The sequence below is a fragment of the Tauraco erythrolophus genome, chromosome 1 (genome assembly GCF_009769465.1).
Source record: "Tauraco erythrolophus isolate bTauEry1 chromosome 1, bTauEry1.pri, whole genome shotgun sequence".
NCBI lineage: Eukaryota > Metazoa > Chordata > Aves > Musophagiformes > Musophagidae > Tauraco > Tauraco erythrolophus.
Window position 1 is genome coordinate 17944346 of NC_141465.1, and position 72089 is coordinate 18016434.

Below are 72089 nucleotides of genomic sequence, written 5' to 3' on the forward strand. Positions count from 1 at the left end.
ATTTTTCCCCAAGTGGAGTCTGTTTTGTCCCTGACCAGAATTGGTGAGCGATCCCTCTCCCTGTTCTTGTCTTGATCCTCAAGCCTTTTGTTATATTTTGTCCTCTCCATCCCACTGCAGGCAGGAGAGGAGTAAGCAAGTGGCCATGGGGTAGATTAGCTGCTGACTGGGGCTAAACCATGACAACAGTGAAGGAAGTAAATCCGTTTAAGGTTTTCCTTGGTTTCCTCATCATTCTCCATGTTCTGCGGTATAGGAAAGAGCATTTTATCTGTAGAAAACAGAAAATGTAGACAGGCTTGCAGAAAGGGAAATTTGCCATATTGAAGTTAACACAGCTCCCTTGAAAAGTGCTTAAGAACAAGTGAAGTGCTAGAACAGCACTTTCATGCAAATAATAAACAAAGCAGTCAAGGTAAATAATACACACAGTAACTCTGATCCCTCTGCACATGATGTGATTAGTTTTTCAGACAGGCTGTCAAGTCAGAAAGTCAGCCGCTCCACCGTGTTGCCATGGAGGAAGGGCATGGAGACAGTACAAGTGGAAAAAAAAAGGTTCTGTTGACTTCCAGTGGTGTGAAGCTATAGCCACTTTGGAACCCAACGCTGAGTGCAGGTTGCATTCATTTCTTCCACATGCTACCTTCCTGATGTAGTGATGAGCAGAGGCCTAGAAAAGGAAAACAGCAGCAGCTGAGCTCCTAAGAGGCACGCAGAGAGGCACTTTGAAGGTGGCCTTTTCTTACAGGGCGCCTGCTGCTGGGCTTGTAGCTCACCTTCTTCATATAGACCTAAAAGATTTGCAACATTTCAAAGTCCAGTTTTATGCTGCCCCATGAAAACTATTCCTTCACGAGCACAGTGGATTTTGAAACTACTGTTTCAATCTTTCTGATGTTTTTGAATACATAAGCTGATATTTGTGTCATGCCTTAATTATATAGCTCAGGATATAGCTTACCCTCCTTTTTCAGTATACTCTCTTCTGCTACTTGTAAGTAACTGAAAAAAAAAAAAAAAAGACGGTTAAAATACCTTTAGATTTTTCTGGAACAGATTTCAGTTTCTGGAGTGTAAAGAACAGATGCTCCTGTTGACTTGTGCTTTGAATCCTATGTCTTGGGGAAGAGGAGGAGGGGTACTTAGACGTTATTCTAAAAAAGCTTTCACAGTTCATCTCATGTCAGTTTTCTCTGATCCTGCAGGTTTCAGTACCACTGAGGGTTCTCACCCATGAATTATCTTGATTTTTTTTTCTCTGTATTTGCCATATGTTACTTGCTTATTAATAGTAATTAAATATAAATGACGAAAATAAGCTAGAAATAGGCCAGTATCCTACTAGAAATCAATGAAGAAATTTGACATTTTCTTTTTTTTTTCCTGAAAAGAGTAATACTTTGCCTTCAAATGGCTCTTCGTTCAGGGGTCTTAAAGTTCATCAAGTACAAATGTCTCCTTTCAGAGATGGAGCCACTGAAAGACACATGCATGGCAAAAATCTTTTCCACAGAGTACAAGAAAAGTTCTAAATCTCTTTAGTCACTAATTCATGTGGTCCCCCCATTAAAGGCACTGGATGGTGCTTAGGAACCTGGAACTTTTGGAGGAGGATGGAACATGCAAGCATAGATAGCAAATCTGCTTTTTCCCTTGGGTGTACTCCTTCCATGTTCTGGAAGGATCTCTGACTGCCTTTGGGATGGCCTGCAAACTTTTTACTCTTCTGGATCTCTGCTGAGATTATCAGTGAGGATGCCAGCACTAATCGTGATGGGTTTTCCTTTGTGATCTGGATACCTGCCTTCTAGAAAATGAAGTAACTTGGTCTTTTGGGGATTAAGCTGAGGGAGAAAAACAATCTGTCAGTTTCAATCAATGCTTAATTCATATTTTTGCATTGTACAAGAATTAATTTCCTAAAGTCCAGATTCTGAAGTCAGAGAATAACATCTGTGGATTTCAACGGGAGTTTTGCAAGAGCAAAGGCTGTGTTTCCATGTATCACAAACACAGAAACACAAGTGCAGCAGTGCAGGGTAATGCAAAATTTGAGAGGGGGCTACTTCTGCAATGTTTCCCTTACTCTTTTCCTGGAGGGAAAACAGTTTGTCTGAGACTTGACAGACATGAAGTCCAGGGGTCTACAAGACACCCTTTAAGGGCAACACTATGTCTTGTACTTGATGCTTGGTTTTCTCTTTTGGGGTGTTTTTTTTGTTTGGTTGGTTTTTTATGGTTTTTCTTTTAAATTAAAATCTGGAGAGTAGCTTATCTTCTGGAAAACACCTGTTTTTGCAGTTTTACCACAATGTTTGCTTTTAACTAAGAAAATGTTAAGCAGTAGTTGGAATATTCTCTTATTTTTGTTTGTCCCTGGTTTTGCTTTTTTCTTTGCTTCTATGTAGGCGAGTGTGCCTTTGGAGCAGGGGTTGATTTAGTAGGCATTTCACAGATCACCTTCTGTTATTTTATGAGCCACCAGCAGTCTGTGAACTACAGGCTGAAAACAATTTAATACACTGGGCTGGAGCCCTCTCCCATTTTTTACCATGCAGAGCAGCAGGACAAAATTTTGGCCCAGTGTTCAAAACTGGAGAGAAATAGAGGGAGAGATTTGGCCGACCATATCTGTTAGTGTGCCATGAGCCCTGATTTCTTGGCTAGTGGGTAATGGCCAGCTCGTTCCCTCCACAACTAGAGAATTTGCTGCATAGGCTGAGTTGTCTGCTGGGATATATGCAGACATGCATATTTGTGGTTCTGTATGTCCTCATGGCTGTTTGTCATAGGCAGCCTTTGATCCATAAGTAGTAAGCATTGTTTTATAATTAAGTTCCTGATTCATAGACCTGGTTATTTGCTTGTTTTCTTTCTCTTTCTTTAAAACATTCTAGATATACTGGTATGGCTCCCTAGAATTTTGATTATTTTCTTCATTAGTAGATCACTTTGCTAAATCATTATGATGTAGAAAAAGTTCCTACAGCTTCAGGTACTCAGAGTCCCTGGGTTGCTACTACAATATGTACCTTTATTGCACTGTTTTTCAAACTATAAGCATATCAGTGAATTTCCAGGAGAGCTGTTTCTACTAAAGATCTATTTTCAGTGCTCAAAAAGGATGATGATTTCTCACTGTGGAGTTGGGAGATCAGGCAGGAAGGAGATCACAGTGTTAATGAAAGCAAAAGCAAAACAGATTCCTTAAGGAAAGAGTTGAGGGAAATAGCCAAGGTTCAGGAGATTTCAAGTCAAGAGAAATCTCAGCAGGGGAAACCTGAGAAATCAGTATGGTAAAAGTAGGATAGATGGTCTTTGTCAAAACCCTGGGAGCTGTGAATTTCCTGGCTTCTGTGCTCTAGTGATTGTTCTCTTCTGTGCCTAGCAGTGTGTAATGCTTCCGGGCTCCATAACTGGAAATCACCATCCACCTTAGATGTAGTAGCCCTCCAGTGGAAAGAAAACCGACTAGTCTTGCCTGGAAAAAAACAGCTCTTTCAGCTAGTCATGCCCTTGAAAAATCATGAAGATAGCCAGCTGGATGAATTGTCTAAGGAGCAGAAGCTTAGAAAGTTGTCATGTATGCTCACAAACTGTGTCATCTCTTCTGATTATATAGAGTCAAACCTTGCTGCTCCTATGTTTTATACTCTGGAATTGAATCAGGAAGTTATGGCTTATTTTAAATCCATATGTAACTTCTTTCAATGTCATCATCTAGCTGAGATGGAATCAACTAAACTATATTCAAACTACAGATCCTGGCATATTGAACCTTAGACTGATTAGGTCACTAAGAATAGCTGCTTGAAGTATAACATCTTCTCTTTTTTGATGTCTTTCTAGATGGACAAATAGCTAAATCAATAACTGAATATCAGAAAGTACCAGTGGCAGGAAGACAAATTGTATTAATATGGTTGCTGTCATGCATAAGAAAAATGTTATGGAATAATGAAGGTAAATGCAAAAACAATTGAGGTGATCACAGGTTTATTGTCTCTTACTTATGTGTTGTTTGGTGTTTTTTACAGTACATAAATTCTTTTTTCAGTTCTGCCTGGTAAGATATCATATAAGGATGAATCATTTTCCTGTGACCACCAGATCCTTTCAGCAAGTATCTGTAACTTAAACATACCTTGATGGGTTTTAGACACATTAGCAGTCAACATGACCCACAAACTGATTTGATCTGATGGCCTAAAAAGTAATTTAAATGAAAGAGTGTATTTTAAGAGTTGGCAGAAGGGAAGTTCAACATGAAGTTCAATGTAAATCTGTCCATTTTCTGGAGGAAGCTCCTTCATTATTAAGGGTAATACTTCCTGCCACCTCCACTCTGCCAGCTCTCTGTTCACATACTGTCATCCTGATTTTCTGCTTATAATTGTCTTTGGAAAGACTCCCTTCCCTCTGACACTCAAATTTTGTACATGTGGTTTACAAGTCTGGGTCCCATTAACTTCTCAAGCTCCAGTTCAGGACGTGGGTAGCTTTGCTGGCTTCTGAAGAACTTGGCTGAAAATTAAAATCTTCATTATATTATTAGGATTAAGTGTAGGTCTTTTCTCCATCTATGTCTAGACCAAAGAGGATCTTTAAAGTTCTGATTATTCTTACACAGAGACGGGATTCAGTTGCTGAACGCCCTCTCCTCAGCCCTCTAAACTGAAAATCTGCAGAGGAGGAGGGCCAGGAGTCAGCATCTTCAAACGGTCCTGCACCAAGGCTGGCCCTTGCCGGTCAATATAGTGCCTTTTGGCACCTCCTGTTGAGTTGCTAGAATTCTCTAGTTAAAGGCCCATTCTCAGATTTATCTTCCTGATGTTACCCTTATTCCAGCTTCGTCTTTCAGCTGATGTTCTGGGAAACCCAAAGAGGCTGTTTCCTGAATATCACAGTAGATGCAGGGAGAGCTGTACCATACTCCTCATTTCCCCACCAGAAAGATGAAATCAAAGCTTTATTTGGTTTTTTCAGCTGTTTATAAACTAGTGTTGGCCAAGAGAGAATAGTTAGTTTTAGTAACTAGTGACTGCTTTTTCTTTTTTTTTTTTCCTTACCCCCATCTCCCCCAATCCATCTCTGGTTACAGTGTCATTTTGGAAGGAGAATGTTTATTGCTTCTTCTGAAAATTCCCTCTGCTTGTATAATTCACAAAATGGCAACCTTTTTCCAAAGCCATTTGAGTCTGAGCTTATGAGAGCCATGTTGTTCTTAAAATTCTAGGGTTTGATGTTATTTTATTGCCACTAAACTCTAGTGAACACCATGAATTTTAGGTTGTCATCTCTCTAGTAACAAAGAAAGCCCACAGAATTTTATGCATAAGAGATTCACTCAAGAATAAGTTATTTTGGTTAAAAAAAGTCATGTGAGAAAAAAAAATAGTCCAGCTCTAGCAGTTAATGAATGTTACAATACCTGTGAAATATTACCTCAGATCAGTCATGTTTGCTATGGCTTATTTGTCTTACAGGTGTGACAAAAGTCTTGCAAATTAACCTGGATTTTTATTGATGCAGGCATTGTTTACGAAGGTAGAAAAGTTACTACCTCGTAAAGTCTGCAAATCTAATGAACAAGAAAGAAATGAAAGATTAATTTTGATGAAATAAGGAAAATTAAAGTACTACCTGTAGGTTGGATAAGAAGCTATGAACTGAATTGCAGTCTGTCAGGTTAATCCAGGTTTGAATAGTCTTAGGTGTTTTAACGTCTAATATTCTGGCATAAAAGAACAGAAAAATGCCTTTTAAAGTGTGACTAGGTAGCTGGGTTTCCTAAAGAAATGAGAATTTGCAGTCTTGCTGTTTTAGTGGTTTTTGAGCTCATTGGCCAATTTCAGTCCAGTTGGACAGGAGACTGGCAATTCTAGAAAGCATAAGATTTCATGAAAATATTCAGTTGAGTAAAATGAAGCTGCAGAATAAGCTCATTTGGTTTTAGATATTGGGGAATCAAGGGAGAAAAAAACCCAACACACTACTATACTGCTATTGCAGGAAAAGCTTCACACTGAACAAGTAACCTGTTGGAAGCCAGACAGATTTTACATTTGTCTTGTACAATTAATTACTTGTTTTATCTGAAGAGACTGTAGTTGTTTGATGCCACTTGAATTGGTCTTCTCACTTTATTAAACTTGTATTTGAAAAAACGAGGCTGCAGTGCTTGATCATGGCAGATGAGAGGGAAACTCAGATCAGGCACGAGATGAGCCCTGTACTCTGCTCCCCATATTTATTCCATGAGACTGTGTCGAGGCTACTGCAATGGAGCATCTCATCCCAAGAATACCCTGGCAGGGTGAGAGGAGAGTACAGAGAAGGTCCTTACTTGGCTCCGAGCAGAGAGTTTCAGTACTTGCTGTGTCACTCAGTGTAACATGTGCCTCAAGGGTCTCATGTTAAAGAAATGTGTAGGGAAATGTGTTTGCTAAACCCCAGCAGGCAGCACTTGTTGTTAGGAAAAAAATACTTTAAGGAGTATTGGTGACAAAATCTGAGTGGCTGTTATACCTTAACTTATATTTTCAAAGTTGTCTTTATAAGGAGGGGAAATTAGAGCTGTCAGAGAACTCAGAACTATATTTCTAGGACCTCCAAAATTCGAGGGAGCCAACTGCTACTGTAGGTTTCATGGTTTGATGGGATCCCCTTAAAATATCTGTGATTCTCCCCAAATGACTAGCTGACTTCCTCATTGAATACGAAACTTTTTTTTTTTTCTCACAGTGTATTTCTAACACATAACAGTAGGGATTTAGACTTCTGATTTCCAGCCACTGTGATAAGGATCAAGCAGTAAAATTGCTGCTTGTTCTTTTGAAACTGTGCGTTGTGTATTCTATTATACCAGTGTCAGATCTGTGCTCAGATATTCTGTTGCTATCACCCACTTCTTCGCCACAAACAGCTGAACACAGAGATATATCAAGAGCTGGAGAACAGATCTGTTAACAGTACAGAGGTTTCCATTTATTTGTGTCTTCTTCATTCTTACCGTGAAAGTCATGATTGACCAAAACAGCTCTTTTTTTCCACATGAAAGATAACAGGACGTCTGCAATTTAATCTGGTAAACAACTGCATGTGTGCTGAAAGCAATTGCAAGAAGGTCTGTGTGATCAGAACTGATGTGAAAGCATGCCAATTCCTTTAAAGAAAAGATCATAAAGGAAATTCTTAGACTTTTTCTCCTTCAAATTAGCACACACTAATCTTTGTTCCCTTTCAGTGCAGGAGGTTTACGGAGGGTGGAGAATGGAGGTGTGGAGAGTTGTGGTAACAGAATCAAGAACAGTTTCTCTGTCTTGAACATTAGTGCTGTCCCTTAAATTAAGACATTGATTCAGCATGAGTTTAGTCTTGTGGCACTGCAACTATTGAAGCTTATACTGAACACATACACTCTTATGTGACACTTGGATTGGGCAGGCTTTTTTCTATACATTGCTCACACAGTGTATAAAATTGGAAACACTGCTATAGTAATATAGTGGTCACTGTAGTGATATAGTGCCCCTTTTTTCGCTATACTTAAGTTTCATTCAGTATTTTAAGTTCCCTTTCTGCCATGGGTCTGCAGAACAAACAATGAGTGCTGACCAGTGTTTGCTCATGTTTGTAACAGCTGTCCTACTGCATTTAGAAAGTGAAGACTTCTATACCATGCGAAATACCACTCTCTCTTACCCTTGATTCTTCAATATGGGAAATCTTTTGAAAGTTCACTGACACTTCCATAACTTGGCTAGTCCTAAAGCATTTAATTCCTTAAGCGCTTTCCTCGCAAAACGAGTATTCACAGCAGCAGCACGTGAAACGACAGTATGTGTAGAAATCTGATGGGGAGCCAAAACTATTTCTGCCAACACGTTTGGAAAGTCTTGCTGCTTATGGCTAAAAAGTCTTGCTAAAGGTCTCTGAGAGAGAAGCTAAAAATGTATGACTACCCAGCAGAAGTATCTTTTATTGCCCTGTCTCCCACACCTTTCTAGGCAGAAAATTTGGAAGAAACTACCATGTAACAGCTTCCATTCACCAACTGAACCTAAAGGAGAAGCTAGAGCTAGCAAAAATTTGGCTAAGTCAGCTGCACTACAGATGGACTCAGACACACACTGATTAGGAGGAAGGCACACGCCACATTGTTCTCAGGAACTTCTGCCTTGAAGTGATGATCCTAGCACAAGGAACAAGATTTTCGGTAACAATAAATGAATGTCTCTGCATTAGAGCTGGGACTGACTTGGATCAAGTGTTTACAGAGTGCTTAGCTCATCTTAAAATGATGTTGCTAGGTGCTACTGTGATTAGAATAAATGCTGTATCGAAAACTGAATGGACAAAGAATTGTAATTGTGGTGTGAATAATTGAGATGGATTAAACTATTCCCACAGGTTTATCGGCTTATGCTCAATGAGATAGAAATGAATGTAATTAGCTAAACATCATGAATGAAGATATTTTTCTTCTCAGTGAGTGATATGCTCTTCTGAGAGCAATTATGACTTAGTTCTGCAAGACGCCAAATAAATATAGCTTTGAGACCACTGATGATGTTTAAGAATTTTGGAGGATTGAACCCTTCGTATTCAGAACATCCTCAAAGGCTTAGAGTTTAGCCCACGAGAAAAATCAGTTTGTCCTGTTGTTCTTTCACTACTTTTACCATAGACATGTACATGAGACACCTCTATCAAAGGATTAAATTAATCACTTAGAGGCTAATTCTCTCAGCTTTACTGAGGCAGTCAACTTGATTTATTGTTCTTGGCTTATACAGATAGCAATTCTCACCAGAGTTAACTTATTCTCTCAACAGGTGGTCACATAATTAAACTGGATTTTTTTATTGCAATTAAGAACTCCATATAAAGTGTTAAGCTTTTCTTGTTTTCTGTGAATCATTCATACTTTAAACCAGTGTACGAGAGCAGTAAAGGTATTTGGGGGGTGACGAATATGGCTTAAGAGTGGTGGAGAGAAGTTTTATTCCTTGGTGCAACTGACCTGTGCACACAGGCAGTCCTGATTCTTTGACAGTCTGTCACACTGAAGTCTGAATGTTGGTTCCTTCAATATCTCACCCTCATTTTCTCTCTGCTGAGATGGTGCTTCCATTGCACAGACAAAATCGTGTTGCACTACAGGTTCCCCTGCATTATTACCCCTTCAAAAGTTATGGCAATGAGTGACTATTTGCACTTCCTCATGAGGGAAGCTGGTAAAGAAAGGATCAGCACCTGTTGTGCTATGCACTGTGTATTTGCATAAATAACCTCTTAGTGCACTATGAAGATTTCATGGAAAAGCTCTCAAGACAAGTCAGGTAATCTGGGGAAAGAAGAGAAATCTTCAACTGCAAGAAATGCCTCTGACAATAAAATTATGGAAAAGAGGTCTGGGCTGCTTTAGGAATGTTATAGCCTGAAACAGTTGACCAACAGTACAGCGGTGGCTTCCTGAAATGCTGTTTGTGTTCCAAAAAATAGCGCTAGGTTCACGCTTTCTTGCCTTAAAAATACAGATGGTGTTTTCATACACCTCTTTGCAACACTACACCTCTTAGAACCTTATCTGAAGATGCTTGTTTTTCTGGGGAGATGGAGAAACATTTTATAGGCCTGTGGCTGAGTTGCTTCTGAACTGATGATGTTAACGCTACAGAGAAGTGTCAACAGCTCTTCAGAGCTCCAGAGGAGGGAAGGTTTCACTGAGCGAATGTGCGTGTAGGCCTATTATGTCTGACTTGGTTGTCTGATCTGCTTTACGGCCAATGGAGAGAAACAGGCACTTCTTGTTGCAATTTATCTCATCTGGGGAAAAAAAAAGGTAGTTTAATGGGTTAAATAATTGGCCCTGAAGCACGTATTTCTCACTGTTGATTATGAAGAGAGTCTAAGGTGATAGGCTCAGCTGCTGACATCTTCGCTGTAAATTTCTGAAGTTAAGTGACATAAGTCAGCATTGGAAACAAATGGAAAATTAATCCCACTTTGGCCACAAACATCGTTTTGTTCCTATTCTTGACTCTTCGGACTTTAACAACTAGGCTGTTTGACATACTTCCCTCTAACCTGAAGTATCCACCTAACACTAGCCAGAGGATTAAAACTAAGCAAGCTCCAATAACCATGACTTTCACTGACTTCTCTGGCTCTGTATTGTTCTTATAGTCTGTTAGGTTTTTGTCTTGTAGGTGGTTGTGTTTTTTTTGTTGTTGTTGATTAGTTTATTTGTTTGAACAAATTAATTGAGTCCTGGAAACATTCTAGAATTAAATGAATTTGGAGGTGATGGTTCTACCTCTGCTGTTAGTAAGCATTGGCATAACCCTTGCCTGTTCTGGAGGCTGGGGACCAGGAAGCATCAAACAGCTCTGGGTGCAGCCGAAATAGCATCTGCTGTGTCTGGCATTCGAGACTGAGACCTGAGTGAACCTGCTACAGTCAGGTCTCCGATGGACTGAGCTCACACTGTACCTTCTCGCCTCCTGAGCTCTATGCTCAGCTGCTTTTATTTCATAGTCAAACCTGGAAAAATACGTATCACTGAGATACGTATGCAAGCAGATGCGTACACACGTGCACGTATGTATGCACACGCAAAATGTGGCTGCAAAAGCCTTGTTTCACTGAGAATCTAAGCTAGCTGTTTGTCAGTTCTTGTTGGTTTTGAGGGGTTGTTGTTTTTTCCTAGAAGGAAAATGGCAAAAAAGCGCAAAAGCGGTAGTGCAGTACATGTAATCACGAGGGGGACGCAACGCCGCAGCACAAACGTCACGTTTTCTGAACGTGACCGTGTGAAGAAGCAGCGTGTGTCCCCAGAGCGTTTTGCAGCGTTTTGCTGGTTGTTCGGGGTTGCCACCTGCTGGTAAAAATACTACATAGCTTGTTTTCTCATCTTCCTGGAAAAAGAAGTACAAATGAGCCGCAAAAGTACCTGAGTATTTTTTTTCTGATTAAATTGTTTCCCTTTTTTTTCCCCTTTGGAAATCTGTTTTGAGTGTGACTGTTGTGTTTCTCAAATATAATTTATGTGGGTTTAATGTCCTCTGTTTTTTACAGATTATACAAATCTCCACATATTCAAAGAGCGATGTTTAAATTATTGTGTAAATTGCCAAGGACCAGTTCTCATTTATTGCAGGCTTTTTTGGGTTTTTTTTATTACAGTCGTTAACTGTAATAAGGTGGCTTTCAAAGGGTGCTAGAGGACCTCAATTTTGCAATCCCGTTAAAACTCAAGGGTTTCAAATTGCCTACAGCAGCTATGAAGAAATCATCCTGAAATGCATTTCAAAAGCCAGTCAGGACAAAAAAAAAAAGCAATTTTGTGCCCAGAGTTGAATTCAGCATGCAAAACCACCATACATTGCACAGCTTTCCACCCCCACCCCCCCCCACCCCCCCCCACCCCAAGGAAGATGTTTTTCTTGTTCATTTTTCTGTTTTTCAATATAGAATCAGAGAATGGTTAGGGTTGGAAGGGACCTCAAAGATCATCTAGTTCCAACCCCCCTGCCATGGGCAGGGAAACCCTCCACTACACCAGGCTGCCCAAAGCCTCATTCAACCTGGCCTTGAACACTTCCAGGGGTGGGGCATCCACAACTTTTCTGGGCAACCTGTTCCAGTGCCTCACCACCCTCTGAGTGAAAAATTTCTTCCTTATATCTAATCTAAATCTGCCCTCTTTCAGTTTAAAGCCATTGCCCCTTGTCCTGTCACTATATAACATCCTCCAGAGTGTTACTGAGATGACACTAGGAGGTAGGCGCCCTGGATTTCCTCCTGGAATTAAGTGTGAATTATGTTTTTCTGTCTCAAGCTCAAGCACACAACCTGTGGTGATTTGCAAGTTGTCTTATTAATAGTGCTACTGTGGTAACTGCCCGTGCACATGTTCCTACTCAGTGGGCTTCCTTTGCGTACATGACCTCTGCTAACTTGAGGATCTTATGCACCATATGTCATTAAAAGCTTGTATCTCTACTGTTTGAATTCAGGGATGTGTAGCAAGCGTGCTGGGGGATGAGGAGGTGTTCTTTGCTCAGAAAGGTGCAAGGACCCCATGGGAAACGGTGCTCGTGTGTGCTACAGCTCTGTGCGGACAGCTACTGGTCAACATGGACCTGCTGGTTGAAGCAGGTCAGTTTTGACAAACAGGTGACTAGGAGCCCTGGGGAGGGGGCAGTGGTGGCAATGGAGTTTGGTGGCCCTTTGCTAACCCTGCAGTGAGGGGCATGTGTGTGGGAGGGGGGGCGCCTTGAGAATCCTACTGCTTTCTAAGTGACTACTCCTAAGTCTCTGCTTAGTGTTGCCAGCCTGTTTCAGGAACTAATCTAATTGTCTTCTGCATAACATGTACTTTTCCGCAGTACAAAAATTATCAGCTATCTCCTGGCAATTAATAATTTAAAACCTTGTAAAGTGTGTGTCGTTTGCTGCTTGAGCGGAGATTTGATGACTCGTGAAGTGGGAGATGGGTATGGGTGAGGTCTGAGACCTCCTGTGGCAACAGCAGGGAAGGGGAGACAATTCAAATGACTGTGTAAGGACCTGCAGGTCAGATTCTTGAAGAGGACTTGCTGTAGCAGGGTGGTTTTATTGAAGGCCATGACGTCCGTGCTGCCTGGTCCTGCTCCTCACTATTGTACATGCCTGTCATTTGTCCCTAACAGGCACAAAACTAATTTTCAGATGGATCTGTGCGTATGGGCTCATAAGGGTGATTCTGCAAGGGGACCTGCTTTCCCTTCTCTCCTCTCTGTGTGGCTATAGGGAGAGGGAGGACACAGGGTTCCCTCTGCTGCTCTTTTTTTTCCCCCTTTGCCCTCCTTTCATTTCGCGAAAGCGTTGTTTTCCACTTCTCACCTTCTCTGTTGAGGTGTATGGGGACTGGAGGCAGGGCAGTCTCCTTGGCCTTCAGCTTTGTTTCTTTCAAGGCATTATAATAAATATCTATTCCCTTCCCTGATGAAAAATCAGTTGAATTATAGCCAGGGTTGCCTGTTGTTAAGACTGTCCAGCCCTTTGTCTGATAGCATGTTACTTGTAGTTATTTATAGCTGTCAGGCTTTGACAATTCAGGATGAAATTTTTCATGCTTAGTGGGAGTGTCAAATGAATTTTTATGGACAGTTTCACCAATTCCACTTTTTATAAGAGAAGAGCAAGAGAAAATACTTTGATCATGTTAAAAAACAAACAAACAAACAAAAAACCCCACAAACAAACAAACAAAACCCAAACCAAATACCCTCTCTCTTTAGTTGCTTCTGTTTTTTCTCCATGATTAAAATTTAGATTTTGGATTTTCTTTTGTCAGAGAGATGTGTTTTAACATACCTTTGGAAATTGGCCTGTGCTTGATCAGTGAGATAACGTTGGAAAACTTAATTTTCTCCAAAACAGCAAACGTTTTCTGGAGGTTAAAAGAATGCAATAATGAACCTTTATGAATCTTCCTTCTTGAAGAAGGTGAGGAGAGCGCAGCAGTGTTGATGAGCCAGAGGTATGGGGATAAATATGAGCTAGGAGTAGACTGGAGAAAACAGGTTAAAAAGGGTTCAAATGTAGAAAGAAGCAGCAGTGGCGAAGACTGTGTATGTTAACATTATTAAAGCCTTATTCAGGATATATTTATTTTGAAGAGATCAGATGAAGGTATCCTTAATTTTGAGACACCTCCATTTTTAATATTTGACTTTGCAGGTACTGTATGTGCCTGGGCTAGAGCAGATAATTGTTTTGATTTGCTGGTAACTAGTAGGTCTATGGTAAACAATAGAGGTTGACCTATCCATATGTCAGAAAAGTTACTCTGAAAATAGGGCTTGCATTTTTTTCTTAAATATTTTTTCCCTCTTACAACACAACAAATACCACAAAGATTACTGTTCTGCTCAGAAGAAAATACAGATGCGTGTGAGAAACTGTACACAGAATTTGACACAGCCCCAGCAGAACTGGAGGTCAGAGGCTGTATGTTAACATGACTGCATCATGCTATAGGAGTATCTATCACAGCGGCTGGTGCTTTAATAAAGACCATAGACCCCTTACACTCCTCACTACTTTGTAACTGAGGAACGTGTATGACTACAAAATGTTTCAGGTCTGGCATAATGACATTGATTTTGAATAGACACTGAATGTGTTATTTGATCAAAGAGGAAGGGAATTGAAAGGAAAGGATAAGGAAGACCTTGTTGCTGGCCACAGGAGAATGTTATCCGCTCGCACCTGTATTTTAAGGGTCCATGGGGAGGCAAATCTCTCTCTCCTTCACTGAATGCAGGTGGGGTACTTTTGAAAGCAGTCCAAATAGCTACCACTGAAAGCCTAAAGCTTTCAAAGATTATACCTTGGTGTCCCCTTAAGAACTGCAGCTCACCAGTGAAACACAGTCATCCTCAGACTTCCATCCCAGGCCTCTAAGCTCTGAATATAAATGGCCCAATTTTAAAGGCTACAATGCAACGAATGAGACTGCTGAGACCACAAAGGTGATGCTCTCAGCAGCTCGCTCATGGCTCTGCGGCTCCCCTTAGAGCTTGTTGAGACAGCTACCAATTTCTCAGTTCTCAGAACAAAACAACTTCTCCAGGTCTGTGCATTATGTGCACTCCTGGCTCAATAGGTAGGAGAAAAGGCATATGTATTTTATTTTTCTTAAATATCAACTCACTTTAACCTAAAATCAAAGATTTTGACCCTAAGATTACAGAAACGAACTGAGACCATATTTTACTTGTTTAGAATGGCAAAACCCACCGTGGTGAGCAGCACTGCACCAGAGCAGCAGTGTCATGGTTTAGTCTTACTCACTAGTGACATGTAACTTAATTCATGTCTCTGCTGTCAGTGGTGAGATCTAAATGAGGAGCTGCCCCTGGTGAAGAAGGTAAACTTGACCTATGTCAACAAGCCTCTTCATTTGTTCCAGCAGTTTGTAGCCCTGTTTTCTGAGAAGTAGATCCACATATTATGAGAGAGGAGGATTCAGACAGACTACTTTAAGTGTGTGTGATGTTGGGAAAGAAAAGGCGTGGGAAGCTTATTAAAGCGAGAGATCAAGAGTTGGGTGATCTTGGTTTCCACTTCTGACTACCACTCATCGTTTTGTGAGTCCTGACCTAAATTCTGTAGAAAAGCTTACAAAAGCTCTTGGGTACCAATTCCTCAAATGCTGGGTCAGTAGGTGCTGGCACAGCACAAAAAATTTGTTGCTTCCACCTGCAGTATTAAGATGACATAGAATTAAGACAGAAGAAAATGAGACCGACCTGTAATTAAGTTTTATGGTAACTGAGCACTGATACCTTGCCAAATTATTTTATCCCCTGTTTTTTTTAAATGAAGAGAGTGATGGTGCAAATCGACATCTAAAATCTCTGTGGGGTAATTTTTCTGGCCCTCCAGAGAAAAAGTAGATTAAACCTGCATAAAATCAAACATTGGATTGACTATGAGGGGTTAATTTATCCACTGTGCTTTGGTTGGAATATAGATATAAAATGTCTGCTGAAACAAAGAACTTTTGATTTTTGATATGCCAAAAATTCAAGCCAATTCTGTGGAAAAAGTACAATGCAGAGATTAGTGTGCATGTGTGCATGAGCACACATCTTTTCATAATTAGTGTCTTTGTAACATCCTATTCATTTTTATGCTAATTTTTTTCTATAGAAAAGATTCAGTGAGTTGTAAAATCTGGTGCTTAAGATATACTGAATGCTGCCAGCTACTCCTTTTTATGAAAGAAGAATGTAAAATCAGTTTTATTGCTCCTTTATTTTTCAATTACTAAGAAATAAACCCCAAGTAATTCCTTTTATTAGTGTTTTGGTTTACTTCATTTAACCCCAATTCCTAAATTTTTTCCTAGGTATTTGATATGAAGATTTATCTGTTACATGTGTACACTTTCTCTAGAAGTGCTCTTGATACTGCAGTATCTGTGCATCTTTCTATATTTTATTGACCACTATGGCTGACTGGTAGTGTTAATGATGATCATGTTTGTAAGCAGTTAATTTAAAAAAGAAAAAAATAACAATCTTGCAACAATTTAAGGTGTGGAAGAGTGTTTTTGAGGAGGTAAGAGAGAGTTTAAATGTATGTGTGGTTTACATTAGAAAACTGTAAGTAGAAGGATATTAAGTAAACTTAGTGAGATTTGTGATCATTCTGTGTTGAACCAGTTGCTAAGAAAATTCTGTACGTTACACGAATAACCTTTATTCCTCAGCAAATTTTGTTCAAAGATTATACTTAGAGATCACATTGAACCTCAACTCTTGGTGATTTTTTTAAAGTATATTTTGAGTTATTGTGTTTAAAGTATGCAACAGCTCTCATTACCAGAGGAAACGCAAAAGCATTGGCTTAAATCCATTCTCAGGCACATACTCTTACATCACTTTTTACTTTCCAAATTTCAGTTAAGAGAAAGTTGTTACATTTGGAGATTCTCAATAAAAACAGACAAATGCTCAAAAATGAGCATAATGCTTTTCCAAAAATTTGGCCTTAATAAAACTTTTTCCTTACTGTAGGAGTTAAGCTTGGCAGCTGAGAAAAGTGGAACTAGCTGATACGTTTGAACAGACCCATAGTCCAGCTTTCACATAATTCACTTTCTTCCAACTAAGGAAAGGGAGGGCGATGCTTTCCTTGTTTATGAACAGGTATCAGTGTTAAATTTCCAAAACCGACCTGTATTTAGGATGGTGTTTGAGCATTTGTGGAGTTTGGAATAGAAGCTCTAAAATTCCCAAACCAACTTGCTAAAGGGTGGCAAACTTTCAAAATGGAAGTTTTTAACAGTATTTTCTCTGAAAGCAGTAATGAAAATCATTATTTCAAATAATATTCCAGATATAACTTGCATTAGTGTAAGAACAGTAAAAAAAAATCTTGCATGACAGTTAAGTACAAATGGATATTTATATTCCGTACCAGTAATTGTACTGCCCTCACACGCCTTGGTGTCTCAGTGCTCTTGATACTTTTCAGTCCTGTGCTTAATGATATGACCAAAATTTGTCAAAACATTTTATTTTATTACTCCTACTGTGCCATTTTTTCTAAAATTTTGGTTTCTTCAACTTTTCTCAAAATAGCTAATATTTATGAAAACGATGAAATTACTGGTTCAGCGTGTCTTCTGATGAAATTAACAAATATTTTAATTTTGAAAGAGGCTGTATGGATATTAAATAGCTGCTTTATTTCAGCTATATTTGTGAACATAAGCACACAATCAGCTCTCTCTGTCCAAAGCAAAGCTGTGAAGTATGTGTATGTATTTGTATAAACAGATACATGTTGTAAACTTTTACGGGTTTTGCCCATGGATTTCCTATGCTTGCAGGATGATTCTTGATCATGGAGAAATTCTGATCTTGCAGAAGTTATTTTCTGAAGAGTTGACAAGCCCGCAGTAAGAGCCAAGCACGCTACCAAAACTACTATTAGAATAGTAGCTTTATTTTTATTATGTAGTTGAATATAAGAATGTGGAAAATCTTACTGGATTATTTATGTGTTTAAATCCTAACTGAACTAGAATGGTGTCTTGCCTACCTCTTTTATGGCAAATAGTTTTGTGTTAGCATATACTTACTTTCTAATCTGACAATAGTATACTCCACTACAGAGGTGATGCTTTTGAAACATACATCACCTAATGTAATATTTTACTGGTTTATATCATTCTTAACCATTGAAAAAATAGTGAAAACTAAATAAGCAATCTTTACGTAAGAATGATTATTTAAGACTAAGCTATTAATAAAATCCTCTGACAGGTGGAGGCACTTAGTAATATCAATTAGTTCTCTCTTTAGATATGAAGTATTCATTTTATAAATTTATTTATTCTCTATATAAAGTTTGTTGCCTCTTGAAAAATTACTTGCTATTGGGAATACATCATGCTAGTGATTTGGAAGAATATTCCGTAGATGATATGGTTGTGCTTTCAACATTTTGGGGGGAAAAAAGAACAAGTGGTTCTGTTCTGCAAACATGAAGATGAGTCTGAGTGTTGGATTAAGAAAAAGATTAAGAGATGGCTTTGTGGAAATCTTCTGTTCAGGTACCGCATTTGCTATGTGGAGAAGATAGGCTATCATAAGCATTGCTAACAACATATGTTTTTTCTATAATACCATATTTCTTAGCTCTCTCTGTTAAAGCTTTTGTGAACTCAAAGGTAATTTGTTTCAGGCTGGTATCAAACAGTCACTGAGAGTGGTAGAATTTCATCATTAAAGACCTAATTTATCATTCAGATTGCTCAGCTGATGATCTGCGTGAAAGCTGTATAGCAGAATAAATAACAATAGCTGTGAATTACATCAGCATGGGGATGTTAAAAAATTTGAATGTGTTTTTTTCCAGGCATTTGGAAAAGTTATTGTGTTTTCAGTGTAATGGAATACAGATGAGTGATCTGATTTTGTGTTCCTTTTGTTCTGTGCCAGGGTGCTCGGTGCAAACAGTAGGCAGACGCTTGCGTGCTCTCTGGCAAAGAGCAGTCAGGTAGTTCACCAGCTTTTTTAAACAGCTCCAACAAGACTGAAAATCAAAGCTGGTGTTTATTCAGATCTAATGAAGCTTCTCACCTGTGGAGAAGGTAGATATTTAGTCAGAGACAATCCAAAGGGAAGTTCTGGAAGAAAACAATTTATTGTTTATGATATTAATGTTAAATAAAAGTAATTGGAATATGGTGATATTACTATGATCTGCTTCTAATAAATGCCAACTGGCAGAGAAAACAGTGGTGGTTTTAACTTTTACTCTAGTTTTGTGACAGGGGATGTGCTGGGGTTTCTGTTACTTTCTTACTTTCATTGAGGAAACAGTAATATACCTCCCAAATTAACTTCTAGTTAAATATAAAAATGTTAGACTGTACCTAATCTCTAACCAATTGTGCTAAAATTGGCTTTCTTTCAGATATGCCAGGTCTTTTTTTAGTATATTACATATTTTCATTCAACTAGTGGTTTCAAGTTTTACTGGACAACAAGAAAAAGATGGTGTCCTCTAATGCAAGTCTTTTGCAATATGTGATTGAGTCAACTGAGTAGTTAGAGGGAGCTTAGAAAAGGGAATTGTAGCCAGTTCCAAGTTAGGGGGGAAGCAGGTTCTGAAAAGAGGAGGAAACAACAAAAAGAAGTGACAGAAAAGGGAAAAATTTCCTTATCTGTTTGATCAACTAAAGGGTGTTGGGAAGATGCACTCAACTAGATTACATTTTGTAGGCTAACGTGTTTCACATAGATGCTTGGCTTGAGGTTTTTCTTGTGGTTGATAATGGATCATGCTATGGAAAGGTTAGTAAAAGTGGCCTTTTCCTTTTTTTTTTTTTTTAATTCTTCACCTGAACTGTTCAACTCCACAAATGTAAATATATTTCATAATGCAGTGGTGGGGATATGACACTGTTATCAGTGTAAACCTCAAGACCATGCGGAACTCAAAGATGCTGTTTGCAAATCATCTCCCTGTGCTTGCTTTCCCTTTGCTTCTGAAAATACTCATGCGTACTGATGTGAACCAGAGAGGGTGAACAGGGAGGGGAATTCTGTTAGTTCTCTTCCTAGGCTGTGTTATGTGGAAAAGTAGTTCCTTTTATTTCTGTATGTTCACAACCTTTGTCCTGGTAGCTCGTGTAGTTAAGGTTAGTATTTCCTTGTGTATTGCCATTTTGGAGTATGTAGTCTGCACAGAATCCTCTGTATTGCTGACTTGTTATTCAGTTATTATACCCTCCAAAAGGGTATTCCTACAAAGTTATCTGGCCGCTGCACCCTGCACGTGAAATGTAAGTTCCTGTGTGGTTGTGTCTCATGCTGATGCTCACCGGTTGCCTGCTGGCCCCACTGGCTGGCCAACAGCCCCAGGGGGAGGTGGAGACTGGCCAACTGCCTCTTCCTGATGGTGGTAGAGCAGGAGGAAGGCCACCACATTGCATCGCAGCTTCAGGTATGGTACAAAGCAGAGGAGGTCACCCATAATTGAGCCATGCTGAGAATCATGCTCCCTACCAACAGCTTACTGATGCTCTCCCCACAGGGCTTCCTTGCATGGGAAGAAAGAGAGGTTTTCAAAGGTCTAAATGCTGTTAAAGCTAAACTCAGGATTTCATTTGCTGGGGATGATTCTCCCTAAAGAAGCAGAAGGGCTCCCCTTTCACCTACATGTTTGAGTTGTGCTTGTTTGTTTTAACACCTGGAAAATGGCACAGGATTTTATTTAAATCTCTGCTCCTTCAGGCCAACACACCTGCTGGTACGGTGAGAAGCTTCTTGCCATGTGTTAGATGTGTATGCTGTCAGATTAAAATGCAGTGCTGTGATTTAAAACGAATTTTCAAAGCCCTGTTGTGCCTGCCTCCCAGCATCGTTTCTGTAAGCGCAGTACCTGTGTGGTGGAATGTTTTAAAAGGAGAGTGAGGCCCTAGTTAGCAGAACAGTGATGTTGTGAAAGAGCTGTAGATGCAGTTCCAATGAAAAGCATTAAAATACTTGCCTTGGGGAGAAAGGAACACACCTGAATGCTTTCAAAAAATAAATAATTCTTACAGTCCCATGCAAATTGTTTATGTCAGTCACTCCATGGTTATTGTTTGAGTTTAGTTGTGTTTTGCTTTGGGAAGGTTCCTACTTTCCAACTTTTACCTGAGCAATATTTTAAGAGGGACACATATATGAACGAGATCATAAAGCCTCCTCTCCCTCACCCTCATTCTTGCTTATGTTTGAAATGAGAGGATGGTCTCTCAGCTGTCAACTTGTACTGAGACTGAACCAGTTCAGACCTTGGACAGTGGCTTCTGAATTTGTAGACTGGAAAAGTATGGCCCTTTGCCCTTGGATGCACCCTGGAGAGTGCAAGTGGAATTTTTGAGTCCTTATGTCCACCTAGTGAGTCATTTCAGACTTTTCCCCATGTCACAGGAATATATTTAAAAGCTGTATAGTTTTATAAGTGAAGCATTGATCAAAATGTCATCAATGGATCTGGCTGCTATCCCTAGGTTGGCCACTGATTTTGTGTTCTCTTGGACAAGCTACTTAACACATCAGCCTTCTCACCTCCTCACACATAAAAAGGAAGCAATATCTTTGGGGACAATGATGTCTTTAGATGAAAGGAGATATGAGGGGCAAAGTGGTGCTATACCATGATAATTATTCTTTTACTGAGAAGGTACATTTTCAGGCTTAACACTGCTTAGTAATGATTGAGTTGTGTGGATTAAATTTTAAGTGAGAGTCATGAAATATTTTCCTAAAAAGTTACGCATTTCAAATGTTACGTGAGATTTAAGAATTAAAATTTTGTCTCGTGTTTCAAAGAATGTTAAATGACCTTCAGACTGAGCCAGTCAGTGGTTTGAATATGCTAATGAAATCACTTTGCTCGCAAGATGTTTTGTTTGGTAATGAAATTCAAAACTACTGACCATGTTGAGCGGATGATGTTTGTCTGTCTAATACACTCATATTCATCAATGCAGTGTGTGCAGGCAAAGTTCAGGTATGAATATAGATTACTAGGATTTTCTGGGAGCTCATATAATAGTCTTTTTTAGGTCTTGATATTTGTAGCCAGCTGATGACCTTTATTTTACACTGATAATGAAAGAAAGCAGCATTATTTTATCACTCAGCTCCATGAATACAGAAATAATTGAGTTCTCATCACTAATCATTTTAGCAAATTAGAAAGACTCACTTAGCCCAAATCTTGCCAGTTGTACTTGTACTGAGCAGTGGTTTTGAAGTATTTTGAGACTGTTTACTGCTTAACATACTGCTCAGTGAGTATATCGAAGTCTGACCCTAGTATTTTGAATGTATTTCAGAGTCTGAGTTTGGGTTTGGTTGGTTGTTTTTTTTTTCACTTGATTGTTGCTGTCATTTTAATTAGACTGAACCTAGATGAATATAAGTAATTTTTCAGGATGCAGTATGAGCATTAGTTATCTCAGGAGGAGCACAATGTATCTGTATGAGCTGTAATCTGAAGTATTAGAGTTGTTTAAAAAAATAAAAGGCAGTAACCTCAGAAGATTCCAATTATCTTTAGAAAAATCCACAGATTTCTCCTTTATCTTGTGTCTTTACCACTGTAAATACTTAATAGGTAACATTGTAATCCTATAAATTATCACAAATTTGGATTAATCCCAAAAGACTGGATGTCTAAAGTTGCATTTTGTCTGGAAAGCTTTCTTCCCACAATATATTCTATATGCTATCTGTACTGTCCAGCACTGGTAATACTTCAGATCAAAAATATTTTATGCAAAGCAACCTCAGAGAATTTAAAAAAAAAACCCAGTATTTGATTTAATTTATGAAAGCTCATCAAAGACACCCAGAGCATTAGGGTGAGGCCTCTTACATAGTTTTTGAAATTCCAGATGACTTTTCATTAAAGCTGAAACTTTCCATTTAAATACGTTGATTTCATCGTTTTTCATGCCATAAGTGTTGAAAGTGAAGATTTTGGTTTTAATTTTGCAACAATTTTATAGCTGAAAAGTGTTGTTCAGTTCTGCTGGTCAGACATCCAAATATAATTGGGAACATATCAACTTGTTCCTCTTTCCTGTGACAATGTAATGAGGGAGGAGTGGGGAGTAGGGACAGGAGGCACAGAGCAGAGAAGGGAAGCAGATGAGAACATCAGAGCATGATTGTTATGCCAGAGGGAGAAGAAGAGCAGGGGGAAGAGAATCCTCATTATTCAGTAGATTTCCTGTGAGTTTTAACTTTTCCTGCCCCAAGTTTCCAATAAAGTTGAGCAATGGGGAAAAAGTATTAATCAGTCTCCCAGGATGTGATTTCGGTTGTTACCTATCACACACCTCTCACACTTCCCTAGAGAGGCTTGGACGTGAGAGGCACGCATTTGCTTCTGGCTGTGAATCATGTGAAATTGCTGGCAGCTTATAGTTAGTGCCTAGAGTACCAAAGTTTCTTTGATACTCATTTTAATTAAGTTAATTGTAAAGAGTCAGAGATGAGGTCACATAAAGAATACATGGTAAAACACGTTCTTTCATGATGTGGCATGAAGGGGGTGAAGATGCTCATGAGGATTGTCTTGCTGTAGCAGAAACTTTGCTGTGATCCACCAAGAGCTGGAGATGGGCCTAAACCCAGATTATGAAACTAATCTTCTGAGGAAAATACAGAAGATGTATGCTGTTCATAGAAGGCATAGGCTGTAATGCCAAAGGTGTCTCACTGTGATAAACAACCATGGATGAATGTTTTGAACCTTTAAATGTACTCTGATTCTTTCGGGGATTTTTTTCTAGGAGAAAAATTCTGATTTTTTTTCGAAAGATAATGAGGCTAGCATTCAGTGCCCTCTATGGAAATTAAAAAGAAATTTTGGGTTTGGAGATACGTGAAATGAAATATATTTTCAAGAAAAATATTTGGGGATTTGTTCATTGTCATTGTTTAATACAACTGCTTAATTATCTAAGCACAGTTTCTGAGAAAAAGTTATGTTCAGTAGATTTTTGCACTTCGGATAGGGGAAAGCTTGTACTGCCAATTAGATTCTGTCTTTTCTGACAGATCTTGTAATCTTACTGGTAAGTGGACTAATTCATAGTGAAGCTGCAGAGATCAGATGATATGGTCTTAGGTAATATGTAATGTTGATGAATTTCAGTTGGTAGGTATTTGGACGGCAGATCTGGGTGGCTCCAAGGCATTTTCTTGGGAGACCTTTATGATCTCAGGAATCTGGGTTAGAAGCTTTACCCTGACAAGCCCTCTCTCTTAGGTCTGATTCATATGCTGTACTTTCTTTTTCCTAGTGTACCTATAATCATTCTTTTAAATTTTGTTTCCTTCCATCTTTGTGTCACTTCAGGGTATAAAGGGGCATTTCTGTAACATTTCAGACTGGTAGCTGGTCAATTCTCCTTCTTTCAATTTTTGTTTTTTAAACATATTTTAAATAATCATGACTTTTTGATTAACTGCATTTGGCAAGGAACTGTTTTGCTAACGAAAGTACAAACTGAAGCAGGGGATGTATATGTTTGCACCATTTTGGGGAATGTGAAGGGACCTTTAAAGTACAAGTGAATGTAAATCGTTTCTATGCTATAGTAGCTTTTAAATGTTAGGGTTTTCCAAGTATTTCATGTTACTATCCAGCAGGCAAAAAGCCCCATATCTAAACTGTTATTTGCTTGCCCATGTACCATGTTGAGAGCTTTTCTCTTTTTAAGAAAGTACTGTGAAATCAGTCTTAGCAAGTAATACCATTTTACAATGATTGATCCTTACAAAACTACTTTCATTTTCTTCTTTATTTTAACCAAGTGTTAGTAAGCATTTACTATAAGGCATATATGAATTGTCTGATCTTTTGAAAGTAGTTTTTTGTAGTTGGACACACTTTTAAATCTGAAAATATCAAGAAATATGAATTCTGACTGCAGCAGTTTGATTCATAATTGACAACTCAGCTTAGATGCAGCTAGATAATGAAGTCGAGTACCTTGAGGCTGAGGTAATGTTGAATTTGCAAATTCACAGTACCATTTACACTGTATTCAATGTACATGAATATTTACAAAAGCTTTGTGAAAGAAATGTTTGTCTTGTAATATGAAAGGGAAAACTAGGAGAGAATTAATGGTCTGGCTACTGTAAGAAAAACCCATGTTTGCATGAAAAAAGCTTCCTGGTGTTACAGACACCCTTTCTCAAATGACAAGAGGAATCAAAAAAAGTCGCTTGGACAGGAATAAGAGCACTGGCTGAAAAGTCAGGTTGTTAGAAATAGAACTGTGTGGATTTAAATTCATAACTCGGTATATGAAAATCTTTTTCTGTGTGGGAAAGTTCGAGTTTTCCAAATGAAAAATTGCATCAAAAAAAATAGAATTTGCCACTAAAAAAGATGTTATGTGGTTCTGAATTAACTGAAAATGAGTCAATCGTAACACATCTGGTTTTTAAACCTAGTCTTTAACAATTGTGAGATCATTATGTTTGTAAATGTTTTAAAGATGTTAACTAGAACATTTTTTTTCCACATAGTTGGCTAAATTCATGCCTGTTATAGGTCCACTGGCTGGTCCCAGTTAACTGTTTGCAGCCTGATCCTACACTGCTTTTGACTGGAGTTGCACTGGAACAAGCTTGGACCACTGCCATGAAGTGTCGGGGTCTCTCTCTAGCAGTGTATGTGCAATGTGTAACGTTTTGAGAAGCGCCAGTCTGGGAGCATGAAGCAAACCAGTGGGACTTGTATATCTGTGTTATTTAAGTTTGTAGATCTTATAGATAAGTTTAAACATATTTTATGATGTTCCCTATATAGGGACTTGCTGACAACAAGGCTCAGGTTGTTCTTTGAGAGCCGTGGGAACACCACCTTTCCCTGCAGATAACAGATCATGTCTGTGCGGTACGTTCAGGGGCTCTATTCTGCGGAGATGATCTAACAGTTAAGGACAGGTGGTTTGGAGAAACAAATAATCTTACATTCTTTTTGGTCTTTATCAAGTAGTCCCACTTGGTCTAAATCAAGCTTTACGGCTATTGTTTGCTCTAATGCAATTACACATGTTTTTTACTCAGACTCCAGTGAACCAGACTTTGGCAGCAAGACCAGATAAGCCTTCTGTAGGTTTTTAAAAGTGAATTGCATTGTGCTGGTCCCTGGGAAAGTGTCTTCCTTGAAAATGTTTAATCCACCCTCTCTCCCCATCATTTGTGGATGAAACTATCCGTGGCATACACTGACAGTTAGTTACTCAATTTATGTCTTACCTAAGAAAGAAGATTATTTTTTTTCCTATGCACAGTGTAATGTTCTTAGAGATGTCTTTTTCATTTACAGTGTAGGAAGTAAACCATAAATCTATGATATCCCTCTGTCTTTTTAGTATTTCAATAGCATGAGCATAGTAATTTCAGTTAAAGACCTTTCTGGATAGTAAAAAGAAGGGGAAGCATTGTGTAAACGTGCAGATCATTACAGCAGTTGTGAACTACTGAAAATATTAAAACATTGCAAAAACGGCACAGCATCTGCAATTATATCACCAGTGCTTGTTTCTGTCTGGGTTTTGTGTGATAATACTGACGTATTTAATGCTTACATTCAGTGATGTGCTGAAATGTCCCTCAGCCTTGCCTTTTTGTGATGCTCGGTGCTTCCAGCTCCTATTGATACCACCTACTGCTGGGATCGCTCACTCTGTGAAGGCAAATCCTTGAAAAGTAAAGTGTGCTGGTGACACTGAAGAGCAGCCCAAGGATCTGTATTTAAGGGGCTGCCCTCGCCATCCCCGTGGACTTTACAGACCAGCTTACAGACTGCTGGTGTAGCCTGTGCAGTAACAGTAGAGTATTTCTGCCTGAGAGCTGAGGCCCAAGTGTGCCACCACGTTGACATGGAGAGAGGAGGAACTAGGCACTTGCTGTTCCAGTAAGGATCTTTTAAAGTCTGTGTGCACATGAAATGGCCTCCACTATGCTTTGCAGATGCTCTTGTTACACAATGTTGAGCAGGTAGAGCTTGGATGCTTCATGCAGAACAGTTATGACCAACTCACCAGCTTTGCATGATTGCTGAGCAGTGCCGAGTGTGCCAGGAGTACAATGAATTGAGAGAATACCCTAGGAATGAATACCAGAGGAGTGATACAACTGAAAGCCCCAGTAAAGCTGAGACTCTTTGGAAATCCAGACAGCAGTTGGAGCATTCTCCACTCGTTTTATCATGTATCTGCAAAAGTCTGGTAGTGGCAAAATAGAAACAAGTCAGAAGATAGTTTTCTGTTTCCTTTCTATTTATTTTATAGTTTTTACCCCAGTCAGTAGAAATTAACCATGTAATTATGGAATTAAAACTGGTTAGGTAAAATAGTTAAGTATTCTGCATAAAAATGGAACATGACAGAGGAATTTTAACATACAAGTACATTGTGCAAAAATGTACAGGGCTGACAGGATGGAAATTGTAGTAGTATCAGAAATAAAAAGAGTTAAAGATCCCCACACTCCATGTGGGGTAAAGGCAAAAGTGAAGCTTACTCCCAAGGAACCTGAGGTTCTGAGATGCACTACTGGGAGAGAGAGATACATGGGTGTGTATATGCACATATATCTATACACACACCCTCTCTCCAGAGTGCAAACACATATGTGAGTGATTGAGTGGAATGTTTCAACCTTAGGAATTTCATGGTGATCATGCTTGTAGAGACTTCCATCTCTACAAGTTCTTTATTTGAACAACCTTATGTTTGCAGCTTATCTAGAAGGTCTTGGAGACCCAGGAAAATGAACAAATGAATGATGCTGCCAAGACCTGCTTTATGCCTGGTTTCCTTTTCAATTATGCAGTGCTTGGCAAAAGTGAGGATGAAAATTCCTCTCTTCAATCAGCATGGGATCAACTCTTGAGAACAGAGATGCTGTGCTCCTGTGAGCAAAAGATGGTGCTTTCCCTAGCTGTCTCACAGTCAGTCCTGACAGTCTGCAATGAGAAGCTATCTCTGAGGTGAGAAAACCATGTGGAGGGATCTTTATTCCATGGAAACAAATAGTTTAATTCTGTCTAAACAAAAACTCACAGGTTTTTTGAAGGCTCTCTTTAGTATTTTGGAATTCAATCAGAATAGTTTGAGGAAAAGAATCAAGCTTCTGACATGAAGTAAAAATTGGAGATAACTTAAGGGAAGAAATTAAAGTGAGCTCAGCATTATCTTATAATGGACAGTATAAAAATGGACTCAGTCATTAAAAATCTCAGTTTTCCTTAGGTCCTCCCTATAGAAGTAATAGCCACTTGAAAGGCCAGTTTCAACTGAGGATTCACGAGCAGGCAGATGGCCTTTAATGTGACATGTACCAACATCACATCATCATCCAAGTGGAGAATGGGGTCTGTGTCTTATGGCAGAAAACTCCCACTGAATTTTTGAGAGCACTTGTAAGTGTAGGGAAGGAACGACAGTGGCAGCAGGTCTGAAATTGATGGCAGAGAGCCTCAGCTGAATTGTTACTCTTTCATTTTTAACTATTCAGAACATAAAGGAAATGAGGGCTCTCTGGGTGATAACAACTTCCATATATATTTCTTGGTGCACTTGAGTATGTCCAGTGAAGCCTTTCTCATTCAAGAGACACTGTCTCACCAGAAAAGTCCATGTCCACTGGGTTTCCACAAGCTGTCCAAATGTGAATGCTGAGTGTTGAGATTCAGATTGTTATTGGAGTTTATTAGTACATAATTAATACAGTCCTGCCTTTCTTTTCAAGATCTGGCCAAGGACTACAGTTTAGAGAGAGGACAGATAGGTCATACAACAAAGTAAGGGGGAGTATTTCTGCTCTAAGACTGTAGATAAGCTAGCACATCCTGTTAATTTCTAAGGAGGAAAAAGGACCTTGGGTAGCCTTTACAGTCCTGTAAGATTAAGATTTTTTTTTTTTTAAAAAAAAGCAACCAGCTAACCCAAAAAAAAACCCATCACTCTGAGTCTCCCATTTGTGGTCTACTAGCCTGAAACGAATTGGATCTTCTGTGAGTGTAGTCAGAAGACAGAAACGGCTGTTAGTTAAACCTGACTTCCCCAGCCCTGAAGTCTGGTTACTTCTTGACACGGGAGAGCAGCACTGTATCATCTCTTTTTTGCTTATGATTAGCATGTTCTTATGGGCAGAATGGAATGTCCTTGGATAACAACCTGGCACAGGTTCCTGAGATGCCAGTAAGGAGGTGTTTCTCAGGTCCGTGTGGTCCCAGGACCTCCCTAAACAAGCAGAAGAGTATCTGTTACTGCAGATCTAGATAGGAGCTGGGATTAGAAGAGCAAATGTTGGCAAAATCCTTGTGAGGCAGAGTTTAAACTTGACCATGAAATTATTATCTACAGAGTCATAGGGTGACTTTGGGTAAGACACAGTCTGAAGCCCAGCCAAACAGCTGTGCGTGGCTGGCATGTCAGGGCTTCACCACCAAGGGATTCCTGGAGGAACAGTAGTAGTAACAGATTAGCACAGTATCCACAGAGGCTTGTAACAACGCTTCAGGAGAGTTGCTCTTCTCTTTAAAAATGAGCTCAGTTATTCTATCTGATGAATGTGAAATTTGTCAAAAACCTAGTATTGATAACAGAGCCTAGCTATTCAGGGTTCTCAAAAATACAGCCAAATAACAAAAAACTCAATCATAATCAAAACAGAAAGAAAAATAGCGAAGTGGCTGCCTGTAGTGAGAAGTAGGCAATGTGACAGAAACACATAAAAGTAAAAATCCAAGTCATTCAGCAGTATGAAACACAACACTAAATAGCAATGGCTTGAAAAACTTGTTCTGTGACACCATCTCAAAAAACTTTATACCATACTCCAAGGAAAGGTTCAATGCCTTATGATTGCTGGCTGCACATACTTTCCCAGTCTCTCTTGGTTCCATCTTCTCCAGGCGAGCACCTTTCATGAACCTACTACAACCTCTTCTAGTGTACTGTATAGGTCGGGAAAGCTTCAGCACCTGGGCAAAGTTAAGTCTCCTGACCTCAGGAAAAAATGGAAATCTGAAAGTGAGCTCCGTCTTGTACTTGGGGATGGGCTGCAACCTCTTTTCATCTAGCTATGGTTTGCAGTAGAAATATTACCTGTTGCAATTCAATAAAAAAAGAATTGTCAAAGATAAGCTTCTAAAGTTATTCTTAGCATTTCTTTTTGTTCCATGGCTTCCAGACCCCAGTAGGTAGGTGGGCTGAAGCTCTTCATGGATATATCGTGCTCCTTGTTGAGGGAAAACAGGTCGCTAGAGGTGAAAATGCTTAAAATAGTTGTCGAATTTCCACTGAGTTGAGTAACACTTTAATGCACTTTCTATTAGCTATAGCACTCTGGCCCAGTTCAGACTCAGTTCTCATTCATTAGTCAGTGTATGTATGAGTCCACAGACTTTAATATATGTCAGACCAAGCCCAAAGTAATACGGGTGGCAGTTCGTTTCATGACAATCTTTCATAATATTGCAAGGATTATTTTAAAGCTTTTGTATATTTTGCAATATGAAAGTGCATATATGGATGGCAGTTATGAGGATAGAACCTCACCATTGTTAGAGCATGTGCAATTTGCCATATGCAGTACTTCTGAAATTTCTCAACAACCTCAGATACAGCTGTCCTCAAAACACATTTAAAGACTATGTCAAGAATTCTACAGAATGGCTCGATGCAATACCCCTTGTCTGCAACAATCCATGAAAAACGACACAATAACATGTATGATTGCTCCCATAGCACATATCTAAAGTCTATGCCATCAAAATCTTAATTCAGACATTTGAATCAGTTTGGAACACCAAACACAGAAAGTATCATCATCTTTATCTAAAATAAATAAAAGGTCCAACCCAACCTTTGGTCACAAAACACCAAAAAACTCACTACCCTAAAACTCCTCAAAAAACAGACCACACAAAAAACCCTCCGCATCAATACATTTTACCTCCTAAAAAGTAAAAACTAAATGAAATAGACTATCTATATCACTTTTTCCCTTTAGAATTTATGGCATATACATAGCATGTGTGACTCCGGCATACTGCAGTAATTTTCATAATTTTTAGGGTAACCTGTGTGTTCTTTACTGCTTTAAAGTAATTCCAATCTCATGCCAACAAATCAATTAGGAAATTCTTTGAGAAATGATCCTGCTTTTACTTAGTATGTAGCACAATAAAGACCAGTACCTTCTGGATGAGACTAGATGCTGTGGTAGTATAAATTAATAATAGGAACTAGGAATGAGTTTTATGTGACACTATAGGCTCTTTCAAGACTTTATCTTGGGTAAACATTTAGCACACCGTACTTATGTAAAGCTACCTGTTCAGAAAGTTCCTGCTGGATACAGCTGCTCCATATTACATATCTCTGATTTATACTAGTATATGTTAAGACAAATTATCACTGTGCAACTGCTGGGAATTAGGTTAATTTAGATTATTTTGCTATAGATTCTTGAATTCTGCAGACTTTCAATTGAGCTCTCAGCCAGGTTGCTTTCCAGACAATTGCCCGGATGAGATTTTGAGAGCAGGTGTTAACTCTGGAAACCTACTTAGTATTAAACGTACCTGTCTCACTGCTACCGACTTTGGATACGATACTTTTATCTTTTTTTTTCTAGTCATTGTTCTTCACAAAAGACCTAATTGAAAATATCTGTCAAACCATGTCTCTAGTTTCCCTCTTCTTCACCCCCCATTAATTGGACACGTATTGTGTTTGTGTGGGAAGGAAGGAGGCTCTATAGCAATATAGCAATATTGCTGGGAAAAGGACATTAAAATGGATAAAGGGATTTCCTAGCGGTATAAATACCTGCACACGACCTCCCTGTGCTCAGGAGCCCTCCTGTGTATGTATATGCAGGTAAAAAACCTGGAATAGAGCTCGAGCTGCTGTCAATTGTGCAGGATCTGTTCTGTTAGAAAACAGGGGCAAGTGGTTCTTTTGCCTGTTGAAGGGTATGACTTGCCAAGCGTTTGCTTCATCTGACACCTTTGTACCCTTGAATTCTGACTCTTCTCCCTCTCTGCCTCTGATAATGCATCACAGCGCCGCAGAGTGCCTGCCGGTTTCTAACCATGCCACCAATGTTGTATCTACAGGTACTTTTAAAAAATAATCTTGCTCTCGGTACCCTTCATTCGTAATGCTTTTGAATGATACGTGTTCATAGAGTTCTGCAATATTTAAAGTGCTTGGTATCAATGCTATGTGTGATTGGAACTTCACTAAACTAGAAATATTTTCTCAAAACTCTGCACAACTGAATCAGGAAAACCTCAAATGTTTGTGTTTTAGCTAAATTTATAGCTTTCTCTAAGTTTGTTACAGGATTAGGCTCAAATATGCTACCAATGCATTAACTTAGAACAGGTTCAAACACTGTTGCTGCTGTTATGACTCTATAGTCTTCAATGACAAGTGTTATGTAAATTAATAGAAAATTTGTTCATTATCTAACCAAAATTTAAAATAATATAAATTATTTTAAATAGGAAATGTATTTAAAACAAGTCAGGTCTAAATATCATTTGGGGAAGCTTTCAAGAAGGAAAAACAAACGTTGCTTTACAAAGCATTTTGCATACTGAATCGAAATTAACATTTCAGTGTGATGTTCAAAATTGGTGGGAGAAGTCCCATTAATATTTTTGAATTTTGTGTGTTTGTGTATATAATCCAATTAATTACATTTAAATACTAAGACTATGTAATCACTGAATTATGTGAGAGACAGAGAAAGAAAGTAAGTTTTCTTGCAGCCTTATACCTGCAGAAGTGGGATTCTGGAATACAGGGTTTGTTGATGGAAAGCTTTCAGGAACAGAAAAAGACATAGTTTTGATTTATTTGAAATTGCATTAAGGCAAGAATTTTATCTGGAGCCTTAAGAAGAAATGCAACCTGAAATTCATTGGTAATAAAACATTTTAATAAGAAGAAAAATCATGCAAGTAATGAAAATTGAGTACTGCTGATAGATAATATGATCTTATACAGTAAGCAGGAGGCTCAAAATATCCTAACAGGGCTGTTGGTTAGCACTGATAGTAGGAAATAGGAGAATTTAAATTTTGTATGAGGCCAAATGTATGTGTTTGTATCATAGTAGTACTCTTTAGATTCATCTGATTTGTAATAAAAGTATATAGTGACACCCAGCTGAAAGCATTTGCTGATTTACTTCAAATTTGGGTTTTGTTATTTTGTGGTTACCGTCTAAGGACAAATACCTCTGCTGTCAGTGGGAATTTTGTTTGCAGGATCACATCTAGCAGATGACCCTGTGAAGATGGAAGCAGTAACAGAGAGTAAAGGTTTAAAAATTTCATACGTAGATTCAGAAATTGGATTAAACAATGTCATTCTGGTGAAAGCGTCTAAGGAGAAATTATGCACAAAGTAGTTGTGAAAGAATTTTGAATGATGACTTAGGTTAAATATCAAAATCTTTTAAAATGCATGTAGCAATTCTGCGTCACAATAGAGGTGAATATACTTCTGTTCAAATGCTACACCATGTTATACAGCTCATGTTCTGCAGTATTCTTAACACTTGGATTGTTATTATTTAATTTTAATAGCATCACCCTCACTATTTAATTTTAAATCCTTATTAGCAAGTTGAAAATGTTTTTATATAAAAATCATAGTTTATGGATTATGAAATAGAAAAAACACAGGTAAACACTTAGATCTTATCTCAATAGAAAATTTGCATGGCTCTAAATGCATTAGTGCTATTAATGCAATCTTTATTTTGCGTACATTTATACTAATGTGGGCATGCCTGTTTTAGTAGATTTTATATCTGTATAAGTGTATCTAAACAGGATGTTTCACTCTTATAATTACTGTCGTAAAAAACAGAGATTCTAATTCCTAATTAATTATATTGTTTTGAACAACTGGAATGTGGCTCTAAAGTGCAGTTCTACGTATATGAATGCTCATGAACATGAATTTTTAATATTATACTTTATAGCAGTTGTTAGAGGAGACAGTATATGCATATCCGTGCTTACTTATGCATAAGAAACAACCATATCTCCCATTTTTCATTCAGCAAAAAATTATCTGTTTCTTTAGGTCCTGGTGATTACTGAGCACAGATCTGAAACACCACTGTGAAAACACTAGAGATAAATTAATTGTGTTTGTTGGTGCTGATGATGGAAAATGTTGATTTAGGCCTAAATTTTTAGAAGAGCTTGGAGTCTAGCATCCTGTTTCCCTTCCACCCTGCCAAAACATTCTGAAATGCTTTCAGTGGCTTGGCACTTCAGAAAATGTCACTTCTGGATGCCTCAAAGCAAATGTCCCAAACTGCTGCTTTTGGAAACCCAGGTCTTAGGCATGCATAAAATATTGCCTTCCTTGATGCCTATATTCACTGTGGGGTTTGCATGACAGCAAAGCCAATCAATTTTCTGGGAACATAGAGCGAGTTTTTATGTAAGATTAAATGGAAGATTAAATAGTGTGCGGAAGCTGGGTGGGGAGAGGAACTTACCTTCTCCTGGAGAGTTCAATTCTTCCCTTGCTCAGCAATGTATGTAAACTGGGTTATGCCCATAGATTATACTAAAAATAGTGTGTTGAGACCACAACATGACAATTTCTGGTCTTAGCTCAGAGGATAGCTCCCTATTTATACTGGCAGTCTCATTTGATGTGACCTGGCCAAGTGTCTGGACTTCCAACAGTGTTAACCTGATGGTTATTGCCCAGAGCTGAATGCTTACTGAATGCACATGAAAACTGTCTACAAGGGTACTGTCTGCCTCTGAACTTAAAGTCTGTGTCTTGAATCCTCACACATTTTCTTACCAATCCCATCTCTTTTGTCTTTGATCCAAACTCCTGTATCCGCTTTGCCATGACGACTTTGGGAAACGCTTTGGCAGGTCTTCATTACTCTGTGCCTTCCTGTCATTATGGAAATCAGCCGTCTACCTATGGGGTGATGGCAGGTAAGAGACATACCCTCAACTGAGTGAGATTTTTAGCATGTTGATTTTGGTCAGTTTGCCTTTAAAGGGACTGATTCAAGGCAGTAGCTTAAAGAGGACAGGACTGGGGTTAAGGCATTAAAGAAGGGGTTAGGAAATCAGGGATCAGTGCCCAGAGTTTCCCCAAACCTCTGCATCTCTCAGGAAATCATTCTGTATCTTACTTCTCTCTACAAGACTGGATCAGTGCTGTTGTTTTTGCTCACCTATGTCCACCTTCCCTGGTAATCTTCACTTTTTGATGGATCAGGAGTAACATACCCAATATACCTGTATATTACCAGTACCCGGGGTGATGGAGCCATGACTGGAGCTATAAAATGAAATGGTGACATAACGGAAGGATAGCTGAAATCAGCAGGCAGATCAAACAAATAATTGTGGATTTTTACACTCAAGAACATATGCTAGCATCTTGCTCAGTTTTCCATGTCCCAGACTGAGTAAGAGAGAGGAACTGTTATTCCATGCAAGTTCGAGTAGCAGTCAATGAGATAATGCCATGAAACAAGTACACAAGTCTCAGGAAATAATCGTGAGTCAGAGCTAATCCAAAATCAAACTCAACATTATATTTCACTTGAGAACGAAAGAAATATCAGAGTAAGTCAACATAGATTAATATATTTGCATAGGGACTTTTTAGGGACAGAGTAGATTTCCTTCACGGTGTGTGAATGTCCAAATGCTCCAGTTTCATTGTGCATTTATTTATCTGTTGCAAACGTTCCTGACGTTGTTCATATCCCTCAGAAAAGTTAATAGGTATTAAATAAAATATATTGCCCAGAAGTTCATTTTGTTTCATTCCAAAATAAATACAACTTGATTTTTCTCCTTTCATTTTTTAAACTTTGTACTTTTTTAGGTATCAAGCCTGCAACTCCAGAGATGCTATCAGCAAGTCTCTCCCAGAGTCGTATCTTACAGACATGCAGCATGCCACATCCCAATGTGGTAAATGGTGTCAGCACCTTGCAAAGCAAGTCCTTCTCTTTTTCAGTCTTTTCCTTTATTCTTTGAGAAGATCTTTGTTTGGTGGTTATCTGTGTGAAGCATATAAAGTATTCCTATGGGGTTAGAACCTCCAACGCTAGTGAGAGGAGTCAGGGCAGAAGACAAGAAAAGTAAATGGAGGAAGAAGTGGGAGGTTAATGAAGTTCTGAGTTCTACTACAAAGTTTTGTGTAATTTAGAAAATTGGGAAGGATGTCCTGAGAACCCGGAATTCACTGGCTGCTCCAGATACACTGAAGAGCATTAATATTTCTCCAATTGCTTATCTTTTTCCCCTTCAGGTCAGAGGCTCTTTAGCTCTATGTACAATATCTAGCAAAAAAACCACAGCTTTCAGTCTGAACTGAATCTACTTATTAAGTCTGATATTTGTGAACAATAATGAGATAGTTTTGTTTTGGGCTTGAGCAATTTCTTTTTAAGCCAGAATGATCGTTCTTAATGTGGTGGTTTTAGGTTTGAGGGTTTTTTTTTGTTTAAGTGCTTACCTGTGTACTTTCCTCAAACAAATTTTATGCCAAAGCTAAACCAAGGTAGTATCTTGTCTGGGCATCAAATAATATTTGCATGGAAATATTCTTTGTACCAGAAAATAGAGACTGGCACGTTTCAAGTGACTCAAAATGACATAGATCCATCAATCTCATTGTGCTACTTAATTCCAGCTGAGGTCCTAGATTGCTGTTTGTTTATGTTTGGACCGCTTACCATCTTATTTATGCACATCACAGTTTGTGTCGTGGTTTTTTTTTGGACTGAGGGTCGAGACAAGAACCGAAAGGGAGCACCCACCAAACATGGTCTCGGGCAAAACATGACTCAGGCTTTCTTAATAAAACAAAACAATTTATTAACAGTTACTAAACAAAAGACAAAAGGGAACGAAACCGGTTACTTGAGAGGAGAAAGAGAAAACAAGGCCCGATCTTAAAACAACACCTCCCCACCCCCTATTTTCCTTTCGTTCCTGGCTCTGTCTTCCCCCCAGCGGCGCAGGGAGACAGGGAATGGGGGAGTACAGGTCAGTTCATCCATGTTGTTAACTGCCGCTCCTTTCTTAAAGGAGGAGGAGTCTTTACACCATTTTTCCCTTGCTTCGGTGGATCCCCTACTCACGAAGAAAAAGTCCCCAAACTTTTCCAGTATGAGTCCTGCCCGCAGGATTGCAATCCTCCCCATGGATCGCACCAGTTCGGGCTTTACCAGTCTCGGCCTCTTAGGGAGCTGCTGCCACTCGCGTCGGCGTGGGTCGTCCCACGGTCTCCAGATGTCTCCACGACCTCGTCGTGCATTCCATGCCCCATTATCAACAGTACCTGGTCGCGCATCCCCTGCTCCACGACCTCTCCTGGGCTCAGGCATCTCCTTCCCGACGTGGGTTTCTCCACAGGCCACGAGTGGGTCGCTGCTCCGCCGAGTACACCCTGGCTGCAGGGGGGCCGCCTGCCATCTCCACACCGATTGCAAGGGAAACCTCAGCTCCAGCACACCTCCTCCTGCTCCATCTTGGCTGACCCGGTCGTTGTGGTTGTTTTCTCTTAGATATTAATCCTCTCTAGGGGAAGCTCGGCCCGGTGGGCACCCCGGGAGTGGGGCGCTTACCGAGTCCCCCATGCGGCTCCCCCGGCGCCATCTTGAGCACATGGCGCCGGCCCGGGCCCGGGCAGCCGCCCGGCCGGGAGCCAGGAGCGAGGGCAGCGCCCTCCTGCTCTCTCCTCGCTCCTGAGCAAAAAGCCCTTTCCCGCCCCTTTGTCCCAACTTAAATAGGGCAATTCGCAGAGGCGCCGCCTTAGCTCAACCTCCCCCGGGGGGGATGGGACTCAGATCTGGTGGCACAGGGAGCAAATCCCCTCCCCTGCCACCAGAACACCCCCCACACACATCAAACTATCACAGTTTGCTATAAAAAAGGACGGCTATGGCCTGTGAAAGTGTCTGTTTGGTTTCATGTATGAGGACAAGAGAGAGACTGTATCTCCTAGGAAATGCTCACTCTAGGATACTTTCGTGTATGTTATATAATAAGTATTACAGATATTGATGATGAAGGCATGTTTTTATTGTGTAACAATAGAGAATTACTGTACTGAGGGTTTTTTTTGGTGTTGCTCAGGTAGCCTGACCCCTTGCCTTTACAAATTCCCGGAGCATGCCCTGAGTGCCAGCTCCTGTGCCCTGGGTCACAGCTTCACGCCCATGCACCAGTCCCTCCTCACAGACGATCCCACCACCGCGGACTTCAAGCAGGAGTTCCGCAGAAAAAGCAAGTCTGTCGAAGAGCCCATCGACATGGACTCCCCTGAAATCAGGGAACTGGAGAAATTTGCTAATGAATTCAAGCTAAGGAGAATTAAGCTGGGTATGTGCTTTATGTCTGCAAAGAAAATGCTGGAAAATTCCAATGGAAGTCTAATTATTTCCAAATGGTTTACAGTCTAGCCTCTGTAGTTGTCTGATCATAACTCTAATCCTGCCTTGCACTGCCAAACTTTCCCCGTTTCTAGAAGACTTGCACAGAATTAACGAACTTCAGCTTTTTGCAATTTAGTACGCAGAAAGTGACTTTAAACTTTCCTGACCTTAAATTATTTGTCTTAAGTGCAGAGCAAACTATTTCTGTTTATTAAATTGCATCCAGTAGCAGGTGTGTTATTTTTCACAGCCCCAAATTTTCTGCGATTTAAGGCAGCACATGCTCTCACCTCTTATGCCCATTCTCTTCCGTATGAAGAGTTCTATCTCACAAGATGATGTGATGTCATTTTGGTATACAAGTTAGGTGACGTCCATGGCAAATCTTTCATACCAGTGAGAAGCTTCTCTTCCTGTTTGATTTTCTTATGCCAAGATACAGGTACAGCAGCAACTGCTATCTGTTGCTATGTGATAGCTGCTGGGGTTGATGCGAGACAGATTGCATTAGAGGGTCCCTGGTGAGCTGCTTTCCTTATTTGTGAAAATAAGGACTGAAACAAAAAAATTAAGGTTTAAAATAGTATTTTCAACTTTGTCAGTTTTGCTGTGTATCATGTACTTAATGTCAGCCGCAGCAATAGAAACGTTTGCCAGGCCCTAAGATATTAATCACTGTAATTATTACTGCATCTTCATCCTGATTTGTGAGGGAACAAAACCTCCTCTGATGCAGACAAAAGACACAAAGCCTGCAAGACTGGGCTTAATGCTCTGACGGGAAAAATGCAATTTGCACAGGAAAACCACTCTAAGGTTGAGCTTTACAAGGGAAGACAGAGGCCATGTGCACTGTGGGTCTGAGACTGAGAGATACAGAGCCAGTGCAATCAAAATGGAGGTAAAAAGCTGCCTCGTGAGACACTCAGCATCTAAAGAGATTGTGCCTGTTCTGATGCAGAGGCGGAAAGGGAGGATGAGAAGCCAGAGCCCTGAGCGCGGCAGATACACATTCAGAGCGCTGAACACGAGCTGCTGTCACAAAGTCAGTGTCAGCACAGAAAATGCAGCGGTTCTCTGACCGCTTCAACTTGGTTGTTACAACAAATAACAGGAGACCAGCGGTGCTGCCAGGGATCAGCATATTGCCTTTGCACCATCTATAGAAAGAAAGATATAGGGTCTGGATCCTTCTCAAATCCCTAATCTTGGAGTTTAAAACTCTACTAAATCAGTGTAAAATTCCACTGAAAGCAACAGGACACTGAACACGTCTCCGAAGTGAGTTCAGAGTCAGCCACAGAGATCTCTGCAGAAAGCCCATCCTGAAGATACTGCAGGCAGATACTGTTCACAAGAGCGAGCAGTGAAGGGCTAGGCATCTCAAAGAAAATAACCCTTTCTAGAAAGCTCCACAGTGACTTTTTTCTCTTCGTTTTTGACAGGTTATACACAAACCAACGTTGGAGAAGCACTGGCGGCTGTGCATGGCTCTGAATTCAGCCAAACTACTATTTGCCGGTTTGAAAACTTGCAGCTGAGTTTCAAGAATGCCTGCAAACTGAAATCAATACTGTCCAAGTGGCTGGAGGAAGCAGAACAAGTAGGAGGTAGGGAACTGAAATCTTCTAAATATTGACTTGCATTTAAACCAGAATCCTATATATATGTTGAAGTACTTGTATGTGTCTTCTAGACTAAAGTTTTTGGTTTACTGGCTTTAAATATTAAGGTGTGCTTATATTAAATTTTGGTTATCTTTTTGGGTGAGCAAGGAGGGGCAGACTGAAATGCATAGAGGGTAGAGAATAGCAGAAACATCACTTGGCCCACTAGAAGTAATTTCTTTCAGTTCCATCACAGCAAACTAGAACCACTCCTGTACCGTAGGTCAGAGCTATTAGCAGGATCTCCGGGCAGCCCATTTAGCAGCATATGTGGATTCTTCACTAGCAAAGGACTCTTCCTTACAGCCCCTGGCATGCGAGATGCGGCCATGGGGGAAGGGGTTTGAGTTCAGCTGAGGCAGTGGTCTTTAAATTCTGAAAAGGAAAAGCATGGCATAGAGATTTTTGATACGACCTTTTTGCTGCTTGGGGATTCCCGTCCTTTTACCCAGTTACTTTCCAGTTGCGCAAGAGTCATGAGTTTCACTGGGCAAAGCGTACTTCAGCATAGGTTGGTTGATTTAAAAGAAATAGGTTATTTTAAAGAACAGCCTTTTCAGCTGGATGAATTGCGATGCTGGGAAGCAGTATGCCTGGAGGTGACAGCGAAAGTCAGGACTGTCACTGTGCAATAGTCACCTAGCACGGGAAGAAAGAGAAGATGATCTTAATGCTACTTCTTGGATCCACCATTGTATTCAACAGTAGGAAATGTTTTTTAACAGCTGCTTCTGCCACACACTTCAATTTCCTTTGAATGAAGTGCAGAAAGCTTCCTTCCTCTGTAACTGCACTAGAAACCAGAAGCTCTCCTTATGTGGCTGGGACGTTGCAAGAATCCTTTGTGAGGGCTTTGGGGTGGGTAGCAGCTGCTGACTGCCCAGGAAATGTTACAGGCTTCAGCTGCAGGGTAAGATCATGCGTACAGGCAGCAGCCTTGGAGAAGCAAACGGGAACTTGTCCACCAGAAGGTGGGGTGGAAGAGGCAGATAAATAAATGGGGTTGGGGGCCGAGGCTGTATTTCTGAAGAAAGAGGGCAAGGTAGCTGAGGGGTATGGAAATGGACACCATCTCCCTAGATTGTACCCTGCAGGGTGGGAGGAAGAAGGTATGTGAAAGGAGGGGGCTGAAGTATGGGTCCACAGGTACATAGGCGCAGAGCCAGTGCTGTTTACATCTTTCCAGTAGCACACCATTTTTGCTTATAGCAGTTATAGCTGGAGGTAAAACAATGACCAACTATCTTAAAGAAAAAAGTGCTCCTATGGGTGGTGCCACTCTTACTTGCACCATTATCTCTTATGCTTTCTTCTGTCTTCAAAGAAAGAGACTTTTTTTCTGGAGATCATTGTCCTTGTTTTCCTTTCTCTGTGGATGGTAACTGCCAGGTTTGGTTTTGTTTTAAATACAGCTTTATACAATGAAAAGGTTGGAGTGAATGAGCGGAAGAGGAAACGCAGAACCACCATAAGGTAATAAATATTTGGGGCTTTACATGCTAGAAACCACTTCGGCTAAGATGCTTCTTTTTCTTTGGTTCGAAATCAAAGTGTTATTTTCTATTAATTAACCCCTACACCTAGTGTTTCAAAACAGTTCAGCATTTTGAAACATTCCAGTGAAAAACAACAGCATAACCCTCCAAACCCCCAATTTTCTCCAAGTGTTCTACTTTTCCCAAATTAAGACTTTTTTTTTCAACACACAACACACTTCAATATTAAAAAATATTTCATTCTAATTCTGCCCAAATTTTATAGTATCTATATAGCGAATAAGGTATGGGAGACTCTTGTTTCCATTTTGGGAGGTTCTACTATATACCAAAATAAATTGCATTATTTTGCCAGAGAATCGAGGCCTTGGAAGCTTGAAGGCAAGCTTTTACATGTAATATTGCATCCCTATCTCTGTCACTGGATTCTTTGGAGTTCCCAAAGAAACATTTTAATGAGCTAAAGGGAAAAAACAGGTAGTTCTGGGAACCTCTTTCTCTTATTTCTCACATCTCTGGCAGCCAACATCTACCATTTATCTAGTCTCAACTCCAAATGGAAATCAAGTAGGCTGGTAAATCATATTACAGAAACAATTACCAAATGGGCAAAATGAGATTGTGGTATTTTCTTCTCCTTTAGATATCCTAGACTCTTATAACCTTTGGTGAAGAAGAATTCACTCAGGGAGCCTCCAAGGAGCTATAGTATTCTCCTACAGGAAGAGCATTTGGCTGCCTCTGGGCACAACTCTGATGATGTCAGGTCCTACTCAATACAGTGAAGTCCCTGTTCTTTGAATAGGGATCATTCCTGATGCGCCGTGCCACCTCGGGGAAACGTAGGCTGCTCTACTGTCCCACAACCACAACATGTACCTTCTCCTCTCACATTCAACTTGAGACTTGCTTTCTGAGTCATAGAATCATAGAATAGCTTGGGTTGGAAAGAACTTTTAAAGATCGTCTAGTCCAACCCCCCTGAAATGGGCAGGGACATCTTCAACTAAGTCAGATCGCTCAGAGCCCCATCCAGCCTGACCTTGAGTGTTTCCAGAGATGGGGCATCTACCACCTCTCTAGGCAACCTGTTCCAGTGTTTCACCACCCTCATAGTAAAAAATTTCTTTCTTGTATCTAGTCTAAATTTACTGTCTTTCAATTTAAAACCATTGTCCCTTGTCCTATCACAACAGGCCCTACTAAAAAGTTTGTCTCCATCATTCTTATAAGCCCCCTTTAAGTATTGAAAGGCTGCAAGAAGGTCTCCCCAGAGCCTTCGCATCTCCAGGCTGAACAACCCCAAGTCTCACTGCCTTTCTTTGTAGGAAAAATGTTCTATTCCTCTGTTCATCCCTCTGAACCTGCTCAATCAGGTCCATATCTTTTCTATGCTGAGGAGTCCAGAGCTGGACACAGTACTCCAGAGTGGAGCAGAAGGGCAAAATCACCTTCCTCGACCTGCCGGCCATGCTTCTTTTTATGCAGCTCAGAATACGATTGGCTTTCTGAGCTGTGAGTGCATATTGCTGGCTCATGTCCAGCTTTTCATCTGCCAGTACTCACAAGTCCTTCTCTGCAGGGCTGCTCTCAACCCCTTCATCCCCCAGCCTGTATTGATACTGGGAGTTACCTTGACCCAGATGCAGGACCTTGCACTTGACCTTGTTGAACCATGAGATTCACATGGGCTCACTTCTCAAGCTTTTCCATGCCCCTCTGGATGTCATCCTGTTCCTCAGGCATGTCAACCGCACCATTCAGCTTGGTGTTATCTGCAAACTTACAAATCCCACATTCTATGTCTATTTAACAGTACTGGTCCCAATAAAGACCCAATATGTCCATGAGGGACACCGCTCATCACTGATCTTCATCTGGATATTGAGCTGTTGATCACTATCATCTGGATGTGACCATCCAACCAACTCCTCATCTACCGAACAGTCTATCCATCAAATCCATATCTCTTCAGCGTAGAGAGGGATGTTGTGGAGGACCATGTCAAAAGCCTTACAGAAGTCCAGACAGATAAAATCCATAGTTCTTCCCTCGTCCACTGATGTAGTCACTCTGTCACAGAAGGCCATTAAGTTGGTCAGGCAGGAGTTGCCTTTGGTTAAGCCATGCTGGGTGTCTTGAATCACCTCCCTGTCCTCCATGTGCCTTAACATAGCTTCTAGGAGGATCTGTTCCATGATCTTCCCAGGCACAGAGGTGAGGCTGACAGGTTGGTAGTTCCCAGGATTCTCCTTTCTACGCATTTACAAAACGGGTACAGTGTTTCCCTTTTTCCAGTCACCAGGGACTTCACCTGACTGCCAGGGCTTTTCAAACATCATGGAGAGTGGCTTGGCAACTGTATCAGACAATTCCCTCAGGACTCTGAGATGCATCTCATACATTATATTGCTTTTGATATAAGGCATAAAATTAAGATTTGATTTCTCTCTGACTTTTGAATTAAGTATTCCTCTGAGGGGATGATTCTCAATTAGGAGTGGATTTGGAATGGGAGATGCTTCATAGCTCATTTGCTCATCGCAGTACCTCACAAGGGATGAAACTTAACTCTTCAGAGGCCAGTTTCTCCTCTCAGCTTCTCTCCAAGACAGTAAGGACTTGAGTGGTGGTGCCAAGACCTTCCCTAGTTTATGCAGTACGGCCTGCATGAGAGCTGTGAGCATCTCTGTCCTGAGTGTTTTCCTCTGGCTAGAGGAGCCCACTGAAGACTGTTCATCTGACATTGTGAGGTCTGATGTTGTTTTTTAACAGCTATTGAGAAAATCAGTCCTCATATTAAGCATTTTTTAATTATGCCTGCTTTTACATCTAACCCCAATGCATTGGGAGTGTCAAATATGGCAGGTTGTCAAGGGCACAGGTAATTGAGGGGAAGTTTAGGACCAAATCCTATATAGTAAGAAAATATTAATGGTTCCTTCGAAGACATATAGGACCTCAGTTTGAAGACCTGTCACTAATCAGGGCGATGGACTTTGTCTGAACTGCAACCTTACTCTTAGCAATTCTTAACGGATGTTTGAAGGTAAACTAGAGGTAAAACAAAAGTCCCACAAAGTCAATTAGGTTAATAATACCCTCAGCAAAAGCTACTTAATTTGAAATTGTGGAAGCTATTTTATTTTATACTTCAATCAAAGCCTAAGAAGCTGTTAGTTAAAAATTACAATGTTTCTATACTTCTGCATGTGCAGAACACCATGCTACTAATCGGTGTTTGGTGATGTTACTAAATATTGTAAAATTTACCTGTAAGCGAAAGACCAACAACATACTACAGACGAGGTACTTAAATAACTAGAACTCCAGCAGATACTCTGTATGTATAACAGAAATGCCTGCACCTGGTTTCCAGAACAATGCATGAAGTGCCCTCTTGTGTCCAAAGGATCTACAGCTACTGCTGAAGCTCGTTCTGGAGGCGTCCCGGTGGCCCGCGAGCATGTCGCAAATACTCGCTGTTTTATGAGAACACGTGATGCAAACGGGAAGCAAATTCTGTCTTTTTTCCAAATAAGAGAAGATAGTAGTCTTAACTTATATTATTTATTGCACCACTCAACTAGGGTTAGTAGATTAAGGCAGACTTTTAGAAAATGTGATGTTGGCTGAAACAGTTTACTGTAATCTCTGCGATTTCTAGAAATACTCTAGTGCCCTCTCTATAACCAAACGAGATGCAGAACTTGATAAAACATGCAATATTTTCCAAATTGTAAGTGATGGAGCTCTTCCTCGTTGTAAACCCAAATGATTTGAAACAATCAGGTAATCCCAGTGACATGTGTTTGCTGAACCCCTATGACACTGCTGTGACTGGGGCAGAATGGGTGGTCAGGCTTGTTCCAATTTCTGTGATCCCATTCATGACTAGCTAGTAGATTTATCTCCTAGAGAACATCAAGAAGCAGAAATATGTCATGATTATCACTGAAATTGTGCTGAACTTGATGCTAATTTGGCCTTTAAATTACTCTGTGCTGAAATTCTGCATGATGTGATGCTGTTCATGCCAGCAAAGAACTGTAGTGTACTTTAAGCTCTGTGGGTTTCCTTTACATAGAAAAAGAGTAAAACAAAACAAAGTCATTATCTTCAGTGCTTTTAATTGACCTTCTCCTGAACTAGTGGTGGAAGTCTGAATGTGTCAGAAAAGTTTTTAACAGTGAAATTTTATCCCTTTATCCAGCATCGCTGCCAAAGAAGCCCTAGAGAGGCATTTTGGAGAGCAAAGTAAGCCTTCTTCTCAGGAAATTATGAGGATGGCTGAGGGGCTCAATCTTGAGAAAGAAGTTGTGAGAGTTTGGTTTTGCAACAGAAGACAAAGGGAAAAAAGAGTGAAGACAAGTTTGCATCAGAACGCCTATAGTTCTATTATCAAGGAGCATCATGAATGCCGGTAAAGCTTTTCCATGTATAGATGTGGATTTCTGTTTTACTTCTTGTAAATATTGTAAATATTATGTTGTTAAAAAAAAAAAAAAAGACAAGAAAAGAAAAGAAGAAACAAAACATTAAACCATTTGTTTCTCTTGCAAGCTAGCCAGCTTCATATGTAGTATGTTGTGGAAGACCTGATTTTAATGTAAAAGTTTGGAAATAAATTAAATGCTATTGCATATATCCAAAGAGTTGGAGGTCTCTGCCTAAGTGCAAGGAACCTATAACGCATTATTCAGCTAGAAATGCTTTCTAAGTTGCCCAGGTACTTGCAGTTTCCCTGTGCAGTGCCTTTCTTGCATCTGTGGTACATTGAATGATTAAGGGAGAACACCATGTAGGTACGCTAAGCATGAGGAAACAAAGCCTTTGTGTTGTACGTGAAGAAAAGTTACAAAGCTTGATATCAGCAGCTATAGTATTGAAAGCATTTTGCCTCTGCATGTCCATGCACGTGCTTTACCCCCATTCCACGCTAACTAGCTAACTGCGCTAACCTTTGCAAGACTGTAAGCCATTAGGCACATGGCAGGGACCCATCTCCAGAGGTGAACACTGAGCATCAGTGAGAAATCATAACTTTAAGGAAGAGAAGGAGAAAAAGTGACCTTAAACAAGCAGTGGTGACACTGCTGAATATCTATTTATGGCCAAGGATGGCATATACCCATGGGATTTTGTGGGACTGCCACTGGATCTGAGAGCCAGGTAGAGGAATGCAAGCTGAAGACCTGCCTTTCCAGAGAATGGCTCAAACTCAGCTACCTGCTCTGTACACCTCTGAGTGGATCTGGATCATTTCAGGTAAATTCCTTCTGTAAGTTCAGGACAAAGCCATTGGAAGGGTGCCATAACTGTTGTCATTATTTACAGTAGAGTAAACTTACCAGTACGGAGGTGTGAACACTGTTCCTACTGGGTGCTCTGTCTCAGCGTACCATTTGACTGCCTTAAATGAGTGCCGAGTAGAAATTACTTCTTTCTATGCTTGTTGCCAAAGGTAATTCTTGCTTATTTGTTATATGCCTTAAAGTTTGATTTGGATAGACTTAGCTATAAAAATTGGGATGCAATTTACCTTACCTTAAGAGTTTGTGACCTGAGGGGAGAAAACTAGAGAATTATCAGGGGTTTTATTACTTTGGACTTTCTACTAATTGTGGTTTTTTTCTGATTAAATCCATGTGTAGACATGCTTACATCGGAGATAGTGTGTTAAGCTAGAAAAAAGAAGGCCCTTGCGCTGTGACATAAGTGTTCACACGAAGCATTTATTGCATTGTACATTCCCACTTTCTTACACCCCGCTAATTGAAAATAATCTCTTATTTGTCATCTAGCCTAGAGAGATAATCGGGGGAGGAAAAAAAAACAGTGGTAGAACTCTACATATCAGAAAGCCGGGCACTGAAACACTGAATTAATGACTATAGTACTCACAAGGGATAGATTATCCAGCCATCTCATCAGCGCTGCTCATTGTTATTAGAATAGCCCATTACCATATATGTGTTTTTGACTGTTTTCCCAGGACTGAAATTAAGTAAGTACACACAAGTAGTAATGGCTGATACATTTTATTTTTCCATAAAACAGGCCTGATGATTTAGAAAATGTCTAGATAATAGGCCCACAGAAAGCAAAAGGAGTTTAATGCTCAAGACCACTTAGAAACACTGTGTACAAGTTAAGTGTTCACTCTCCAGTGTACATTAAATTATCTCTGATACCCATTACAGTGACCATAGGCATATTCAGCTATGGAAATTAGGCTCCTGGATCAAAAAAAAATACAGTTTAATGGATGAATGCATTGATATAATCCCTTAATTTAGAAGAAAATTTCATTTTAATAACTCAAAGGGGAGAAATGGTGCTATGTACTCTCTTCAGGTTGTTCTCACCACTAGCATGGCTCACCCACTACAGCAGAGAAAGACCAAGCCTTAGCCGGTATCTGCCACATGTGCATCGACAGATTATGAACTTTCCAAAACGATAAAAGATAAATACTGTTGAGAAGATTAGCACTCAGTAAAGGTGGTGGCACACATTTGTATACCTTTGATGTTATGTGATCTAACGTTATGTATGTTGAAACTATCCAATATATATATAAATTTTATTTATATTCTAAGTTATTTTCTTAATTATAAAAGGCTTCCTAAAAATGCTGTAAGCCTGTACTTCCCCCTCCCAATAAAGTATTCTTATACATTTGGTATTTCAGGTGATGGTTTGTGGTTCTGTTTTGGTAATGTTTTACTTGTTTAGCTGTGTATTGTGTTGACGTGCTTACTCGTTTTAGCATGCTGTAGTAGCTAATTCAAGAGCGGACTTACCGTAACACGGTGATTTCTAGTCTTACAAAAAGTCTCACAAGTGAAGGCTAATTGCAGAAGCACAGCAAAATAAAATGAAATGAAAAGTGACACATAATAAGTTTTCTTGCAAAAGAATGACAAAAGGCTAAGTGGGAGAAGCAGCCACCGTTTAAACACATCTAGCTGTTGCTGCGGAAATGCAAACAAATCAGAATTGTTTAAAGAAAAAAAGCTGGATGAACTCAATTTAAGGTGCTTCAGCCATTAGACTTAGAGGAAGTGGCAATTCTTTTTTTTTTTTTCTGTAGGAACAACTTACCAGGTGTTGGCAATTGGGGAAAACCTCCTCGATAAGACTTCTGAGGGGTAGCTTCCTAAACCTGCAAGTAACAGTTTAGTTGGCTTTTTCACTAACATGGGCTGCGCCCCTTTTTCTTTGAGATGTTCGGGTTTTTTTTCTTGCTCTTACTTTTTCCACAGTAACTTTAGGCAGGGTCATAAAAGTAGAAAGAGGACAAAACAAGACGTTATGACAGCGTATAAATCTGTGGTTCACCTCTCTCTGAAGTACTGTGTAGCACTCTGTCCTCCTCACCCAAAGGATACAACAGAACTGGAGAAGGCCCTTATCAGCAAAGCCAATGATCAAAGGTAAGATGAATAACTGTTTTAAGCTATTGTCTCTTTTCTAGATTTAATGTGTGCACACTGAATGCAATAGAGGTCTACTGAACTGTGAGCTGTATTAAAAGGCTGGATGGAGGCAAGCTGCTTAATGTAAGAACTAGGCGAAAACACTGGGATGCTGGAAAGAAGCTTAAGAAAAAACAGAAGTGGTTCTTAATGTGGTGGGGGAAAATCTGTGGAACTCTTCTACTTAAAAATGTTGGTGCCAGAAGTTTATTTATATGGACAAGTCCACAGACGAGAAAGCTGTTGTATATCAAGGAACTTACATACAGCTCTGGAAGCACTCCGAATTTAAACTATTTAGAGGTTGGAAGAGTATTAGGGGAGGAAGCGTTATTTACATTTATCTTATTCTCATATTTTGCTGGGCATTGCTTATGAGCACTTGTGGCGTAAGACTCTGGGCGAGATGGACCTTGGTCTGCCCCAACAGAGCCACTCCTAGGTGTGTGTACAATTGCATTGCTGTTCTTGGACAGACAGCTTTCAGATTCAGTTGCTATTAAGGCGTCAGCAAGGATAAAGGAGTTTAAGGATCGAGTGAGGTGGGTTTTTTTTAGTCTGTTAAGAGACATTTAAAAGGAATTTGTTTCAAGTAGGGGATGTAATTTTCTTATAGAGAACTACAACATACTAACTATAACTGAAATAAATGTAAGCAAGCCTGCAAATCCACAACACTTCTCACTCTGCTACTGGAAGATTTTTATCCAGATGAGAGCTGCAGGACTTAAGAGAACTGTTAACAGAAACACTGGATAGATATTGACAGTAGCCCTAGTTCAGCAGTCCTACTGACACCAAAAGCAATGCCTTTATTGCTGTTCATCAAAGACCCCAGAGATAGAGGAAAGAGCTCATAATAGAATTATGCCCAATGTTGACAGCCATTAAAAAGATAAACCACACACTTCACTCAGAAAGGACATAAGTCTTGGTGTTCAACCAAAATACAATCAATCAGTAACATTTTATACCTAACTCATTTCACATTATGTTTTTTGCTTCAATGCCCAAGAGCACTACTTGGGCACTCAGTTACAGACAGAAGGGAAAGCAAATTTGATCAAGGGTTTAGTGAATGTTCAGTTTAAGTCAAAGGCCCACAAGCAACTACAACAAAATGTTATGTTGTTTTATAGTTCAGGTCAAAAGGAAAATTTATCAGTGCTAACAGGAGTCCAAAGAAAGCCCACTAGGAGACAGATGTGTAAGGCTAACTCTACAGAGGACAAAGTCATCGTGGAATAAAAAGCCTTTTATTAGATTTTTACAAAATGTAAAAAAAAAAAATTCACCTCATTTATTGGATATATGCAATATATAAACTTACACATTCCTACCCACTACCTCACAGATTCATGGTTTGTCTGTTACTTCCTTCAAAGAGAAAGAACACCTCTGTTTCTGTGCCAAAAAACAGATGAAGGCTCACCTGTTTCTTCTTTCTCTGCTGATTTCAATCCTAAAAAGCAGATGGTGTGACAACAGTAGATTCACAGAAGTTATGATTTCCTGATACAGTTTCTCTAGCAGTGAAGTCTCTTTGTGAAGCTTTTCCCCCCACAGTTATCCTGGTTTCACTCTTGGGAAGTGTTTTGCTTTTCTCTTGTTAAAGCCAAGGTGATTTTGTTGTTTCTGTTCAATGAACAGCCCCACTAAATCAGCAAAAATACTCTCCAGCACAGTAAGGGCTGAGGAACTTCGCATCATCTGGGGAGTCATAACTGGGAACTGCATTCTCAGGCTTTGTCATCTATTTCAAATATCAACAGTTCTTTTTCATTAGCCCAATGCATTCCACTTGAAGCTAGAATCATGCTGACACAGTTTGGAGACTATAGAAAAACCTTCACAGAACCAGAACAGTGGTGTTAGAGTGTTCAGGCAAGTAATTATCAGGTATCATCCAAAACTTCTCTCAAAACTAAAATTTAGATTTAGCTTATCAATGTGATCAATTGCATCTTAGTAAACAATAGTTATGCACAGTTATCTTTCACTAGGAAATATTGTAAAATATATACAAAGGTTGTCTCAGGCAAATGTCCTTTTTGCAAGTGTGCAAGTTGCATTTCTGAACAAGTGCATTTCTGAACTTCAGCACTGAGTCCCATCGAGTGTACACAGAGGTCTCACCACAGTGTTTTGTGAAAACATCTTAAGTACAAGTTTACGCACCTTTCAAAGACTCATTCTGAAAAAAATCACAAAGGTACAAGATTTATATACATAAAGGCACAGCAATTCTGTTGAAACCAGCTATGTTACAGTACAATAGAGTTCAATCAGTGCCTTTCATGCAACAAAGTTCACTAACAAATTTAAATCCTCTTCCAGCAAAATTAACTGCAAGGACTGTATCCTTTCCTTTCAGTAAAAAGAACAACCTGCTATTATTTAATCAAAGTTACTACAGGAACTTGAAATAAATACCTAAAATGCTTTTTCTTTCCACCTAAATTTGCTATGCTTTCAAGGCTATTTCTCATAAAAAGAAAATAGTTTCCAACTAAAAGCAAAGGTGAAGTTTCATTTGTGCTAAGATGACAGACGAAGAATTTTTCTATAGTGGTAGTTTTATAAAAATGATAATATATTATATAGGTGTTGTCCTAGGAGGCATCACCACCAGCCACAGAACAGCCAACTCTACAGAGAGATCAGAATCTGAGATAGAAGAAAACTTTGAATTCAGAGGACAGATTCAGACCCAGTATAACTGAATTTATCATTAGAACTACATCTCTGGTTGGTCCAGTGCTCAAAAAGACTCCATGCAATGGACACATCAAGTGTACTTCTCCCTATAAACTGATTCAAAATATTCTCCCCTTCTCCTTCGCTCAGTACCAACTTCAAGTTGTTGCTTCCGAAGCTTCAGAGTTTTCCTAGACATCAGTTGCATTGAAAGAGTATTTGCACTTTTTACATGTCTGCAGCTGTATAATTAGAACACAGACTGTGTGTTTCCATCAAGCTAATCAACTCCCAAAGCTTTGAGCTGTCGTTCAATCTCTTCATCTGATATGGTAGCGGATTTTGATGTTGATGCAGATGGTAAGCCTCTGGCAGCTGATGGAGCTTTGGCCATCTAGAAGAAGACAGAAACTTTCTTCAGTCAAAATAATACATGTTATGAGAAGCTGACTTCTAGAGTAAGACAGTGAAATAAAGGCTGCTAGAATAAGCTGTTTGTAAAAAGGGAACGAAGGGAAAGCAGCACATGAACTGGGTAAAAACAGCCATACCTTTCCAGAGATTTCAATTCCTATCTCATCAAGCACTTGGTTAACAATATCTTGGCTTTCTTCCTCTTCATCAGAAGCATCAAAAATATCATCCAGAGTATCATTAACTTAAAGAAAGAAAAGAAGAATTCATCCTGCATTAAGCAAAAACGTTACTAAAATAACCTAGTACCATCTTTCTACCCTTCCAGAATGTCACCAACAGAAAGCACCTGTTTATTGGCTTTCTTACCTCTGCCTTGCAAAGCCTGTGAGCACAGCTAGGGCAACAACTGGGTAAGGCACGACTGCTTTTATAAAAATGTTTTGTTTTACCAATATAGTTCAGTTTCTCTATCTCCCCCCTTACTAGATTTTAACATTTCTTAAAAATATCTTCTACAGTTCCATAAAAGTCCCTTTCCTCTTCCTCCTCCAAGTAAGTTGAGAAAATTGTTAACTACTCAGCTAATTTCTGAATTGCAGCAATACAGTTCTGCACAGTTGAGGTGTTCGCATCTTGCTCAACCGTATTGCTTCGAGTCCATGCTACTTGCTAGAGCCAACACAGCAGCAGGGATTAGGACAAAGGAGGCTGCGCTAGCAACACCAGGAAGTTTGGTATTATTTAGTTAACAGTGGACAGATGCAATCGGGAACAAGAAACTTGCCTCCCTCCACCATGAAGATGATTGTGGTCTCAAACACCCTTCCCTTCCAGTAGGCTCTTTCTAGAAGTATGATAGGTGTTTTGCGTGAAGATGGGAAGGAATGGATTCTGTATTTAGTATCTAGAGCTACTAAAAAGCCTCAGGCTCAGACATGCATTGTTTTGTTCACTCTTTGATTTTGCTGTCCATTTCATTAATTGTAGAAATAGAACCTCAAGCATCAGTATTTCTAGACTGGTTCTATCCTTCCAAGAGCGCTGTGGGCTGCAGCTAGATGTTCCCTGAAGCGTGGAACTTACTCATTTCTTCAGTCATTTCCATCTTCATGTTTTCCTTCTGGAAATTCTGCATAGTTTGTAGTGTCTTTTGCGGATCCATTTTCTTATTAACTGCTTGCATTGTCTATTAAATTGAAAAAATGCTTAATCATACAAGGAGACATTAGTAAATACCAATATATACATTAAGGGAGAACAAGACTTTCTAATAAAAAACCCCTTCAGTCCAAATTTCACTCTCCTTGTTTCTTTACATCCCATGAGAACTGTAGATACACAACAGATCAATAGTACAGTCTGCACCTAGTAAGAAATAGTTATCTTCTACCCTACTAGATATGCTTTTAAATATACACATCTTTCTTGCACCACGACCCTTCTCCTGGCATTGTATAAGGAAAAAATCTGCCTGATCTAAATGAAAAGAATGGGACAATATTTCCTAACTTGCAAGCTATACATTTTGAAGAGGTGAATGGCTGCAGGTTTTTTCTTCAGTAAGGAACATTTATTTGAACCACCACTAGAGGACAGGCATTAAATTGCAATTGTTTCTTTATGATATAATTTATGGAAAAAATACTTCTCTCTGAAAAGCAAGTATCGAAGTGTTTAGGAAGTACACATCAGCTTAGGGTGGATCTTTGTAATAGGCAGAGATCTTCCTGTGACAGTGTAACAAACTTGACCTGTTTTACAACAAGCATGCAGCACTGCCTTGGCAGGCACTGCTATTTTGTACTTTCTTCTCTCCTAGAAGCAAGCTACTGTATCTCTCATGGGATGTCAAAACCTAAATACAGACATGAGCAATTCAAACATAAAGTCTAACTATGTCTGAGAAGATAAGAGATTTGGTTAATTAAAAGGGATGCTATCAAGCTACTACAGCCACTACTGGCTTCGTAGAAGCTCTTCTGCCTTCATATCTGAGTTTGTTTAAAGTGATAATGTATTATGCTTCTAATGTTACTTGAATTTCAAAGGCTGTGTTCATAGCCACACTATTTGAATTTAAAAAGTTGTTCTGGGCTTAGAGGGTGTTGGTTCCTTAGAATTCTTTTACAAGAGTTATAGATGGACATCAAAAAATATTCGCACTAAACTGATATAAAATTTATATATCTTCAGAAAATAAGCGTCAGTTGCATGATTAAAAGAAATAGGTAACTATTAATGTGACTTTACTATGTCTAAAATTAGTGCCATACATGCTAAAAAGTATATAGAACATACTTTGAAAGCTTCGCATTCGTGTATTTGTCCTGCTTGTTGAGGCAACTGATTCCATATATTTTTCATTGATATTAAGAATAGTTTAAGAGCTTCAAAATGAAAGACCGAATACTTTTCTTTTTTAAGCTTCCCATGTTGATAAGGCAAAATACTCACTTTAAAAGTGACCAAAAAGAATTTAACACCTTTCTCTCGAATAACGTTACACAAACTAGCCCATACAAGTACCTGCTGTGTTTCAAAAAAACACTACTTTTCTGGACGATGGTTAATTTCTGGTTTTACTCTTTTTTTTTTGTTTTTCTACCGACTTAACCTTCATAATTAGTCTAGTGACACTTTGGTTTTGAGAAATTTAATCCCGGATGTCTCAGATAAAAACATCAACCACATAATAATTAAAAAGCAAGACCAACTTGTTCATATGCAGCACTGTTGTAGGAACATGAATAAGCTGTTTAACTTGATTGGTTGTACAGCCAGACAAGCTCCTTCTTTGTGGGTTAGTCATGGAGGATGGAAAGTTTGCAACAGAGCCACAACTTTGTACCACTGAATGGCTGATACGTGCCAACATACTGCTTCTAAAAGATACCTGACAGCAAAGCCTTAGCCATAACTACTTTCTGCCCTAAGTTGCACTGCATGACTGTGTTTAACTGGCACATAACTGTATTTAACTTGGACTGTGATAAAAGCACAACTTGTTTACAATGATGCACACTAATTCTGTTTCCTACACCTCAAGCTGAACCATCTTGCTTGCCAAATGCAAACTCTCTATTTATCAGTTCAGGGAAATAGAGGAAAGTTCACAACTAACTCAGATAACTGAGATTTTTCAGACTCTTTTTATGAGATATGTGAGAAAACTTAATGCAATACTATTTCCTTCAAGCACAGAGAGTGAGAATCACAGGGAATTCCAGATTAGATTTCCTTAGGAACTCAAGATCCGATGCAATCACCTACTTTTTGTACAAGCCATAAAGCTACTGTGACACACTGCCTTGATTGCTAGATGAAGCATGCCCTACTTTTTCCCGATAAAAACTGTTTGTGACAAGATATACAGGTGAGACACTGTAGCAGCATGGTTTGAGGTTTTTGACGTACTAAGAGAGTTCTTCCACTGGCATTAGAGTTTATTTTTATCATGCAAACATTTGGCAGATGTCTAGCCCAAGAAAATATGCTTAGTTAGGTGCTAACTGGCTGGATTGACTAGCCAAAAATTTCATAATATGAATGAAATTACATTCCCTACTGTATCCTCAACACCATTTGGGGTATTAAGCAATAAGTTTTATCCCTTCAGTTATCTTATACAAAACAACACAACTTAACTTTTGCAGCCATATGCTGCATTTTAATGTAAAGGAATGCCTTGTAACACCTTACTTTTGCTGTAGTTGACATAGCTCCTGCCATCTTCATCTGAGAGTTCATGACCTTTGTTTGAGTCGACATAGAAGTGACTTTAGAGCTCACAGCATACGTTCGATTTTTCTGCTTCCGCAGTTGTACAAGCTGCTTCGCCAGCACTTTACAGGCTTCTTTGTTACCGGTCTTAGCCATTTTCTTTATTTCCAGCTCCTGTTAAAAAAGGTATAAGATTAATTCTACAGAATTTTCATTCAAAGACTATAATTAAGCCTTAACACTAATAATTAAATTCCAAAAGTTAACTATCCTCCTGATTGTTTTGAAGATATTTAAAGTTACATAAAATCTTCCTTATTTTCTACCAAGGCTATTTAGTAGAATGAATGGAGTGCTGTTATGATTTGAACAGAAGAAAAACAAAAAAAAACACACAACAAAACTGAATTATAGTATGGTAGCCCACAGCTCCTCAAAAGGCTTCAACTTCTGCATAACCTCACGTTCACTCATATGTGCATGTTCAATTCCATATCTGGATAGGGAGTAACACTTCAAAAAAAAAAAGCCAAAAAGTGCAGAAATTATTATGGCCAGCCACATATTAGTGCCTTGACTCTAATTACTTTTGATTTCTTGCATTCACAGGCAAACAAGTGACATCACCCACAGAAGAAACAGGGAGTTCATAGGTTCTTTGTAACACTTTTTCATCCTTGAGAGAATCTCATCACCTTTTTGGGGAAGAAGTAGATAAAGTTAGATGAGCAATAATTATAGGCTGTTTGCCCATCTAATTTAGCTGGACTTAACATATAATAAAAGCAGTATAATTTGTCTACAACATGTGCTTAAACCTCAAGAAAATCTCTTCTGGCTTACAAAACAAACCCCAAACTCCAACCTATTAATTCAAACAAAAATAGCAAGCTATTTAGCCCAGAGGTACCATGAAAACGTCTGGCACAAATTATCTTGTCACCTAGGATTTTTCAAACCACGCCTTCTGATTTGTAACTTGGCAATGTAAGCTCTTCAACTAGTTTTCCCTTTTCAGCCTTTTCAAGGAGGGCTTGCCACAGTATCTCAGCTGTTTGTATATGTCCAATTGCACATCATGATCTTCACCATTAAGTAAAAGCAGACTTTAAAGACCAGCTTTCTCCTGTGATTCTTCTGGAGAATATAGCTGCTACAGGAAAACAGTTGCTTCACTTTATGTGCACTGGTAGTCCAGAAAACTGCACTTATAAGGAAATATGTTGCTCTGAAAAGGTAAATACTGGTCGCCAGGATATGCAAAACGGTCATGTTTAAAGGCAAGTGTAAACTGACCTACTGCATGAGCTTTACTACTAGGAAAGATATGTTAGGTTAAGTTTGTTATAGAGATGGCACTGGCACAAGGTCTTCTCTGCAAATCCATAATTTCTGAAAGGCCGTGTCATACATACCATTTTTAATCCAAGAAGGTACAGATCAGCAAATAAGGAGCAAGAGAGATTGATCAAACATTAGAGGCATGAAATATATGTAAAGCTGTCCTCTTTGCAGGTAGCTCACAGATACCACAAAAACAAATTTCTACAGCATGTCCAGAATATATCCTTTTTTAATACCATTAGCAAACACTAGTTTGCACCCTAGTTTTAACAGTAAACATTTTAATATAGGGATTTTCTCACTGAGACGAAACACCTAAGTAGCATTTATAATTTGATTTTTCAAAGCAAAATACAAACCTACACAAACTATTGCTAAATCACTGCAGATGAACAACCTGCAGAAATCAAACCCTGTACAGAAATGACTTTATTCCTAGTTAAGAAGAATTTGGGTAAAGAGCTGCAATACATTATTTGTTTTTCAGAGGTCTGGGGTAAGCTTATTCAAGTCAGTTAAGTTCTTCTGGAAAAAAAATAATCAAAATTCATATAGACATATGAGGTTAGTGAACTGGAACACAATTGTCTGCATACTTTAAGGTATTTTTACACATAGAAGTAATATAACTGAGCTTTCTCAGGTTAGTATCTCATAGTTAAGGAAAAAAAAAAACGTCCTTCTGAAGAAAGTACATAACAAAATGTTCTGAGATTGACTGACAAGCCCTCGGTCCTTTTTCACCCAACCTGACCCTGAAAATTAATATTTGCTGTCCATTGATTCTCTCGTTGCAACAGCAAATTTTAAATTTTTCTAAGACATATTTCACTACTTACTACTTCTCCTCCGAAATCCAGTATTTCTGAAACAATTTACTGTAGTGAGTTATCAAAACTTCAACCTGATTATTCATGAAAATTAAGAGTCAGAATATTTCATACTGAAAAATGCCTTTTCTATGAGTAACCTATAACATCTTACATGTTCAAGGCTTCCAGAAACCTCTTTTAGTTTATTATTTCTAGCCTTTGGTATTCATGTGACCTGCTGCCATGAAACACCACCTCAGTAGCTATTGAAACAGTGGCTGGATTTGCATAGCTTTTCCCACAATCTGAGCATGTCTTCATGCATCAAACTCCACCATCTGTCACATCCGTTTATCCAATTATACTGCCACACAGGTGCAGCATCCATTCACTGAGTACTTGATAGCTCACGCATATTAAGTTTTAAATAAATCTTAATTGAGGCAGATAGTTTTCCTATTATTAGTTAGTTTTAGGGAAGTTCTATATGAATGAAAATAAGAACCCTATGGGGTATTCATGATACCCTATGGTTTTTCAAGTACTCTTTCCCTCTGGAGAGTCATGGTAACATGATAGCACTGACACTACTTTTCATTTTTCCAGTACAAGATCGCCAATTTACAAGCCTGTTAGAAAAAAACCTTCAAAAGGATAGAGAATGCTAAGAATGGAAGGGAAAAATGAATGGGTTATTTAATATAAGCACATTGTTTCAGGCTTTTCCTATGTTAAAGACTGAGAATCAGTTTTACATAGTAAGTTTTTTCCAACCCAATTTTAATAACTGAAAAGTGTTCAACTATTATACATTGAGTTGCACCTTTAGTACTTTGCAAGTCTTCTCTTATATCTGGGGGTGTGTTTGTTTCTAAAGGGCAAAATAAAGTTCCCCGTGCTACTTACCAGTTGTTTTTCCTGTTTTTCAAGTGCTGCTCTATCTCTGGTTATAGCCCTCTGCGTACCTCTTAACTCCCGATTTTGCTCCTTTATTATATCTGGAAAGAAAATATTTACAGCTGGGAAAAGTTTTCAATATTACATAAACATCTTATCTGCTAAGCACTCTGCAGACATGCAGTATGTTTGACAACCTCCCTTTGTTCAGAACGAACTGTCGACTACCAAAGAACTGTCAGAATTTCAAATATATGAACTATTAGCAAAATATAATTTTATGTACGCCACGTGATTATGTTTCAGCAGCATAGGCCATATCCCGTAACAAAAAGGCTATTTTTACCTAGTATGCTTCCTTGCACCATAGCAAGAGCCTTAACCACACGGTAAGAGTTAGGTACACACACTTTTCTGCAAGTTCAACCCTAACTCAGCAACACCACCTTCACTGTGAGCCTGCTGCTTTTCCACAAGTCAGGCCTGACTGCATCAGGCAGATCAGCTGAAGAAACCTTATGTACGAGATCTCAGAGCAGTTAAGGAGTTCCCAAATCCGTTAAAACCGTGAAGATACTCCTAGATGCAAGTCCTGGATCCTGCTCATCTCTGTCCTTATTCTGGTTCAATGGAGATGACTCTCCTCCACAAATGAGCCCCATCTGTGCAGCCCAACTTCAAGTCAGACTATAAAGCAGCAGTGTTTGAACTTTTTCAATTGGCAGATGCTTAAGAATGCTAAGATATGAAAGTGGAGGCCTTTGTCGCGAAGTTAAGTTTCCTGACAACTGATGTAGCCAGAAGAAGCTTGAACACTGACAGGTGAAACATATCATCCTTCATAGGAGTTTTGTCCACTGTACCATGTTAAAATTATTTACCGGTAACACCCACTTATTAAAGGAAGTATTTACAATATAGGCAATCAATTATGCTAGTTGCAATTAACTTTTGTTAGCATGTGCTTAGGTGTGATTCACCTGGGCAAAGGTAGAGAGGTCTGCATCTGACTCAGCATCCTCTGACCTTTATAGAGGAAAGAAGTTTGTATTTTTAGGAAGAGATTCACCTACTCCTAATGTATGTGTCTACACGACACTAGATAAACTTTAGGTGGGAGTATAAAAGGAGCAGACTGGCACATAAGCTTTGTTTAGAGCTCTTTCTTCTAATCCACAGAAGTAACATCACGGCAGGGCACTGCTATTGTACTTACTAACAGAAATAAAAGGCAAGAAAGATGAATTTGAGAGACCACAGCCACTCTTTTCATTTTTAAGGCTCACGACAATTTTTCTAAAACAGAAAGCAGCATTCATGTTCTTCATTCCCACAACCAGAAATACTGTAAAACATCCATCACTGAAACTGTTTACACCTGAATAGGTTTGAATCAGAAAACCCGAGACCTTCAGTGGAATTTTAAAGAGGGCATATACACTACCCCCTCCCACCAATTGTTTTTGGCCAAATAAACACATGTTCCAAACAAACTCTGTGAAAGAGAGATCTGTTTTTACAGCACAACTACTGCTCCAAGAACTACACAAAACGCATCTTCAGGAGATGTAGACTTTTCAATGGACAATAACGAAGAGCTGAAAGATGACACGGAATATAACACTGTGTTCTTCACACCGGCAAAGCAGCAGTGAAAATTATTCTGGAAACAATGCTACAGGCAAGTAATTTTGAAGGTAGACAAACGTATATCACTTGCACAGCTGCACTTGCGAAAATGAAAGAAAAAGCTTGACAGCTACATACAAGGCTGTCTTTTCCAACAACAACTATTAAAAAAAATAATCCCTTAGCGTAGAAAGCTTGAGAAGTAGGAACTTCAAGACAATAAGAAACAAGAACTGTACTTAAGTCAGGAGACAATAAAGATGAACACAACGCTTATTTCCATTGTTTCTGGTCTCAGACAGTGGCTCAAACTAAGGACGGCAATAAACTGAAAACAAGGGCTATCTGCAGTTACAGGCCCTTTCACTTGTTTCTGCAAGTGAAGACCAAGATGAGAACTTGGTACTTGTTTCTCTGTGATAACTGCCACAAATTCCTAGCTCCACTCCAGCAGCCAGAAGATGATGGAGTATTCCTGAGACAGCCTTCTACCGACAGCCACTCCCGTGCGTCACGCTGCCTCGCGCGCCAGGGTAAGAAGGAAGCACCTCCGCTCCTTAAAACAGGTTGGGCAAGGGACACACAGCAGGGCTTGACCTGGCTCCTACAATCCGCCTTGGTCACGGAAGCTTAGTGCCATCTCCCCTTTCCTCCCCTCTCCGGTGTTGCACCAAAAATGGGAAGAGACAAGTGGGAAATGCACGTGTTCTCCCTCGGCGACACACAATTGGTTGATGCACAGCGTCAGTTTTGGAGAGCCGTTTCCAACAAGGACCCACTCGATCTGGCAGCGGGCACCCAACACGCCAGACAGCCGGTGCTCCCACCGCCCCTGGCCGGCCCCTGCCCCACGGCCACGCGCGGGGCACACCGACTCGCAGGGCTGGCCGTCACCCACCGGACCGCGATCTGTCAGGTAAGCGATCTTTTTGGGGCTCACTTTGCAGAACGCCATTTCTCTGTCAAGCTTAAGCGTTTCGTCAACAGACTGACTACAAAAACGCGAGGACCAGCTTGTTTTAAGACCCGCGCACCACGCCAAGGGCGGCAAGCAGCGGCGGCGGCGGCTCCCGGAGCCTGCGGCCGTGCGCGGCCGCCTTCTCCCCGCCGCGCAAAGCTGGCTCCCGCCGCCAGCCCCGCTCGCGTCGCTGTCCCTCTCGGCTCCCCAACTCTTCGCGGGCCTGTTTTGTTCCCTCGCTGCCCGCGACAGGCGTTCCTCCGCCTCCCTCACCCGCAGACCGGAATCACCAGGGCCCGGCTTCCACCGCGCACCTCGCCCCGGTCCGCCCGCCTCGCAGGGCCCGAGGCTCGGGGAACTCGCTGTCCCAGGGGCCGGCCCGGCCCGGGGACTCTCCCCGCCGCCCCGCCTGGCCCGAGCGCCGCCGGTGAGTCACGTCGCGCGGGCTGTGGCCTCCTCCTCTCCCTCCGAGCTCCCGCTCCACCGGGACACAGGGCCCGAGGCCGCCCCGCAGGCACCCCCACCACCCCCGGGCTCCCGCTCCCCTCCGGGCCCGAGCCAGGGCCAGCTCCGCGCCCGAGACGGTGGGAGGGCTGGGGACAGCCACCCCCGGGCTGCGAGCGGGGGGGCGGCGGCCCCGTGCCCCACTCACCATCCACGGTCTTCTTCTTGAAGAGCGAGGCCATGGCGGCAGCCAGACGCGGAGCCGCCGGAGTCCCCACCGCCGCCTCCGCGGGCTCCTGCCTCCTCCTCAGGTGACCAGGAAGCGGCCGGGCCTCGCGGACCCGCCCCGCTCCGCCTCCCCGCCGGCGAGGGGCGGGACGGGGCTGGGACGGGACGGGCCGCCGCGCTACGCCCGCCTACCCGGCGGCGGCGGCTCGGGGCCGAGGCTGAGCGTGCGGAAGCGAGCCGCGCTCCCCGCGGGGACCGTCTTCCCCCGAGGGAGTCACTTCCCGGGACGGGGCAGCGGCAGTGGCAGATCCTCCCTGCTGGGTTTCTTTCCGCCCATGAGTTCGGTCGCCCCGAACGGCGGGAAAGGCGCGCCGGGACCACCGTGGGAGACGGGACGAGCCTGGGATTCGGCTCAGGGGAGCCCGGGGAAGTGCCCCCGGGGGCGGCGGTGTGCGGGCGGGGCAGCCCGGGCCGGGTCACGGTGGCTGCCCGCTCCGCTTAGGTTTTCTTCGTGTATATCTAATTATTAAAAATCAATCACGATCAGCAACGTAGCGCTGGTCGGGCTCGGTTCCCGTGCGCCTGGGCGGGTGGGCGGCTGCAGGGGCTTGGGCTCAGACCGCGACTAAGGCACGCGTGGGGTCAGTGTCTGTGGGTGGTGCGGGCTGAGCGCGGCGCTCCGCCAGCCTTTGCGAGCACACCGGCGGGGGTGGGGGGTGGGTTTTTTATTAAGGAGCATCCCAGCTTTGGACCCGCGTCCTGAGCCACTGCCGTGCCGAGGGAAGCGCTAATACGTTAATTTTCCCAGATAAGCCTTTGTCTGACGATCACAGCTACCGTGGTGTGCAAGATGCATGGAGAAAGGAATACTGATTTTCTCGGTTTTCAGAGTCTAATTGCAATCCTTAATTTTTAATAAGGTAGTTTACCATGTAGCTGTGGTTTCATCATTGGCAGTTACCTACGCATGCATCATGACATTAGGAAAAAAAAAAAAAATGAAGCTATAGTAGAAAATACAGAGTTATCGGTGTGGATACTAGCTAGATAGACCTTTACTTGAGCATGTTGAGGAGTTTATGTTAATTTGTAAGGAAAAACAAGTAATTGTAATGTTGTAGTGCATTTTGATAGCTAGTTATAAATTTAACTTGGGGAAGAATTGTAAGTTTATGGTGACAGTACTATAATAAACCACACTTTTATAACCTTGCATGGAGAAACCAATCTATTAGAATATTATAATAGCAGTGCAAAGATATATGTCGACATAGGTAGATACAGACTATGCGTTTGGTGACAGTATTTATTTTCTGGAAATACTAATTTTATTGCAAATAGCAAGTTTTCATTGTTCTTCATGTCGTCTTTTCATGTTAGTTATTCTTCATCGATTGTGCTAGATTAAAATCCAGCTCGTATGTGATGATATAGATACTATGGAAGTTCAGCGATTCACTATAGGTTAAATAAAATACCCTTTACAAGTTTACTCTTGTCTGTTAGGTCAGATCGGTCAAAGCTGAGTTAGTGAGCAAAACTGATATCCTAGCTTTGAAAACGCACAGGTGAAGGGGAGGAGAGCACTTATAATTTAGATTTAGTTCCCCACTTTCCTTGAGAGAGAGGCTGAGCAGTTTAACTATGCGGTACTCTTAAATTGCGCTAATTAGCTATAAGACCAGCAAAGCATTTTTCCACAGTATTTCTTCGTGAATGTTTATGCCCGATGAGGTAAACAAAGATGTGTGTAATAGGCTTCATGACCGCAATAAATAAAGTATGTCTGATCTATTCCTTGCCAAGACTTACTTTTTTGTGCTATCAGCCTGAATGCTGGGATGCTATCGTATTCGTGATTTGAGGTTTTTTGGTAGTAGTGATAGGATAAGAGAAGCCCTTGAATTTATCTTTTAAAAGAATAATTCTTAAACTTCAGTGTTTCTTTTAGATTGTCAATGTCCTGTTCCAGGATCTATTTGCAAATCAATATATAAAAAGAATATCTTAGTCCTTTGTGCTTTAGACAAACTTTAAAAATCAACCATATGGAATAAATGATATTTCCTTAGTGACTGTGTGCAAATATCAGTAGCAAATAAAAGCAGGGACTGTGTATTTCCTGTTGCTGGATACTGAGTAAAGCAGGACACAAAAACTGATTCGGAAGGATGATATGATATCCTGTATCAATTTGAAATTGAGCACCTTCAAATCAAAGTACGAAAAATGAATTTTCATCAGATAAGCGGATTAATTGCAGGAAACCTGGTCTGCATTCCAGAGTTGTACTTAGAAAAAGATGGTGGGTGTTTGTGTGTTTGCTTTTAAATACATATACAAGATTCTTTAGCATTGGTCCATTGAAGTATTTAAGCATATTGTTAATTTAAACCAGGTGACTAGGTTCAGTCTGCTTAAAGCTAAACATGTTCAGGTGCTCAGATGAAGTGGTTGCTATGAAAAGGCTGTTGCAAATCAGTTCTTTCAAGTACTGTTCTTCAGAAGAGTAGAGATAGTGGCTGATTTGCAAAAAATACTTTGCTGATGCACTCACAGGAGAAAAAGAAGAGGTAAGCTTTCAGGCATATGAGTCTTGAAGAAAGTTTCAAGGTTATACTTTAAATCTTTTCAAGATTTCTGGCTGTATCAGCTGGTCTAATGAAAGTTATTAGTCTTCCTTATCTCCCTTTCTAGGGTGAGGGAAACATTGCAAGTGAACTTTAGCTGACAAGCTAAGGCAGACTGTCTTGGGATGCTGTGTGGATAATGACCCAAATTCAGTACTCTGTTTGATCTATTCTGGGCCTGTCTAATTTCTCATCTGCTGATATAAGGAAATTAAATGAGGCCACATGTAGTAAAGAATGAAGTGAGAAAGCTGAAAACCGTAGGAGTCTGAACGACATAAATGATCAAAGACTGGTATAAATGTATTGTTATATGAAATGCACAGTGCTTAATATATAAAATAAGGTTATGAGGAGAAGTGTCTTTAGGGCCTCAGAAACTGACCATCTTCCAAATCCTGCAAGGACTTGCCAATGCTTTATTTATCCTGGAGGAGCTCCACTGAACTCAAAAGACTGAAATCACAAGACACTGAAATCAAAAGACAATTCTTACACTTACACATGTGAGAATTTGTGAGATTGTGCTGTACAGCCTACATGACCTTTTATACCTTGTTGTATGAAGGTAGGCTGAGTTAAGAGGGGAACAAAAAGGAAAAGGCAAAGAGGGAATTGCAGACCCTGTGGAACCTCAGGCTGCAGTTCAACTCGACACCTGAATTTCTTTCCTGAGTAAGAATCTGCTGTGGCACAGGCTGAGCATTATGGCTGGTTTTAAATGTGTGGCTCTGCAGAAGCCTGCGCTCGTGTCATGGTGTTATCTCTAATTGCATTCATCAGTAACCGTACTTGGAAATTGGAGTGCACTCTCCAGGGTGGAGAGGTGATGGCAACGTGCTCCGTGGGCACTGAATGCGAGAGCCTGGGGAGAAGGTGAGGTGGAAAGGGGTAGGAGAGGATCAGTAGTCTTCAAAAAAGATGTGTGTGGAAATTTGTGACGAATAAAGTTAGAAACAATAGGAATATATGAAGAAGACCCTAGAGGTGAGGATAAAGAGGATGGAGAAAAGCAGTGGAAATGATGCAGCTATAAGACGCTGGATGTTCCCTCCGGTACCGTAGTTCTGAAATTCATTTTCTCTGCTTTGTTCAAAATGAAATAACTTGTTTACATGTACAAGTATAAAAAAGTGTTTTATACAACGTATCTTGCTCTCACCTTGCAGATAAGGCAACTTTCCAGCAACTTTTGTGAAAAGCTCATGAGAACTGAAAAATTCCTCACTCATAGGAGGAAAAAGGAGAGTCACGTCTAGCAAATACACAGGTATGAAATAAGCCTTGCAAACACTGAAGGTAAAATTGTGAGAGAGTTTTCCCTTGTGAAATCTATTTAACTGGCTACAAATAACGGTAGTAGTGAATTGCTGTCAAGTAAGAATAATGCCAAAATCATAGAATCATTTGGTTGGAAGAGACCTTCAAGATCATCGAGTCCAACCATTCACCCTGCACTGTCAGGGTCCTTAAACCATGTTCCTCAACACTAAATTCACATGGTTTTTAAACACCTCCAGGGATGGGGGGGATTCCACCACCTCCCTGGGCAGCCTGTTCCAATACTTCACAACCCTCTCTGTAAAGAAATTCTTCCTGATATCTAACCTAAATTTCCCCTGGCGTAACTTGAGGCCATTCCCTCTCGTCCTGTCATTCATAATGTGGGAGAAGAGACCGACCCCCATCTCCCTACAACTTCCTTTCAGGTAATTGTAGAGAGCAATAAGGTCCCCCCTGAGCCTTCTCTTCTCCAGACTAAACAGTCCCAGCTCCCTCAGCTGCTCCTCATAGGACAAGTTCTCTAAACCCTTCACTAGTTTTGTTGCTCTTCTCTGAACCCACTCCAGCACCTCAACGTGCCTCTTGAAGTGAGGGGCCCAAAACTGGACCCAGTACTCAAGGTGTGGCCTCACCAGTGCTGAGTATAGGGGGACAATCACTTCCCTGCTCCTGCTGGCCACACTGTTTCTGATACATGCCAGGATTCCATTGGCTTTCTTGGCTGCTTGGGCACACTGCTGGCTCATGTAGCAATGGGAATCAAGTCAGCGAACTACAGAACAATCAGTGGATTATCTATTTGGAAATAGTTTATAATTCTAAACATTTTCATTATCAGGAAAAAAAGATTTTTTTGTTAATTTAAGAAAATATTAAGGAATGTGGTGAATCTGAAATACGAGTGAATGTCTTGCTTCCTATCTGCTCACATTTTAAGTTGAATTGGACATGTATGTGAAGCAAAGAGAATGTTTTGTTGGTCTTATTCATAACTTGTTTCTTGCTTTCTCTGTCTAAAAAGGATTGATTGCAAATAAACTGCTACTCATCTATGCCTTACAGCACACAAGATGTACAGGATAGAGGGAGATACACATTTAGGTGTGGAAGCATGGTTTGATTTAATTGGCTCTTATGAGGAGGACTGTGTGACATCTTTGGAGACTGAAATTGTCTTTTTATGTGAGAAGGGCTTTGTGATGTGCATGTTTTGCCTGATAATCCACTGAATTCACTTGACAGATTTCTGACTAAGCAAAAACATCAAGAATGAGTTAAAGAAAAACTGTAGTATCTTAAATATGAAATGTTACTGTAGAGTTTGCTGAAGAGCTTTTAGTGAACTGAAACTCTAAACATTTAAAGAATGTTGTGTGTTCATCTTATTTTTCTTTACTCCTGGATGCATTTGTGAACAATTCAGGGAAAAAAAACCCAAACCACTCAACAGCAAAACAAAATGAAGCAAAAAACCCAACTTCCTTAATATTTGTGAGAGACTAGGCAAGTAAGTTTTTTCTGTTGCACGGAAACAGCGTATCGAAGAAATATACTTATGTAAGCAAGATTACACCTTAGTTTCAGTCCCTTTCAGGATCTTAATAAAGTACAAGTACTTTGCTCCATTTAGTATGTACGTGAAGTTCAGTACTTTGCGAAACTCTCTAAATGCCTAACTTGTCCTTACGGAAATCTGGTTTTAATTATCACCTTGATTGGTGATAATAAGATACTTTTCAGTTGCAGGCTACATCTTTTGTAACCTTCACATCTGATTGCAAGGTTCTTCCCTGGTGAAAGAGTGAACGCTTCGTTATAAAATAGTGCCATTACTTTGTACAAGCAGATTTAGTTTTGCTTCAGTAATCAAGTACAGAAGGACATCATATTTCTATAGGGCATTCATGATATCAAGGGTTATATTTTTAAAAGCATTTACTTGCAAATATCATATCTTTAAATGACTTTGCCCAAGGAGAAAAGGAAATCCAGGCTAGCAACAAAATAGGTAAATACTGTTGGTATTTTATCACAAGCTTCAAGAACTCCTCAAGGCATAAAGTTTAGAAAAAAGGGCGAGAGATTATGGGGAGGATATTTATTATTACAAACTGCAAAGTCAACAGGGACTGCTAAATGTTCTTACAGTCATAATAGCCTATCTCATGTTAATTCTAGCCCGAAGCTCTGTGACTCTTTATGTGCAGAGATAATGGGAGGTAAAACTGTGGTTTTAGTTTAGCAGCAGATTCCTCCCAACCATGGAAAATAAATTAGAGAGCTTTGCAAACTAAAAAATGATTTGGGCTTTGAAGGAATTCCCAGCAATAATATACGAGACTTATTACCCTGGGTAGTTAGAGGGTCCCGTCTGTTTATGACTGGTAGTAGTCATTTTGATTGAATATTGCTTCAGTAACTTGTTTTCAAATAATTTGCCTTTAACCCAAATCTATTGATTCTAAACAGAAGACCTTTTTGGTAATGTTCTTATTGTTTGTACCTCTTACGTGTATCTCAGCTAAAATTTAGTGTATGTTACCCAGGCGAAATGCTGCATTAATTGTGAAGCTGTTAGGCCTAACTTAGCTGGAATTCACTACACATCAAGATTTAATGCATCAAGACCTGTATTAAATAAGCTCAGATTTGAGAATGCCTGTATATTTTTTTTCAAGTAAAACATATTACAAATAGTTTTTGGAAAATAATGCATTACAAACCTAGGAAATTCAGTTTAAGGTTATTACTGTTCATTATTTGTGTTACATTATTATCTAGAAACGTGACTGGTTTGGGCTGGGAATGCTGTAACGCACCCCCCAGAGAACGTATTGTCCCAATATAATAAAAAACAGTATGTTGACATCAACAGACTGGACAGTGAAAAAAAGCCTCATGTACTGTCTGTGCAAATGCATTAAGGTAAAGAGATGTTTAAAAGACATTTGAAAAAAGATCTTTGTGGCAGCTTGTGAAGTCCTTCCAACAGTGATAAGAGTAGGTATGGAGAGTGCAAACAAGGGTTGTCAGAAGCAAAATTAGTAACTGGTTGCTAAAAGCTAGAGTTAATGAGAGCTGAGGGAAGGTGTCAGTGCGGACTGTGAATGGGAGGTGGTACAGGGATTGGGAGAGGCCAGGGAAGGCCTCAAAGAGAGATGCACTGTTTGTGGTGAATAACCAAAGGTACCACTTGGAAGAAGGCAATGAAAAAGGCAATGTGATCGAAGTAATGAACTAAGATGATGAAGTTTACAACACATTTTTAAGGAGCCAGGCGGGATTCACCAGGGACGTGGAGGAAGATGTTGCACTCGTGTTGCACCACAGTAATGAGTATCGGGTCTAAAGCTTCAGCTTTGTGACTCAGTAGGAAAGGCTGGTCTAGCAGAGCTGCTCTGCAAGAGGGAATGGTGAGATTTTTATACAGCTAAAATGATGAGCATCTGGAGATGATGCGCAGCTGACCTTCCTTGATGATGGAGGTGAAAGTGGTGGTGATTGTATTGATTAGGAAAGAGTTAAGGTTAGGTGAAAAATTAGAAACTCTGCCCTGTGGAGCTGAATATCTATAAGCTAGTGGTGGACAAAGAAACAAAGAAAACAATTCAATTCAAATAGAAGTCTGGAGTAGAGAAGGAGAGCTGTAAGTTATCAGGATAAATGGGCTAGTGGAGGTTTTGTACTAATGAATGAGATTTCAGAAACAGAGTAGAGAGAAAGAAAACCAGGGACAGGGCCTTATGAAAACGAAAGGGTGCATCCTTAATATATGCAATTCTATTTTTTTTTTTTACGTTTTTGTAATTGTATTTATGGAGAGTATATTTTTTAGAAGTTTGGTAAAGTGGAAGTACTTTAATATTAATTTTATTTTTAAAAAAGTGCATGATATTCTTCATCCCTTAAGAAGGAAATAATTTTTTTTACTTATGATGATGGTGCAATACTCTAAAACATTTATTACTCAGTCTTTTGATAGCTGTGAGAAGAAGCAAACGTTTATTTCATGGAGTTGTGATGGTATTCTTGCATCCACATGAGGATGAAGTAATTTTAATATTTTTAGAAAAGCTAATATTTATTTTAAGTATAAAAGGAATACAAAATTATCTAACACTGGAAATGTCAAATCAAGGATTTCTCATCTTGATCTTTTTGTTAATGATTTGTATTTTCACTGGGGTTCAGAATGCTTGTCAGTTACACTGTCCTTTGAGAATAGCTATAGCTACCTAATGGGCCAATCCAACAAAAAATATGTTCAGTTTCCTGCATCACAAAAGTATATATAAAACTCAAAGTCACTAGAATCTGCTCCCAAAGCATATACTGCCAGAAAGCCAGATATATTTTATATTGCATTGGGCCCTAAAGTGTTATAAAAAATGGCATGTCTCTTTTTTTCGTAGCTTTATGACCAGCAAGGCAGCATCAAGCGGTTTATTGCGGACCCTATTTATACCTTGCAAGAGCGTGGCATAGTAGACCCTTGTGCGTGCTTTGTTTTCGGCACTGACTCTGGAAGCAATTTTGAATCTCATTTGATTTCAGTTGAATCTATATTCTCTTTGTTGTCTGTATCTGAATCGGTATTGAAAAAATCAGGCCAATGTTGTTTTCACTGTTTAAAAAGGCATTCCATTTGTTTTAGATTAGTTCAAACTCTATGGTAAACATCATGCTTAACAATTTCTTTCTTAACCCTTTAATGCCATCGTCACTTTATACAGCTAGGGTAAGACATGTACCATTTCCAGGGATGGAGGGGGAGCTCAGCTACATGTAAATGAAGATTGAATTCCATAAAGCTAGAAAGACATTTGGCCGCATTAATTTCAGTGAGAATTCATATGGATAATCCCTTTATAAGTTAATTGGGATGTTTCATTGGTAAATGAGATAGCCAGGATCCACAGGCAAGTGTCTAGCCTTCTGGGAGGCTCAGCTGTCGCTGACGGAAGCGATGTTGAGCAGCTTCTCCTTTGCTCACACAACATCAAGTCTCTGGAGCTGAGCCTTTGGATCTAATTAGATCCCTTTTCAGGGGATTTGTCCGGCTTACCTTTAAATAGTATCTGAAAAAATGTGTCTCTATAGGGGCTCTTTTTTTCTTAACTTGTATCAAGTTTTTGAAGTGACTAACACAGCGGCTGTTTGTTTGTAAAACAGTATCGCTAAGCTAACTTACTGCTTGATTCTGATATGGCATAGTAGCCAAAAATGTGTGTGTGACAGTTATGGATCTCGGTCCAATGTTAGAGGGAGAGCATGAACCACAGGTCATTCTGATGTCCCAGTTCAGCAAAGTTCTTCTGAACCTGTATGCAAGCCTGCATGCAAGTGCTCGATCCTTCTTTCAGCAGAAAAGTCCTTTTATCAGGGCTTGCTCCAGTTGTGGACATGAATCAGTGATACGGCTGTTCTGCAGAAAAGGAGAACTTGGTGACTGCTGCTGGTTTTGCTGATTTGTATAGCGCGTGGCAAACTGTAGTAGGATGAAATCTTGCTCTGTGGAGCAGAGCGGAAAGAAACTCAGCTGCGTTATTCTCTCTGCTGCTCAGGAGAGCTAAGTCCCTCCGAGTAGGAGGGGATCCCGTGTTTGTGGGAAATACAGCTGGCTGGGAAGTTGGGGGATTGCAGCTCTTTGTGATGTGCCTTTTTTGCAATAGCAGTTTCTGATAGTAACTGCTCCTTGGAGTTACAGGTATTTTTGTTTCAAGAATAGTCTGTCTACAACAGGGTATTTTACATAATGGTGACAGAATTCTGAAACAGGCTGTTTTGTTCAGAGTTCTACTGACTACATAATTTAATAACAAAATGCCTCATTTATTAAGTGCCTGGTCAGAACTACTGAAATTTGTAATGTTAGCCAAATCCACCAATTTGCAATTTAGCTCCTACTGCAGTATCAATTACAGCTGGTTCTTGTGTTCATTGTTGTTATTCGTGTTCATGAAACGCCTTAATAAAGGGAATGGAAGGAGGATTATCATGCACTTTCCTCTTGTACAGAAATAGATGATACAAGCACACCAATTTTGTCTTACTTATAAATAGCTTCTGGAAATAGTGGTCTGTGAGGGAATAGGGCTGATTGACTCATTCGTTGTGAATAATTTAGCCTGAAAAATTAGCATTTTTGTACATGTATTATCCATGGAGAATGGAATTTACATTCATCTATTTGTTATTCATAATCTTCCATTTAATAGCTTATGAATTGATGTCTAATTTTTTTCTGAGAGGTGCTCAGTTCACAGTTTTGTTACACATGTTATGTGGTGGTCATCCAAGTCATCTTGACAGT

General features: G+C 40.0%; 2 protein-coding genes across 2 annotated transcripts; one reads left to right on the forward strand and one right to left on the reverse strand.

The window, feature by feature from the left end:
* The first annotated feature begins 31592 nt into the window (after window positions 1-31592).
* On the forward strand, window positions 31593-45662 carry POU1F1 (POU class 1 homeobox 1). The gene is made up of 6 exons (XM_086631238.1): window positions 31593-31734; window positions 34540-34605; window positions 37774-38019; window positions 39518-39682; window positions 41152-41212; window positions 45449-45662. The coding sequence occupies exons 1-6, from the start codon at window positions 31593-31595 to the stop codon at window positions 45660-45662; spliced, it is 894 nt and encodes a 297-aa protein (XP_086487364.1).
* A 4291-nt stretch (window positions 45663-49953) lies between these two features.
* CHMP2B (charged multivesicular body protein 2B) lies at window positions 49954-61954 on the reverse strand. Its single transcript, XM_086631253.1, has 6 exons — window positions 61843-61954; window positions 58613-58704; window positions 55530-55724; window positions 52914-53016; window positions 51965-52071; window positions 49954-51807 (listed from the first exon to the last, which is right to left on the reverse strand). The coding sequence occupies exons 1-6, from the start codon at window positions 61874-61876 to the stop codon at window positions 51694-51696; spliced, it is 645 nt and encodes a 214-aa protein (XP_086487379.1). The 5' UTR covers window positions 61877-61954; the 3' UTR covers window positions 49954-51693.
* Window positions 61955-72089: the final 10135 nt, after the last annotated feature.

Coding starts and splice junctions, on each gene's coding strand:
- POU1F1 (XM_086631238.1), top strand. CDS start 31,593: ATGACTTGCCAAGCGTTTGCTTCATCTGACACCTTTGTACCCTTGAAT. Junction 31,735..34,539: donor CACCAATGTTGTATCTACAG/GTACTTTTAAAA, acceptor ACGCTTTGGCAG/GTCTTCATTACTCTGTGCCT. Junction 39,683..41,151: donor GGAAGCAGAACAAGTAGGAG/GTAGGGAACTGA, acceptor TTTTAAATACAG/CTTTATACAATGAAAAGGTT.
- CHMP2B (XM_086631253.1), bottom strand. CDS start 61,876: ATGGCCTCGCTCTTCAAGAAGAAGACCGTGGATG. Junction 58,705..61,842: donor CAAGAAGAAGACCGTGGATG/GTGAGTGGGGCA, acceptor TTTTCTTTCCAG/ATATAATAAAGGAGCAAAAT. Junction 55,725..58,612: donor AAAAACAGGAAAAACAACTG/GTAAGTAGCACG, acceptor CTTTTTTAACAG/GAGCTGGAAATAAAGAAAAT.